The following is a 72,089-nucleotide window of genomic DNA, read 5'->3' as shown; positions in this document are numbered from 1 at the left end:
TCCACTCTGCTGAAAAAAAATCTTTTCCAACTGTATATTATACAAATATGGACTTTTTAGCTGTTGAATATGATGTGATATGTACTGGAAAAAAATGAATATTGACCGAGGTGATAGCCCGAGGTCAATATTAATTTTTCAGTACATATCACATTATATTCAACAGCTAAAAAGTCCATATCTGTTTTATTATATAATTTATGAATAGCTTTTATATGGCTTATCAAATCTGCCATTGTATACGGCGTAAATCTTTCTTTTTTTAGCTTGTCTACTTTTTCCATAATTTGGCCCTTTCTTTTAAATGAGTGCATTGGCATGCTAAATTTAAAGACGGTAACTAAAATAGTTTAATTTGACTCTTATTTACACATCACTCAGCGTTTTTTAGAATAATAAAAACAAACTTGGTGTGACGTTACGTCTTACGGGGATTTCCAGAAAATCTATTTTTAGAAGAAAAAACGGTGAATATACTTTGAAAATCTATTTTTAGGGAAAAAAATCAGTCAATATACTCTGATATTGACCTGTTATTTTTTTACAAAAAGTTGCTTGTTAGCCAATCAGGGAAAGGCATTTCAAAGCTATTTATAGATTATATAATAAACATTCATATAGCACAATTGCCGCAATTTGAGAAATAACTTGTTTAGAAATTGCCTCCGAATAAGATAATCATTGTCAGTTTCGAAGCTGAAATCGCCAAATCTTTTTCTTTTTAACTGTTATTTAAATGGTGAACGCCGAAAAACGTTGCTTCTTACAATACATTTACAGTCACAGTCATTGTCTGTTTCACAAAAAGGTACATTGTCCTGCGCTTTCAGGGATAAAATTCCTCTTTTCAAGGAGTAATTTATTGTTTTTTTTTAAATTTTACTTATCTAACCTATTAGAAAAATAAAAGTTTTAAAATATATATATAAACTCTATGGACCCTAATAGCTACAACAATAACTACTGGAAAAAAAACTGCCAACACGAGACTAGTCTTTTAAACGACTTCAATTGCTACTTTCCATGTTGTTTTCAGAAATTTTGATTGGTGGAAAGCTCTGCATGGTTTAATAAATTGTATACTTGTAAATACAAGGAATTCTGCTTTACAGTTATGTTTTTCTCATTGGTGCTGAATTTATTGTTACATTTAAGATCTTTTGTGATAGACTTGGTCTTTGATTTAATTTGTATGCTATTTCAGAGCAATTATATATCACTGTTGCTATATGCTTATGATATCTATGATTTTTGTTGCAACGTCAACTAGTTTAGAAAAAAACGTTTAGATGTGTTACATGTATTTGATAATTGTATGAAGTAGAAACTAACAGTAAATGATGAAAAAAAAAAAAGAAAAAACAACTTAGGTAATGGTTTTAAAGAAAGGTTGTAAAAACTGAAGAATAATGAATTTTACATATATATTGCAGACATTGTTAAAAAGTTTTGGCATTTAAGTATTACATCTTCCTCCGGTAGTTCTTTTAGCTCAACGCATGAGGCATTGGCGGGTCAGACGTTGGAAGCAATATATTGGCTCAAGTCTGATTTTGTTAAATATTGATGTTAAGCATTCATTACAACTTTTTCAATAAGTTAGTTGTTCTTATGTTAAACTATCAATGTGAAATATAGCGATTCAAAAAAACAAATGTTTTAGAAATAATACATTTAAAATATTATAAACAGCTTTTAGGAGAGCGTACCAAACCCAGAATAATTTTGTCCATGGAGAAATAGGTCGTACAAATTTACTTATAAATAGGCTAATATGTGTAGTAAAATATGGTTTAAAATATTAGAACGCGAATGCACAAAATATAAAAGACTTGTATACAATATGATGTTAAGAGACTTAGAAATGTATCTTTTGTGGCCATTAGGTTTTAATCATGTTTGGCTATTTCAAAACATGCTTTCAACTTTGAAAGGCTCAATTTGAAAACTCGACAAGAGCCAGGACATATAGACTATTTCCATGTTTTAGATAGTCATTGTTAAAATAACGAAATTTTGAAAGGCATTGACTATACACATTATATAAAAGTAGAACCAGACAGATGGCATAAGCCATATAATATATTATTTGACCAAAGAAAATGTAGACTATGTAACAACATGGAAGGTGAATTCCATTTCTTATTCGAATGTCTCCTGTACCATTTGTATATGAAAAATATCTTTGAATGAGACCAAATGTACTCAAACGTAGATGCATCATATTCTGAGAATGGTTCTGATATGTTTTTACTAATCTTTGATGATTTTTTGAAATTGTCGACTGAAATATTATTATTTGCTGATATTGTGCGAGGTGCTTCGCTCTGGACAGTAAATCATATAGAAATTAAAAAAAAAAGGTTTTAACTTGAATAAAGCATCCATTTTTGAGTAACGCGTCAAGTATACTTATACTTACTGTAAATAATAACTTCAAATTACTTAATTCGGATTAACATAGTAAAATTAGAAATTATCTGGTTCAGATTATTTTATATTGAAAATAATAATTAGGGGATGAGAAAAAATTATTCCTGAATTGTATTAGACGTCCGACTTATAAATTTATGAATTTAAATATATATTGTGCTCATCATTTAATCATCATTGAGTAAAATATTTTAATATATTGAAATCTATAAAGTTCTTACTGAATATGTCTTATTTGAAGAAAAGAATGAATAAACATATCTAGTTTGTATGAAGCCAAAACATGTTTATATGTATTTCATATTTACAAGGAGACTGTAAAAATTTTATCAATATTTTCTAATATGTATTTGAGCAATGTATATCTTTAAATTGATATAGCTTATACTTTATTTTGGCTGTACCATTCTGGGACCTTATGTAGCATTTCTTATACATGTTCTTGTGATTTTTTTTTAAAACTTTGATATTTGTAAAAAGAAAAGAAAGAAAGAAATAATACACTGATTGCTCTATACCAACTAAACACTCAAATAGAGTCTCAAGGTTTTTTTCAGTTTAAATTTAATCTGCTTGTTATATCAGACTTCATTAATATATTTAAGAATGTTCTTGATATAATATTACTCGTCGTTGTTGTTTTGTCTTTTTGTACTTTTATAATGTTTTTGACTTTTTTATATTTGAATATAAATCAATTAAAAATATTTCACAATAATTCAAGTATGAGGTTATTTTAGGAGTTGAAATTTTATCCAATTACATTATACCCACTTTAAAGGCTCCAGCTATTTTTTCAAAAGTAAATCGGTTAATGGGTGACATGAAACAATAAACACGATTTCTTTAATCATCGAATAGAAGGACGTATGTATATATATGTTTATATATTTTCTCATGGTCATTAAAACATAACTCGTGTCATGATCAAACATTTGGTTATAACGCAAAGTTATTTTAAAAAGAAAAGAAAATTGTAATGTCGCCAAACATATTTTTGAGATTCATTTGTTATATCAAAAATACATTTTTTTTTATCTTTCTTTAGAGGCTTTGATCTCATGTGTTACATTTATTTACTGTTATTACATTAATCTAAAGTCATTTTTTAAATATTTATTAAATACAATGTATATATAAACATACTTTTTTTTAGCGAAGATTTCAAGGAATGTTTTGTTGTTGTATGACATCTGAGATTATTTAAACATTTATATTGAAGACACATTTTTATGCTTTTATTTCAATGTTACGATTAATTTACATCTGTGGTGAACATTGACAAACATTGAATAAAGGAAATAATACCAAGATATGATTCGTGAACTGTTTTTCATGAACATATAAATGAAAATACATGCTTGTTTTAAGAAATTCTACAAAAACATTGCTGTTGATGGAATGATATTGAATAAAATTTGATATTGTCTTTAGTTTTTGTGATGTTGTAAACACAACTTTTTTTCAGTGATTATTTGTAAATATAGAAATGTTAAAAGAGTATAACTTTACAATTGTATATTTTCCAGACCGAAGTGAGGTAACTAGGAATTTTGTGGAAAAAGACTGGTGGCACAGATGATTGGATAACAGGTCGAACTAGTAATCAAAGGATTGCTGGTCGCGTGGATTCAAATCCCGTCAGGGGGAAGTTGTTGTTTCCATGAGCAAGAAACTTTACACTCATTACTTTCCTTTACACTGGTTGGTTCCAGGAACGGATTCGAGAGTGTTTCAGTTAGTGTATAGCTTCTAAAGACAATTAACTAAAATAAATTACTATAAACTAATCTAATGTATTATGTCTATTGAAACGTTCTGGTGGTAATCTAATCCCAAGATCTGTGCACTAAATACTTATATTATACTGTACAAGATGTCATAATGTACAGTAAAAAGATGACAGTTAGATCATCATGTAATTAATTAAAATATTTGTGTGTATAGTACGGATATTTTGTAATTTCGTGTATTTTTTTAAACAGATGCCTAGAGAATACCTTTGATCTTGTCATATAAATAAATGAATAAATAAATGAATGAATGAATGAATGAATGAATGAATGAATGAATGAATGAATGAATGAATGAATGAATGAATAAATAAATAAATAAATAAATAAATAAATAAATAAATAATAAATAAATTTATACTTGTTATAGGGTTTGTAAGCGAACAGCATGGATCCTGATCAGACTGCGCGGATGCGCAGGCTGGTCTAGATCCATGCTGGTCGCAAACCCATTATGTTGGTTTTGCCATTGCGCGGCTCATATATGTATGAACATTGTCTCTCTCTAATTAATATACAAGACATATACACTTATGAGTTTAGTTATCCGATTTAGTTCATAAAAAGGACAAAATTAGAACCATAATTGTTGGTACAGTATCAATATTGTATCAATGCATATATTTCGAAAGGAGGAGATTAGTTTTAAGTTATTTAATTTATTTTATATATGATTGTGCAGTATTTATAAATAATGGATAATGAGTGTATTCCAAATGTACTTAAAAGGCATATGTAAGTTCAGTCTTTCGGTCATACAGTTCTTTCGTTTATCATCATTTCATATGAATAACTTATTTCAGCGAGTTGGTGTAGAATGGCAGAACATTTAGTAACAATAGGTAATTTGAAATTATTAAGCAAATCATACCTGAGATATTTTAAATGTACTAGTTATGAAAAGAATTGTACTTGAATGGGGTGGCACCTAATATGGGTTCAGATTTCGTATAGCTGTGGCGTATGTAGCCATGGGATAATCTTTCTGATGTAATGTTATAAATGAATACATATATGAAGACTTGTTTACTACAAAGTTGGGATTTCTTCATCTTACGTGATTCAAATATCACCCACAAAAATATCACAATGACATTATGGTAAAATTACTTGTATCAAATGTACTATGTGGTAAAAAGGGACTCTTTAAATTTGATTTTTTCCCCTCTCATTACATGCTTTTGTTGTAAAGAAGTTTACGATACTGAGGAAACAGTAGTATCAAAATAACGGGAAGGAAGAATGGGGAATTTTCATTGACTTCAGTTGCTAATTTGCACTTGCGTTTACGACAAAATCAGGGTTTTCTTTCCGAATTTAAACCCCCAGTGCAGGGTCTTTCAAGACCCTGCCCAGTGTAACAATGCTGAAGGAGAAGTTTGTTACAGTTTTTTTAGATCGTCTTCAACAATTATGATCCACCACATCATCTAAAACCAAAAGGGAATTTAATGAGATAAATTATGTGAGTTAAAAATGAAAAACGATTCGGTAAACATTGGAATAATTTTTAGATAGGCGGGCAATATAAATAAGGCTATAACTAAGCATTTCTGTAATATTGAATGGAATACACATGACATCATTTTTGGTTTATTCTCATGCTGTTAATTCCAGAAAAAAGTTTAAGGAGTAGCATTTTTGGTTGATATCAATCGTATATACCTTTATTTGATTGATCAGTAGTATGAACGATATTACATGGGAGATTACTAGTATAATATTGAATACGGAGTAATGTAGTAGTTATATGATATCACCAGCATAAATACTGTTAAAGTTACATTTAATAAATTTCATATAAAACTAAATAGCGACATTTCATTAATAAATTGGGTTTTATATCGACTCCAGGTCTTATTTTTGTGTCCAGACAACCAAAATGAATTTTATTAGCATACAAATGAGTAACCTCATTGTGGCGAAATGGGAAGTACAATTTCTGTTTGCATGAGAAACTCCGCCTTCGGATCATCCGTACATCAATATTAAATCAACAAACATGACTCATATAAGTGGCAGTCCTAATTTAACGGTATATTTCAACATTGTAACGGATGTTTTCATACAAATTTAATCTTTTTACTAGATGATTACTTTTACTGAACCCCAGGTTTAGTGCACCGTGAAGCTTATACGGTTAAAGTGTGTTTGCACAAGGAAATATCACATTTGCTGTGTTCCAGTTAGCAACTATAAAACTGTAACATAGCGCATACACGAGCTCATTACAGTCTTCATTTGCATGTTAAAATTCGTATACGAACTTTAGTGTTACCGTGGGGTTTCCCGTTTAAAATCCTAATTTATGAACAATATTTGATGAGATTTACAACAATACTGTTAAACAGGTTAATGAATCTGTAGAATGTTTGATTTTTAGGCCGACGGCAAAATATTTTTACATATTTGTTTAATGTAACTTTAAACTATTAATATTAATGCACAACAATGGTTGTACTTGTCTCACTAGGTGACAATATACAGTTCAATCGCTAAAGATTGAACTCTTTATTCCATCCAAAAACGGACTTTAGTACGGTTGTATCGATTGGTTAAAATTTATGAGTTATTTTTGGCTCCCCTATATAAGTAGCCGAACAACGTGGTATCTGCCTCTTTCTCGGATAGCAACGTCGAAGAAGGTAGCACGTCAATTTCGATTATTTCAATTTATACCACACCCTCCCTCCCAGAACTATGTGCTGTCATATGCTGCCGAAAGTTTTATTTCTGTTTCAGATTAAGACGTTCTGGGAGTTTTTCGTCATGGCTGGCATCACGTGAATGATGCTCATGTTGTTTGGAAGACGTTTAGAACTTCACAATACGCACAGTATGCTTACAAAAGACATAGACACTGTCAGCTTCCGTTGACGGTGCTGACGTTAAATTTACACGTTTGTGAAATTCGAGTGATCATTGTTTGAACATTAATGAACACGTGATTTATTTCTTTTAAAATAAAAGGTATTTTATAATAATAGGTTTAATGCATACGAGTATTCTATCATAACAGTATGTGGCCGATGTCGGGGCATACTTGAAACATTTACTTTAAATTCCTACCGATATTTCGAAGTCATACTTTTCCTCACCAGCCATTTGACAAAATTTTGTCAAACCTTAAATAAAATATCAAATCTTATTTGTCGTCTTGTTTTTGTGTTGGAATAATGTGTTTTACATTGCTAGGTTTTGTCTTTTACAATTTGTTTCACATGCATCAATTTGGATGATGTTGAGTCAAATTGTGCTTTATGCTGTTGATATTTTCTGTATACAGGCCAGAAACCTGGGTACACCACGTAAGCTGAGATGATCGACATTTTTAAAAACAGGTTCAAATTTTCAAGAATGATGGATTACATTGGTATTCATCAACTATTGTGGAAAGAGCTCTTTTTTAAAAGAGGTAGAAATACCTGAAGAGATAAAATACCCGTAGCTGGTGCTACCCTAATAATTCTTAAGTGAGTGAATGGGGCTCAGACATAGAGAATCATCTATCTCTAGTGAAGCTAGTGTTGTTTTGACGGAACACTCTTTTATGATTTGCGTCCGTGGCCGAGGTGGTGGTGGTTGTGGTGTGTGTGTGTGTGTGTGGTGCAATAACGTTGACAACAAACCACTCGCTTCTTGCAGTGGGTTGGAATCCCAATAAGGACTTTCAAGTTCTTTCATGTAAATTAGCTTTTCAGCTAGGTAACGCAACGTCAGTAGTTTGAAATAATGAACAGAGGGTCGCTAGAGATTTTCATCCTCAAGTACAATATATATGCATGTATATTTTAATTCTGTAGTTGAAAATTTTATATAGCATATATACTCAACAAAAATAGAAACCTTTGAAATATATTCTAATTTGTGATTTAAATCAAAACATGTGTACTGTAGTGAGTATTCATGTACTATAGATACACTATACATGTTTTTTTGTTTTGACCGCGTATTGTCAGTAGAATGCAGCTAAGCGTAAAATTTTAGTTTTTGCACGTGAACCCCGTACATGCTGAACGATGAAAGATAGACAGTGATGTAAGGCAATATAGATGTGTTCAGTGACAATTTAGTGTGATTCATACCTAAAGTTGATAGCTTTCACAATGCCACGTTTATCAGAAGCAGAGAGAAATCAAGCAATAGGAATGTTGCTGGGTGGGGCATCTGTTGTTGGCGTGAGTAGAACGTATAACTTCAGTCGCAACACAGTTCATGAACTTGTAAGACGCTATAGACTTACAGGTGATGTGCACGATCGTCCAAGGCCAGGTAGACCAAGGGCAACTACCCAAAGGGACGACCGTGCAATTGTTTTAACTTACTTACGTGACAGGTTCAGACCGGCGACCTTGACCGCGCCCGCGTTTAACGTAACTGGACAAACCATTCGCAATCGGTTGCGCGCACAACAACGCCTGATTAGAGCACGACGCCCATATACAGGCGGTATTCTCAATTTACGCCATCGTCAGGCCCGTATTAGGTGGGCACGTGCGCACCGTCACTGGCGGCGACGTGACTGGAATACTGTCCTGTTTTCAGACGAGTATCGTTACAAGCTCAGTGATGCCGACGGCCGTGTAAGAATTTACCGTCGAAAGGGCGAAAGGTTTGCACCTGTCTGTGTTACACAACATAATCGTTTCGGTGGCGGAAGCGTCTTGGTATGGGGCGGGATAATGGGTGGGCAAAAGACCCGGCTTATTGTTATATACGACAACTTAAACGCCCAGAGATACATCAACGAAGTCTCGAATGTCGAGGCTATTCCGTTTATGCAAAGAAACGGTCCCGTTGTGTTTAAACAAGATAACGCCCGTCCTCACACGGCGAGGATAACTCGCGCTCGCTTAGCTGCAACCAACGTCAATACCATGCAATGGCCAGCAATGTCTCCAGATATGAATCCGATAGAGCATATCTGGGATGTGCTTGGCAGAAATGTCCGACGACATCACGCCCCACAGAATATCCTCAAACTTGACAAATGCATTGAAAGCGGAATGGAACTATCTTCCAAATAACCTTATTCAACGTTTCGTCAATTCTATGCATCGACGCGTTGACGCACTGCTTAGAGCCAGAGGTGGCCACAACCGATATTGAAATAAATGAAAAATCCGCATGCATTTTAAAACTGTTAATGAAATTATTAAAACCTATCTGCACGTAGTCAAAACGTTATATCCACAAAATTGATAAATTGAATTTAACCCTTTCCTTAGAACTAGCGTAATTTAACAAATTTAAACATAATTAATAAACTACAAAATGCATATCAATGTTGTGCATGCATCTCTTATTCATTTTTACACTTCCGTCATCGATTTCCTGAATATATTTATAAAATATACACTGTCAGTTTTCTATTTTTGCTGAGTGTAAATGATGCAACTTTTCGATAAGACTTGTTTCCTGTTTGTGTAAGAGGTCATAGTATGATTTCTGTGTTATAAAAATCTATAAAATATTTTAGAATTCAGATCTTGTAGATTATCGTATATTTATTAATTAAATGTCTCAACACAAAACGATATGATTCTGTGATATATTTTTGACAGTATAACTGCATGACCAAATTTCCTTCTTCTGAGGGAATGAAAAGTATCACGAAAAGTTATGAATTATTTTATCACTAGAAAAGGGTATGTGCACATGGTGAGTATTGTTTTGGTTGAATTGTTTCTGGCTTCAAAATTTTGTGAAGGTTATTTATACATGTGTGGAATGATATACAGTTGGATGAAGAAAATTCACATGTAATTTGGTGATAATGTCTGAAAAGCAACTTTACCTACGAGACATTTTAATTTATTGTTTCATGAATTCAAGATTGCAAAATACAGGATTCACGAATTCATGAATTCAATATTTCAACTTCATGAATTCACGATTTTAACTTAACGAATTCGTGAAGTTGAAATTGTGAATACACGAAGCTGAAACAGTGAAGTTCAAAACATGAATTCTTTTTTGATATCCCACATGTACATCTAAATTACAAAAAAATTAATTTACACACACGGCTGCTAAGACATTTTATTCTAACTGCATTTTAAATATCTCCATATTGAAGTAAGATTTTGTTTTTAAAAATTTTTAAATTCTTTTTTTTTCTTTTTTTTCCCTACCTGCTCTACCATTAGCTGGTGATATAAAACTTTATTTGAAGAAAAAGCAGTTTGTTAATTCAAAAGATTTCAACATTTCTAATGTCAGTTTTCTGCCCGTGATGCGAAAAATGTTTTCAGTTAAACTCATGTAATATTTAACCCATTACCCCATGAGCATTTTGTGAAAAATGGCTGTTTTCATTAAAAAGTCTCCCGTTACAAGTTCAAGTTGCTATAAAACTATAAAAACTGCTTCAATACTAATCAAACTTGGCACAAATGTTGACCATTGCCTTTGTAACAACATGCTCAGTCTTAAATTTCCTGTTACCATGGCAACTAGGGGACATCTCAAAATTGCCAAAAATCACTATTTTGCGTTGATTTTTTCCATCAAAATTGATTTCAAAGTGCTGCCACTTCTCAATGGATTGAGATTGAGTCAAAGGCTTTTCAGCATTGGTTACACGTTACCTTATGATCGACCTGGGGTCATTTTTAGCCTCTCACAAGTCCAAAATTTTCTTGGCGATGAGGGGGACTCCGCCCCCTTCAAACCCCCCAAACAGAAAGGGGCACATCCCCCTTCTGGCAACCCCTGATGTATCTTTTGTATGGGGGATGGCGCCGAAAAAGTGGTCATTTTTTTAAACAACATTTCACAAACAAAAACAAGTGTTTGGGGGCCTAAATAAGGCATTTTTTTTACCATTTGAGAAAGCAAAAAGGGGGGGGGGGGGCGTAGAAAGGCGTATATATCTGGTAATGGGTTAACAGAAAATGATGAAAATACCTGAAATTACCCAAAATCGCGTTTTTCCATGTAAGAACATATAATTTGGAGGAAAAAATGTTGTTTTGTAGATTTTTTTTTTCATTAAGAGGAGTTTTTCTCTATATTATTTGTTTATTTGCTATTTTATATGTCCACGAACAATTTGGAAATAAAATGTCAATTAAACTTACAGTTTGAATAGTTTATTGAAAATGCTGGGCCTCTTAGAGGCATCAGTCACATATACAATAATATACATATAATATGAAATATCATAATGAGAGTTCCACGAAATATACTAATGAACTACGTGGCAAATATCAATCAAAGTGTTACATTATGAAAATAAGCTTAGCTATGGTTACTTAAATGTTGACATAATTTTTTTTACAGAATACTGCAAGTTTTAACAATATAATCCTATCTGTGATATTCATTAAGATAGAAAATTTGATTGAATTAACATTAGTACTTTACTCCCTAGTAATATATTCACATTTTTCACACAAAAACCGGAAAATTGGGAGTTGGGGGTCGGTCTAATTACCACAATACACCCAAAGACTGTCTTAGCCTTCACCAACACTACCCGAAGACATCGTTTAATTATTTATCATAGATGATGATTAAAGTATCATGTTAAGTGGTAAAAAGAAGTAATTAAAAGATGTAAGTCTTGATTGAGAAGTTTTCTATATTTTCTGTCGAGTGATAATCTAAGGGGAGTAACTACGCACTACCTTTGGCATTAGTGAATTTGAGTTATCTCCCTGAGGTGAAGAGTTTTTTGTCCAAGTGTATAATTCTTCAATAATATGTAATAATATCCATGAAAATATATTGTCATTGTCATTATTTATGTGTCATCTCTATACACACATAGCATATACAAACAATGTATAAGAATTATACGAGACAGGTAATTTCAAAAATATATTCCTATGTTTTAGCTGCCATATATAGTATGAAATGATATGGAAATAAATCAGTTTACACTGACAAAGATTACAAAACTCATCTTTTGTAATAACATGTGGCTAATTTACAACATACATGTACGCATATACAAGAAATTACTTTTCTTTCGAGAAGGGTGCACTGTTATAATAGAACAATCGCAGTTACTTACCGTAGGTAAGACTATCAAAGAAAGTAAACAATACAGAATGTCATGGGGTTGTCTTTGTGTCTTTGGAGTAATAAAACCGTCTGGAAAATGGGAACATATTTTGCCTAAACTTTTTTTTTCAGACAATAAATCAAGAAGAGGGTGTGGACTTTGTTATTGTACTCGTAAGATTTGATTCTTATTGCTTGGATACTGTGTTTGTTACAATGTGTACATGCATATTGGATGACTCAGAAGTTTTAGAACAAGTATCCGGTAAAAAAAAGCCGAAATAATGTCAGCGACAAGAACAATAAAAAAAATTGCCATACCCAGACCAAAATAAACATAGTGATGTAAGGTAAAAAAACTGAGTCAGACCCCCACATTTATGTTGTTCCCGCCTACACATAGCGTACGTCTTCCCGACATAACTCTTACCGAACGACTGTCATCCCTTGTTATTTTTATTATACCGCCAGATTTGGCCAATTTTACAGATCGCGTTAAATTGATAATATATTCTTTATGGCCATATACTCGAATACTACGAAAAGATATTTAGATGTAGCAGAAATATTTTTAAAAAACGTTACATGGTCGGAATTATGTGCCCCAATCTGCGATCCCGTTCTCGTATTAGGACATGACTGGATTACATGTCCAGGGCGAAAGCTTATTTTGCGCGTTAACGGGTTGATGGTCTCTCATTTAAATATAGATTAAAATGCTTCATTGTATTGATAAATATCGACGAAAGACACTAGTTGTCTTCCATATGGTAGCCAGGGTGACATTCTCACGAAAGAGCTTAAAAAAGAAGTATAAATTACTAATTATTATGTCTTAGTGGTGAGTTTTTACTCAGGATCACGGCAGCAAGCCACATTGAATTTACAAGAGCACAGTTCAGACACCGCATCGTTCAAGGACAGACTGTCAAACAGTTAACCAGTACTAGTTGCCTTTACTTTCGTAAGGCACTGATAACAACTGTACATGCCGGAGCAGAGGAACAGTGCGAATGACCGTAGAACGGGTTTCATTGTTAGTCACAACGAATGTGACCTGCACCGTTTGTGAATCGAACCCGTATCGCCCGATTCACAGTCCAACGCTCTGTCAATTGAGCTAACCGGACGGTGCTCTTTTTAATAATTATGCCTTACCCGCCGGAGGAATTATTTATATTTCTTTTAGTTTGATTTCCTAAAAAGATATATTAATTTATATTAGTCCGTTTGCTTACTGTACTGCTCATTTCTGTCACATATTGCCTAGACTAGGCCTTACTATTGCACATTTCTTGTGGTTTTTTTTCACAAACCTGCCTTTCGGATTTACACAGTGACTTATATAAAATACAAATATAGATAATTAACTGCAGTAAAAAAACCGCAATATTTATACAAAATTAAATAGGTGTATTTTAATAAATTATTAGAGGGCTCCAAATCATTGAACGCAAGTGCAAATTTTGTTGTGTTTGTGGTTATTGATAATTTGTAAAGTCTAGTGACTGTTTGTTTTGTTAACCAGTGTGATAAAACATTTCAATTAACATATCCTTGGCGATTTCTAATATTTACTCTACAATAGCTAAATATAGGTCAATATTGTAATACCGAAATAGAAAATGTTATTGAGCCGCGTCATGACAAAACCAACATAATGGGTTTGCGACCAGCATGGATCCAGACCAGCCTGCGTATCCGCGCAGACTGATCAGGATCCATGCTGTTCGCTTATAAACCCTATAACAAGTAGGGAAACTGATAGCGAACAGCATGGATCCTGATCAGACTGCGGGTCTGGACCCTGCTGGTCGCAAACCCATTATGTTGGTTTTGTCGTGACGCGGCTCAAATGTTATTGTATGCATATGGACATTTCGATATAAGAAAATCTTGTAATAAAAGAAATTAAATTAACTTTCTGCTAGATATTTAAAACGCCTCTCTTGTACAGAGAGGAATATTTTAACTTTTCTGTTATATTTTTCACCCAAAACTGGGTATTAAAAACCAGGTAGGCCATATTTATTTAGAAAAGGGGTTTAATTTAATTTTCTCAATGGCTTGTAACATATAATACGGCGAATTATGTTAACTCATCGCTGGGATATCAAAGAGATCAAACTCGTCTAAAAAAATAATTATCTTGAATATTTCGTATTTTACACAGTTTATACAATATCCAGTCCAAATAAAATAGCCATTATGTTTAAAAGCTTAAGTTTTCGTAAATTTCAAATATAAAGCATTGTACTTAATCTAAAAGACTATACAATAAAAGTATGAAATCAGTGGCACGTGGCGTCCAATACGTGAATTGCATAAGAAACAAGCATATGCATTTCTAAAATTGCCCGAAATCGCCGCGCAGCCGGGCATTCGAGAAATATCTATTTCCGTGATCTTTTAAAATATCGTGGCGCGTGACATCACGTGACATAGACTCTTTCCTGAACAATAGAGCTTATGTTTCCCCATTTCAGAGAAAAAAATCCGTATACCGATTACTTTGCAGGAGCATAGACACTGGTTTCGAGCTTCGCACATATTCAAGTAGTAATGTTTAATTCTCTATGTACACCCGATAAAAAATGGCGGACGCATGCCGTTTTCTAGGCGCCCCTTTTTGAGGTTTTTTGTCGTCCATTTTGTTATCATAATCATGTTGTGTTAAATTATCCATGCTGATTGGCTTTGGGTATGCGATGAACGGGAAGAAATTGATAAAAGATTTCTTGGACGGCGACAATAAATTCTTCACTATATTGAACTGAAATGCCCTTACTATAAATAAATTTTAAAAGAGACTTGAATCTTGAAACTAAAATCTACGCCATCAGTCTCTCGAATGTGTAGGTCGGAATCGCAAAAAATACAATAGTTTTTTTCATAGTAACGAGGGCTGCTCTGACATTTTTAAAAAGTTTTATAAGAAAAGAGAAATCAAACATTAGGAATGGAAACATTAGTAAAAAGGTAAAAACTGCAGACTCGGTTCGACTATTTTCTGGTTAGACAGTTTAAAATTGCCTGGTTGAGGGCAGATTCGTCCTAACGTCAACACTCGACTTTATTAAACTCATCAACTTTATAAATGGACAATGGACCTCAGGGATGCTTTTCGAGGCAGATTCGGATTTCTCACATCCGGCTTGGGCCAATGGGAAGGTACGGGGTGAGGGAGCCAATTTTTTTAGTTTGAGCTGTCACAAGACTGCGTTGCCACTACGATGGTTATGCTTTGGCTAATCTGATCTTTACTTTTAATGAACAGTACAAAATGTATTGGAGTTAAGATAATGCAACTTACACACTTGACACTCATGTCAAATTATGTAAAATAACAGTTAAAAAAATGTTGTTGAATAATTGTAATAAAGCATAATAAATCATAACACATAATAAATTGACCATTTTTTTATTTCTAAATTTTCTATATACATTTTAACAAATGGTAAAATTTGAATAAAGTTAATTAAATAATAACATTTTCATATGAAACAGATAATACTTTACAAAGTAAATTGGTTTACATTCTATACATGTATTTTTTTTATTCAACATGAGCTATGTATAGGTTGAACACTGCTAAATATTTCCCTTTTGCATGACCGAAACTGCATGGAAATTTGTCCTGTACACAGCAGTCAATTTTAGTATTCAAATCCATAAAAGAAAAGACTGTGCTACAGTTTTACATTGATCATATTGGACAAGCGTTATTTAGACCAATCAGTCTGGCAATGAAAAATACAGATGTATCTCTTTCACCGTTGTTAAAATAAGTTAAAAAAGAGGAATGCCACTTTGATATATGGAAATATCACACCGCGTTAATTGTGTAATTTTGTAGATTGTAAAAGAGGCGTTTCCAAAATCGAACAGCACAAATATTATCGGTGTATACTTTATACACAGAGAAATAATGAGGAAAAACCTTTAGTACAAATACAAATAGTTGAAAGCCTTTGCATAAAATAAATAAATAAATCATTGTACAAAATCCTACTTGAAAAACTATTATGCGTTATTGATTAGACATTTCAAGCTTTTAAACGTGTTATTCACACAAGTTTTTTACCCTGTCTATAAGAAAGAGAGGAAAAAAAACCCCTAGAGTAAAGTTAAATGCACATTTAACTTCAGAAATAAATACTACCTTTATTCTTAAGAAAAGTCACCGCTATATTTTAGAACGTGTTAGATCATGGTAATCGCGTGAAAGAAAATAGCCTTGACCGTGAAACAATTTGTGAAAAAATATAACTTTCTATAATGTCTTCCATAGAAAATCACTGTTACTTTACTAATAGCTAAGATAAAAAAAAGTAAAAAAAGAAAAGCTAAAGATGGTTCAGTGATAGGACTGAATAAACCTTGAGGAAAGGCTCCTACCAAACATTTTTCACTTGGCAGAAATATCTTATCTTTACTTTTAAGAAACCAAGAGTGCTTTAATTCGAGATATACAGAATGTGCATATACGACTGTGCATTATATACAGTGCAACTCCCGCAGAGCGACCCCTCTGTAGAGCAATTACCTCTTTACAACAACCGTTTCAATTCTTTCTAAAAATATATAGTAAAATATAAGCAGTCAACTGCAAATTCTATAATTCCCTTTAATATATATTCGTTCTAAAGTCAGACTTTGCAACGAAGTTTCAAAGTTTTACATCTATAGTTACACCCCTCAACAACGGCCAAAATCTTTGTCTCTCAAAGGGTGTTGCTTTTCAGAGGTTGTACTGTATTTTTTTGTGAGAAATGTATGGTGGATGTTGAATACCACCATGAACAGTGAGCACGAGTATATGGCGTGATTAACAGATACACGTCAAAATGTGATTTTTTGGTCCGCACGTCAAACGGGGTAGCTATACATAGTATAAGATATCCACTATAAAAACGTAAGGCATGTTAGAAGGTGTGTTAGATATATACACGAACAATGAAATTGTTACACATACAAATTACAGATTATCACACTTATCTGACATTTACCTGTTATCATTACACTCGGGTTGATTAAAAAGTGTTTTATACATGTATATATACATGTACATTGTATATTCAATTAAGAAATACTGTCACTCGAAGCTAGATTTGTAAAGTAGTTTACCATAAAATTAGTAAATAGCGCCTAAAAAATTGCACACTTTTAAAAACTGTATGTCACATGTGTAAAATGTTTTAACTAACAAAACATAAATACTACACTGTACGTAATATCACAGAAATGCTGTTTAAAAGACTAGCTGAATTCTATTGAAAATGTAAAAAATGTTTTAAAACATAATGGAAACTGAAAACGTTCCTAATGTGTTTGATACAAAACTAAACAAGTTCGTTCCATAAACATTTGAAATATGAAAAATAACACCCCAGTAGCCAATGTTCTCTTCGTATTCCATTTCTTTTAAATGTATAATTGCGTAATTTTGCTTTTATTTTACAAAATTGTGACGTACGTCTCGGTAAGTTAACAACTACTGTTTGAATAAAGATCCAAATCCGGAATCATTTGTTGTATTTAGTAAGCCATTCCGAGCATTTATCAATAGCCCGTTGTCGTATATCCGGGGGTGGGGTCTCAGATTCTCGCTCCTCGACCACTTGCATATCATTGTATCTGCTATCAAAACCCGGAGGTGTAATTTCAAATATAGGGTCTTCCTGTGTAATATCATATTTTCCAATACCCGGAAGTCGATATGACGAACTTCTTGTATTGTTTCTGTCGCGTGCACTTCCTGACTGAATATCCGGAAGTCGGGAATTCGATTTCTGCGAGCCCTCCGGAAGTGTTCCCCCAGACGAACGACAAGAGTCGTTTTCGTCTGCTGAATTGCGTTCATTTAGATTAGCTCCATCGCTATGTAAGTCAGCCAAACACTGTGACGCACTTTCAAGTACTTTTCTCCCATCAGATGCACTCTTCATTTTCTTTGGAACAGCCCATGTTTTAACACATTTCCGCCCACGGCTGGGTATAAAGTTAACGCCAGACCTTTCCGTTCTGCCCGGTGCAGAGTAGTTCATTTCGTGAATAGTTTCGGTAATTGCGTGTTTTGCTTCCTCGGACATTGGAGTGAACATTTTTGCATTCCTGTTAGCACTTTTACTCCTAGATAACAATAAACGTTTTTGTCCTGTTCTCTCTAATGATTTAGATTGAATTTTAGCAGGACATGATTTTGAAGTCACTTTACTGGTCCTGCTAAGAGATGTCTTTAAATTTCTCCTGCAATGTTTACTTGTATCTAATTTATCAATGTCACTTGTACACCCTGCTTTAACTTTATCAGAACTACTGATAACATTTGTGCCAAACTCTCCTGCTGTTAGTTTGTCTATTTCCTTGTTAAATCTATTTTTAGCTCCGCGTGCACTGTCTTCATCTGAATCCGAGTCTAAAGACGCATTGTCTATCCATAAGTCCTCCTTGTCAGAAGAACTTCCACAGTTTTGACGTAGTTTCGGTGACGACGACCTATATTTTTCGTTTTCTTCACAGTTATTTGCAGTTTCATTGACACTGTTTATAGCTACCGTATTCTTCAAATATTGATTTTGTTCAAATTCTGAAGGTATGTTACCGGTTTCATTATTGTTATTTGTATCACTTATTTTGCAAGTTGATTTTGATTTTAAATTATGTCTTTGTATAGCCGAGTCTTTATAACGTAACAATGCCTGCGATAAACGGGCATCGTACACCGTTCGTCCGACACATGAATTAAATCGTCCGTAACCAATATTTGAGGTGTTCTCTGTGATCTTTTTGTGTAGTTTTTGATACTTTTCTTCCAATGTTCTCATCCATTGTGGACATGCTCCCCCACCTCCCATTTTCTTATTTTGGTTGACTTGACTCATTCTGACGATGCTAACCGTTGTGTGGGAGGCACGTGTCATTCTTATTCTTCCGGTTCTTGTCCCGCCCTTCTTCTTCCGGTGTGTCTGCAGCGTTCCTCAGTTCTTAAAAAGAAAACAGTTTACCACTTTAAATTGAAGTACAGCATTTTATGTACCAATGGCAATTTAGAAAATATATGTAAAACTTTGAAATATTCATATTTCCAATTTTACAGAGAATGAGGTACACTTAGCGATGTAATTCAATCCTAACAAAATTTCAATATTGCCTTTTTAACCGTTCGGTCGTAGTTATTGAAATTACATGTATAACACAGTTCGTTCCTACTTAATGCAGGTATAAATTGATTACGGTGTTTATATACGGATTATAGACCGTGCATTTCACCTTTACGACCCTAAATTGTCTCAAAGAACGGTGTCTTAATCAAATATAAATAGCATGGCTTTTGTGAAGTGCCAGTGAATGTTATTGTGTTGTTTTAAATTTATCAAACACTGTTATATTGATAATTCCGCTAAATTACGTCAGTTAAGACAATATTTTAAAGGCAGTACCTCTATATATATACCAACTTTAAGACATATCCGTCACCGTTCAAACAACCTTTATTTACTTTTGGCTACCGGGATATTCGTCCAAAGTTTTAGGCAGCTTATTATAGGCATTAAATACTATCAATATTTGTATTCGTGTTGAAGATAAGTTTTTGACTAAATAGCTCCTGTTGCCTTTCATATTATATCAGGTTAACAATATTTGAGCCGTGTCATGACAAAACTAACGTAATGCGTTTGCGACCAGCATGGATCCAGACCAGCCTGCGCATCCGCGCAGTCTGATCAGGATCCATGCTGTTCGCTATCAGTTTCTTTACTTGTTATAGGGTCTGTAAGCGAACAGCATGGATCCTGATCAGACTTCGCGGATGCGCAGGCTGGTCTGGATCCATGCTGGTCGCAAACCCATTATGTTGGTTTTGTCATGACACGGCTCATATCAGGTTAACAAGATTTGGATTTAACCTCACGATTAATTTTCCCATGCAAAATGTCAAAGCTGGACAGAGCAGGACTAATAACATGTGAAAATATAAGTTATATATTAAGATATGATTCATTTATGCAATTAATGATATGAAATTACATAGTTTATAATATCTATAATTTATTGATCCGTAAGAAACAAAAATTCATTTTAGTTTTCTTAAAACGATGTTATGACATTGACTTAATTTAAACAAAGAATGATATTAGTATTACTTGGAGGCAAAAATGTATTGTTAAACATTATAAAAGATATATGAGCTCGTCATGACAAAACCAACATAGTGGGTTTGCGACCAGCATGGATCCAGACCAGCCTGCGCATCCGCACAGTCTGATCAGGATCCATGCTGTTCGCTGTCAGTTTCTCCACTTGTAATGGAGTTGTTAAGCGAACAGCATGGATCCTGATCAGACTGCGCGGATCCATGCTGGTCGCAAACCCACTATGTTGGTTTTGTCGTGACGCGGCTCATATTTAAGTTTGTATACTAAATGCTTAGTCACTTTGATTGAAGAGGTTTCTTTTTTTTTTTTTTTTGGTAAAAATGACAACACATTTTAGATCCAGGTGAAAAGCAATAATTGTCTGTTATCAAATACACTTTGTTAGATTTAGCACGGCTTTAATTGCAATATAGAAAGAAACGTAATTATCTCTGGTTTTTCATTACTGTACATAAAGTCGTAAAATATGCAATTGTTAAAGTATTTAAAGAAAATGTTATTTCTGGAATTCCATTATGCCCAAGAACTTTAGATAACATGAATTAAACAAAGCAATGTAGACGCTTTATAAAATAAATGATAATAAATAATAAAAATACGTTAAAATGTTAAGCTGTATCTACAAACAATAAAGAATAAAGAAATACATGTATATATTTTCTTAATATTTAAGTTTCTAAGTATACAACAACTTTTTATTTTTACTTTTACTAAAATTGCGCTTGACAAAACAAACACAATTTTAAATCATTTAAATAAAAGTTTTTACCTTTATGTACTTTTATAGAAATGAAAAAGAGCATTAAGAAGCACAGAAAAAGATATATACAGTATATATAATTTACATTTGTTTTTACGGAAGAATATCGCACATTTAATAAAAACCGTTATAAACCACAATTGAATTAATTTTTTACCTTAATATCATAACGATTTTATCCAATAAGTTTTTATGTGGACGTTAGTTCTTAGAAACACAGTTCCAATATAAAATATAAAATATAAGATATGGTTTTATCATTTAAATACTTTTTTAATTAAAATATCTAACCTTACAAGAAGGCGCATGCCACACTATTGATAGAATAACAGTTTTTCGAAGATCAATTTGAATGTTTTCGTGACATAATCAAACTTTAATATAGCTACATCTCTATGTTTGCGTGATAAACAAAATTCATTAAAATCTACACAAGGTAATTAACGCAGACGAAAACTTGAACCGACAGTTTCTAACTGAGCCCCGGCATGTATTTGTTTTCTATATGCTGTTACATTTTACTCCCTTGTTTGAGAGGGCTTCATATTAAAATGCGTATGTGCTGTTCCAAGTATTAAGGAAACGATTTATTATAGCAGCACAGTACGAATGTTGACATAGTTTTTTCGTGAAAGTATTGAGCTAGTGTATACATTGTTGTGTATGTTGCATTTACATGAAAACATTTTTGTGACCAAGAGGTGCGTAATTAGTAATTTCCGATAAACCTTAAATTTTGTTTGTCTTTAAATTTGGATTGCGGTGAACAAATGGAACCCGATTAAAAACGTCATTTAAAGGGATTCCACCGAGTTTTTTTACATGACTGGACTAGAAATAACTTTTCAAGATGATTGTTCCATTTGATAATAAATTGTGTACAAAATGTCAGATTATTCCCTCAATGCGTTTTTTTGTTTGTTTTAGAATAATTATTTTAAACAAAATTGAAAAGTTTTGCAGCGCTTTTCACTCAAATAATATAGAATATAGCACACAAATTTGATTTTCAGCTTAATTTTGAATACATTTCTTAAATTATCCTTTGCATACCTTATTGTAAGTGCCCTTGCTGATCTACATGTATGCAAGAAATTCAAATTTAATGTTTTTTAGGCTGTGGAGATCCTTTATATTTAAAAACGTATGCCATCTGATAGCCTTGACAAAAATCAAATTTAAATGGAAATTTTTACGGTATTCATTTTAAATGTTCTTTTCGTACGATTTTTTCCCGATGGTTTTTATATGCCATTTATCGTTTCTTTGACCCAATGTCACCTTACTTTTCACTTATTGTACACTATACAGTCAGAATAGAGGAAAATAATAATTATAGTCGATTTTTTTTTGTGAAAAAGAGAAGACATTAGGTAATTGATACAGCACTCCAGGAGTACCTTCATTCAATTTAAACATTTGAAGGAATTCAATATACCGAAAAAGATATTTTTATGTGGATTCATAATTAATTTTCCTCCTGTGTTTTCTTTGACATAATAAATAAGGTCACGGCATGTCAGGTGATTAAATCGCACATATCGTTATTCAGTAGGGATTTGAAGATTATGAATTAATAATAAGTTTATATGGATTATCTGTCAGGATATCTAGATCAGGCCCTCTAATTCTTTAATGCTAACTACCAAGTGGCGTGTTATTTGCGCTATTTTGTTTTAAGCTCGACATATTTACACGCGGGTCAATGAATTATTACATAATAGATTAAATGATTAGGCTATTTTTCTTGTCTTTAGACAAATTATTTGTAAAGAAGACATGCACGTGTAATGAGGTGTATTGTTGATGTATATCCTTTGATGTAAGTCAACTAAGATATATCGGGATATCATATGCTGATATGTCGTGTTCTCGGGAAATTCTTCACATTCATTCCTGGTTAGTTATGCAAGGCTGTCAAATAAGATGGTAATGAGGAGTGTCTATTAACTCTATAAGTTAAACATACCTTATACATAATACATAAATAAACGGTTTCGTACAATAATCTCAATGGTCACGCCGGCGTTTGAATTATTATGTCTTAAATCACGTCCACTGTGTAGAAAAACATCTACTGGAATCAAGTTGAATTGTGCCAGCTTGCAATAAATGATACATTGATTGGTAGCAAAGGTGATTGGTATTGCAGTAACTCATGGACATTGCATCTGATAGACCTGCAGTAAAACTATATAATGATTTCGGCCATATATCCTGTCAAGAATCTTTATAACGAATTAATAATGCATCAAACTTCCTTTTTTCAGAGAAAAAGAGAGAAAAAAATGCGATTTCTTTAAAAATTGACAGTAGCCATGTATATAATCGTGCCGTTTGTATTATAAAGTATTAAGATTTTTGACAGATTATATGGCCCTATATAAACGGTTGTTTGTTAATATAAACCGAGCCCCAAGGCGAGGATAATATTGCGAACAACCGTTTATATACGGCCATACAACCTGTCAGAAATATTTACAACGAATTAAAGCGCGGTCTCTTCGTAAATCGCCAGCAGCCGTGTATATGAGCTAAACATCACGATTATCCAATGAAAAGCGACGTTACAAACGTGCAGTATTAAAAAGTTTTATATACACGGCTGCTGTCGATTTATGAAGAAACCTTACTTTTTTCTCTAAAAATGATGCTTGCTGCATTATATATTCGTTATAAATATTTCTGACAGGTTATATAGCCGTATATAAACGGTTGTTTGCAATATAACCCGAGCCGCTTTTATTTCTCTAAAAATGATGCTTGCTGTATTATAAATTCGTTATAAATAATATAAACGTCACGATTATCCAATGAAAAGCGACGTTACAAACGCGCAGTGACGTTTATACATTATTTGTAATGCTAGGGATTCAGGCTATATTTTCAAACAACCGTTTATATAGGGCCATATAACCTGTCAAAAATCTTAATAAATGATAATACTAACGTCACGATTATCTAATGAAAAGCGACGTTACAAAGGTGCAGTATTATGATAACTCATCTGCACAATAAACAGTGCACTTGTACTGTTATAATGCACGAAAGATTAATATATATTTCCATTCTAAAATGGTAATAGAAATGAAATCAATGGAGATTTGTTAAACTACGTTCAATTGAAAATTAATTAAACAGGTGTCGTTTAGTTTATTGACGTCATCTAATATGTGGATAAGGAAATATTAACAGAATAAATTTATATATTACTTAATTAATGAGGTAACTTCAGCTCACCATATTTAAAATTTAAATATAGGAGCCGCGCCATGACATATCCAACATAATGCGTTTGCGACCAGCATGGATCCAGACCAGCCTGCTCATCCGCGCAGTCTGATCAGGATCCATGCTGTTCGCTTACAAACCCTATAACAAGTAGAAAACTGATAGCGAACAGCATGGATCCTGATCAGACTGTGCGGATGCGCAGGCCGGTCTGGATTCATGCTTGTCGCAAACCCATTATGTTGGTTTTGTCGTGACGCAGCTCATATATAAATATCATAGCACAAGTTATGTATCTTTTGATGAAGTCAAAAAGTATAAATATATACTCTAAAAGGCACAGTTTGCCTCAGAAATGACTAAAATTCTCATGCTTTAGAAAGGGTAATAATAGATTTCGTAACAGTAAAATACATTAAAATGGTTTAAAAGCATGTTAGATGCTTTTTGACTGGAAAGAAAGAATTGCTAAATGTGGAATTATTTGTCAAAAACTTAGCAAAATGTAAACAAAGTAGTATTTTGACTTCCATACAAAATTATAAATTACTTTAATTGTACTAAATGCAATCGAAGCAAAAATGACTTAGGGAACTGGCCAGTGAATATCTTTTTAGAAACTATTATGGTGTACAAGGAATGAAAAGTTTGTGAGAATTAAAGATAAAACCACTGAGGGGCATAATGGGCCTTTAAGCAAAGTGTTTTGAAAGGAGTATACTAGAGTTTTTGGTCTAGTTTTGAACAATAATTTTATGTTATAATTATGACTGACAATACATACAACAGCATTCATTCGCTAGACTATTAATAAAAACCTTTTATAGTATTTAATAAAATAGAATTAAATTTCTTTCCTACATATTGTAATTCGCCCCCAACTATTAAACACTTTGCTTTTAACTGGTATCGGAATTTATGAATTATGAATGCTTATTATTTATCAATTATTATAATATGCCATGTCATTATATAAACGTCAATTGACAGTTTCTTGTAGAACATATAATTATATTCCCTTCAATTTTGTAGTTTTTTTTTACTTCAATATTGAAATTCATTTTGTCACTGACAAAAATTATAAACTTATTATATCAATTTTGATTAATAAAGATTTAAAACGAAATATTTTTTCATAAAACTCATAAATTTCTTAATGTTAAAATCATGTTGTTTGCATATCCTTAAGAAAAATCCTCGAACATTGGTAACATAGAATGTCTCTTCTAATGAACACAAATGAACAATATGTCTGTAAACATACGAAAATGTCCAGGTGCTGCTACTTTATAAAGGGTTTTACCTGTAAAGCTATGATTTTTGTTAGTGCTATTTGCTCAAAAGGAAATATACCAACATATTTCTTTCATACAAATATTTTTGAAGTTGTTCTTTTTCAAAGTTCAAACAAAATCTTAGGAAGCAAAAATAATTATATCTTTATACACTTTAACGTTTTCCTATGATACTTGTATCAATTGTGAGGCTTTTAGTTATTTCCTATGATATTTGTATCAATTGTGAGGCTTTTAGTTATTTCCTATGATACTTGTATCAATTGTGAGGCTTTTAGTTATTTCCTATGATACTTGTATCAATTGTTAGGCTTTTAGTTATTTCCTATGATATTTGTATCAATTGTGTGGCTTTTAGTTATTTCCTATGATATTTGTATCAATTGTGAGGCTTTTAGTTATTTCCTATGATACTTGTATCAATTGTGAGGTTTTAGTTATTTCCTATGATACTTGTATCAATTGTGAGGCTTTTAGTTATTTCCTATGATATTTGTATCAATTGTGAGGCTTTTAGTTATTTCCTATGATACTTGTATCAATTGTGAGGCTTTTAGTTATTTCCTATGATATTTGTATCAATTGTGAGGTTTTAGTTATTTCCTATGACACTTGTATCAATTGTGAGGCTTTTAGTTATTTCCTATGATATTTGTATCAATTGTGAGGCTTTTAGTTATTTCCTATGATACTTGTATCAATTGTGAGGCTTTTAGTTATTTCCTATGATATTTGTATCAATTGTGAGGTTTTAGTTATTTCCTATGACACTTGTATCAATTGTGAGGCTTTTAGTTATTTCCTATGATATTTGTATCAATTGTGAGGCTTTTTTTGCGATTTAAAGTCACCTACTTGGGAATCTTTGCATTTAATTTCATTTTGCGAAAGCAAATTAGGAAAGTTTGAACAAGCGCAGAGAATTTTCTTTAACTTTACATGATTAAAAAGAACCATGTTTGAGCGATTTTATCTGATTGGGGATAAGTGACCCCATTGCATTATGTTGTAGTCACTGGTAACCAGCTTGAACAACTATTTACGAAATATCGGTGGACAATGCTAACAGTAATTGATAGTGCGACTAAAATACAAAGTTTTTCCGGAAGTAGCAAATGGTTCAAAACTATCGTTCTTAAAGTCTCATCCATGTGAATGTTAGTAATTTTAGTTAAAGTAACGGGGAATCGAGCTCGCAATTTTCGGATCGTGATCCAGCCATTGTTACCACTGGAACATAAGCCAGACATTGTTACCACTGGACGACTGCGCCCGTCATTTAATATCGGGACATTTGGAAAAACAAAGTCACAGTGCAGGTGTGACTAAAAAACAAATTAGAAAAAAATCAACAACAACTACGACAAAACATCGCCTTTAATCCCGCTTTAACGCAGCCTAATATGTTTTGTCAAACAAAAGTTTAACGCCCCTAATTGATATATATTTATAATACCTGTTTATTCTTGTTTATTTATAGATTGTTTTCTTTTCATACTAAAAATGTGCAACCTTGTATTTTTAGTATTGATCCTCATTAAGTCCTTATTAAAATACATTTTTTTCACGTATACTATAATAAAGACTTTTAGGTACGGGCTTATCGCGCAAAAATGTCCTCATTTTAAACTTTATAATCTCCGTAGGTAGATTTACTATTTTATCCTTTAAAACGAATTTAATGACCATATAAATATAAACTAGCATAAATATGTTTGTTTTGAAATTTACACCCCCCCCCCCCTTACAAGGGAGTAAAGTGGTAACAGCAAATTAACCGAATAATAACTGTTGTTCTCTTCTGTCAAGCTGTTGAGGCATGGTGAAATTTTTCAATAAATCATTTTTTTCTTCCATAGCCTTGTCTAATTAATGTATTAGTGTAACACAAATAGCGGGGAGACGCTCATTAGGGAAACATAATAGCTTACCAGGTCGTTGAATTTACGATTTCTGGCAAACGACAGTTTCGTGGGGGTTGGAAGGAAAGGACACTAGTATAAGAAACTGAAATTTTTCTCAACATTCGGAACACTTCTAGTTCACTTACATACGGACCAGCGAAATTCATCGTTTTTGTTCCCATATAAATAAAACAGAAATATAAAAGTATCCTTAGATAAAAAGAAAACGTATTGAAGTTTATGACGTTTTATGGCTGATTTCCTGACTGTTTTTTATTACATATACTTACTTAAAAAATCTGCTAAAACTCACTCAATATCAGCTGAAGTAATGCACGGTCACGAAAAAGCCTTTATTCAGCTATTTTAATGGACGAAACGAAAGCGTTAACGGTTTGTTTATAGTTAAAAGATTGTGACCATAAAATTAATATTTCATATATTTGATAAACTCTCAGTAAAGATAGTTATCAAACCAATGCTGAAGTATGTAAAGTTTCGAAGCTTCGAATGTATAAAGTTATGTACATGTGTGAATTTCGGGTGAAAAATACAGACGTTAAGCATTAATTGCTTTAAAAGTTGTAGATAGGGAAATATAATAATGATCTATGAAAACCTAAAAAAGAAAGAAAGAAAGAAAGAAAGAAAGAAGAAAGAAAGAAAGAAAGAAAGACAGAAAGAAAGAAAGAAAACAAGAAAGAAAGACATAAGAAAGAAATATTGTTTATAAAGATAGAGAAAGGAAGAAATAATCAAAGAAAGGAAAAATATAGAAAGAAAGAAAGAAAAGAATAAAGAAAGAAAGAAAGAAAGAAAGAAACAGTTCCTGTCCTAAAACCGCCAAAAACTTAACCTATAATTTGCACAATTTTTGATTCAATATTGTGTGGATCTAGCTTTTTGAGTTGTAGATAGGGAAATATTATTTTGATCTATGAAAACCTAAAAAAAGGAAAGAAAGAGAGAAAGAAAGAAAGAAAAAAAAAGAAGAAAAAAAGAAAGAAAAAAAAGAAAGAAAGACAGACAGAGGAAAGAAAGATCATTCATAAAGATAGAGAAAGAAAGAAATAAACAAAGGAAGAAAAATTTTAGAAAGAAAGAAAGGAATAAAGAAAGAAAGAAATAAAGAAAGAAAGAAAGAAAGAAAGAAAGAAAGAAAGAAAGAAACAGTTCCTGTCCTAAAACCCCCAAAAACTTAACCGATAATTTGCACAATTTTTGATTCAATATTGTGTGGATCTAGCTTTTTGAGTTGTAGATAGGGAAATATTATTTTGATCTATGAAAACCTAAAAAAAGGAAAGAAAGAGAGAAAGAAAGAAAGAAAGAAAAAAAAAAAGAAAAAAAGAAAGAAAAAAAAGAAAGAAAGACAGACAGAGGAAAGAAAGATCATTCATAAAGAAAATAGAGAAAGAAAGAAATAAACAAAGGAAGAAAATTTTTAGAAAGAAAGAAAGGAATGAAGAAAGAAAGAAAGAAAGAAATAAATAAATAAAGAAAGAAAGAAAGAAAGAAAGAAAGAAAGAAAGAAAGAAAGAAAGAAAGAAAGAAAGAAAGAAAGAAAAGAAAGAAACAGTTCCTGTCCTAAAACCCACCAAAACTTAACCGATAATTTGCACAATTTTTGATTCAATATTGTGTGGATCCAGCTTTTTGAGTTGTAGATAGGGAAATATAATAATGATCTATGAAAACCTAAAAAAAGGAAAGAAAGAAAGAAAGAAAGAAGGAAAGAAAGAAAGAAAAATGAAAAAAAGAAAGATAGAAGAAAGAAAGATTGTTAATAAAGATAGAGAAAGGAAGAAATAAACAAAGGAAGAAAACTTTTAGAAAGAAAGAAAGAAAGAAAGAAAGAAGAAAGAAAGAAAGAAAGAAAAAAAAGAAAGAAAGAAAATTTGGAAAGATAGACATAAAGAAAAAAAAATAAAAGAAGAAAGAAAAAAACAGAAAGAGAAAGAAAAAGTTCCTGTCCTAAAACCCCAGAAACTTTAACCGATAATTTGCACAATTTGTGATTCAATATTGTGGACCCAGTCAATATATTTCTCCCGGAATTTGTTTAACACAATAAATGAACGAATGCATAAAATACCAGTCTTACCTAAACTCCGTACATTCCACGGTCGTGCAGATAACTGGGTACAATTAAATCCCGTATTCAACTTTTATCAAACAAATAATGATTATGAAGTTCGCAGTTTATACACTCTCCAATTTATATCTGTTTATTTATAAAACTCAACGGTTATTGAACATGTCCCTATGTTTCTGACTCATTGTTTATACATAGCTTCTTTTCATATAAAAAAAACCCACCACCGTTCAGTTCTTTGTAAATGCAGACTCTTAGATTCTATAAACATAAAACTTTAATATTTATTCATCAAGCACATATGCCCGATACGTTTGCACGTTTTGAACCCCGCTGCACGTTTTTCACTTTTTCACTGCAAGAAAGAAATTTTGAACTCGCTATATATCACTGTAATCACCTTAACTAATTCAATGATTTAGTTTTTTTCTGTCACTTTTTCTCCGCGACTATTAAGTACAGCATGCGAGTTTAGTTGTACAAGTGTATTTGTTTCAATTATACGTTCCTAGGTATAAAGTTGAACATGTTTCACAAGTAATACAAATGTTTAATAAAATTTTAATCATTCTACCACCATGGTTCATATCACTCGTATTCATTAAATTTGTATCGCTATTCAATAGTTACTACCAATCATACGTGGAACACCGCTTCAACTTTCTGTCAAACTTTAAAGTCCGTATTCATTCCATTCATCTATATGTATTTTACGCTTTGTGGCAAAAATCGTCGTCTATTGAAGTTGTTGAATTCCCTCCAACAAATTTTGTCATTTTTTTCAGTTCGTTTATTACTTATAAAAAGATAGGACAATGCTATCAAATCGATTGAATCGCGGTTTATTCCCTTTTGATAAGAGCAAGTAGACTATGCACTGATCTATTGCAGATTGCTATGATTTACATAGTATACAAATATCCGAAGAAAGTGTTAACTTTAGCAAAGATTAATACGATAATTCGTCAGCACGGTTTGGTTTGGTAATCCATTTAAACGCCTAGTTTCACTAAAAAAAACCTTTGTTTTTTTCAACACGTATAATTAAAGCCAGTGTCCAAATAATTATATCTACAGTATACATTGTTTACTTGCTTAAGAAGGTAACGATCTTACGTCAGATCTCTTTTTCCTTCTTACAAAATAATGTCCGCCTTTCAAATGATTGTTTTGCCGGCTCGCCACGGCGAGCCGGTATTACGGTAGGATTTTACTGAGAAACAACCTAAAACTCCGAAGCTATCCAAAAATTTAATCGAAGCTTGGCTTCCAGCTTTCTACAAAATTTATCTATCAGGGCTAGGATCCAAAATTATTTAGCCAATCAAATTTAATCTTACATAGCGTCAAAAAACATTCAATTTTCACGCCATTTTTAAAAATCAGCAAGTATTGTTTTGAGCGCAAAGATATAATGATGATTAAAATCTTTGTCTTTATGAATTCTTTTCAATAAATCATATTTACACTGACTTCTGATTTAGCGATTTCACCTGTTTTCTCTGTAGTAAGATTTCGTTTGGTTAATTAACATAAGTGTACATCTGGTTCTGTGCTTTTTTTATTTTTCCTTTTTTCCGGTCATTTTATCCTTTCCGGTATTTAGTGTATGTATTTACTGGCCGGGATCCGGGACGCCCGGGATCCGGGATCGTATAAGATATGGAGGAAAAACTTAATGAACTATATTTGTGTTGATTGTTGTCGTAATGGAAGGCCATTAAACGTTAATTTTTTTATTGTATATAATGAACGTTAAATTAATTTAACTTAGAATATAGATATATTTAGAGCTATTTATTAACAAACTTAAAATGCGGAAATCACAATACTTATAATTATATGCCTAATCAATTGGAAAAATCAAAGACTATTTTCTTGAATTGGTCAAATCCCGGGATCCCTGTATGTTTTAAAACGATCCCAGCTTTTCTGAAAACTTTACACTTGAACTGGTCAATCCGTGAGATCTATTTACATTTTAATACGATCCCGGCTTTTCTGAAAACTATATTCTTGAACTGGTCAATTCCCGGGATCCCTATATGTTTTAATAGGATCCCGGCTTATCTGAAAAACATCTTCTTAGACTGGTCAATTTCCGGGATCCCTATATTTTTTAATAGGATCCCGGCTTTTCTGGCTGAATTGATTGACAACTTGTGTTTACTTTAGGACTTGTGCCTCTCATTCCAATACTAAATAACATACATGTATTACAACTTAATTTTGTATAAAGAGACATCTCTATGAAATCTACCTATCTAACATTTTGTGGTCAAGGTCAACAGGCCATATAGTAAATGTGCATAGACATAGGTTCTTCATTCAATCCGTTTACATGCACCTTCATATATACTCATACTCATCTTGGTTAAACTGAGAGAACTTTATATGTCACTTTCAGTCAATGAGTTTAAGATTTTGAATTTACTGGCCCGAATTCCAGTTTTGAATTTATTCTACTAAATAATTAACAAAATTTTCTTAAATTTACACTGGCCTGAACTTATATACACTGGCCATCGGGCACCGGGCCAGTGTTGACTTCACTTTTATTTTGATGTTCGCTGAAGTCTCTTCAGCTAACTGAACTGTCATTTTTACATTTAAACACATCCCTTGAAAAAAATTACGAAGCGAGTCGCTACTAGCTTTTTTAAAAGCTAACCTTGTGTATGAATTTAAATAGAATTCAATACGTATACAATCGTAAAAACACCTGTTAAGTTTAACATTTTCACCCGTAATCTTCTGTAAAGTGCACATTTAAAGTTACAAACTTTATGACTATAAGAACCAGATCTTTTTTGGCAAAGTATCCAACATTGAATTCAATACCAAATAAAATATCTCTTATATAATACTAAAATATTTAAACAGCTATTTCTTTAATCGTCCATATAACAAATTTAAAACCGCGCTCGCGTTTATTATAATGCTTTGCTATAAATCAAAGCGCTCGAACATTTAGCGATTTTGATGTTTAAAACTAGGATTTTTATAGCTTTAAACTTCTTCGTGCCCCTCGATCTGTCACTTTGATGTAAAATAATATAAAATAACGTCGGGTTTTTCCTCTTCAGATATCGAAAACCTGTTCAATGTCTCCATACATTCAACCGGTAGGCGAGCACGGTGTTGAACAAGTAAATATAGCTAAAGTAAATACCACTATAAATATTTGCTCTCATAATGTCAATACAAGAGCAACAATACCGTGTAGTGACCCGAGGAGAAAGGACTAGTGTAGGATGATCGAACATAATCAATCCCGCCCCGGGTGTGATATCATTATTGTTTTAGAAAATAATTAGTTACAATGTTTCAAATTTATAATGGCTTTTATAGTAAAACGCACAATAAAATCAGTGGGCATGAAATATGCATTCACAGTATATTTATGAATGTCGTTTAGCCATAAAACATACATCATAGAGATCATTCTGGTGACAGAAAACATAAATTCCTTCTCTAATAATTTCATGATTCATTTCTATTTGATTCTATTCAGATTCTAATAGAACGACCATGCCTTGTATAACGCAACAATGAAACGCTGATTTTACAGTGATGAGAAATATACCTACAGAGATATAAATCGCAGTTCGCATACAATACAATACAATACAATACAATACAATACAATACAATACAATTTTACTTAATTATTCAAAATTTATTCATAATTCATTGCATTCGGATCACCCTGCCCCCAATTATTCAAAATCGCCCTTATCCGAAATTTTACGGAATTGACCGAGAAGTTACTATTCGTAAAGGGATTTTAGTCAGTTAGGGAACTTAACGATTGTATTGGGGTGATTGTATGTGTGCCTTATCATTTTGATTTTAAAATAAATAATTTTTATTTATTTTTTATTAATTTTCTTTTGTGCGGTATGTAGAGGAACGATCAATCGCGATTTTTTTTCTATCAAAAAATCTTTCAAAAGGAATAAAATTATTACCTTAAAATTTCATAACTATCTTCATGATACTTTGTCATTGAAAATGCTAATAATTGTTGGTATTGTAAAATTAAATGTGGTGCGTTATTTTAAATATGAAGATTATACCTCTGTATGTATTTTATTAAATCATCGTCATACTATTCACATTTTTATCATTTGATCGTTAACCTGTTAACAAGTTAATCACTATTTCGTAATTGTATTTAATGAACCAATATTCGTACGTTCGTGTTCGTAAAGTTTAAAATGTCGTTTTGCAATATATATATAGTTTTAAATCTTCATGCTCCTCTATTGTTGTATTAGCCTGTTATTTTTGTGCTGGTTTTTATTAACAACATTTTGCTATATTTACAGATAAGTATGCAATCGATATAATTATCAAATTATTATCGCGATTATTACTAATACACACGAGATATTATCCGGTAAATATCGACTGTCAGCCGCATTTGACCACGTATTAAATCTAATTTTACGAAAATCAATGCAACTTATACGTTTACATTGTTTCCAAATATCAAAAAAAGAACATTAATACCTTATAGCGACGTTGTGAAATCCACTGACGAAGTTGTCTCCCTTGAGGTGACTTATTATCTACATATGACGAAGTTTTCTCCGAATTTGTCTCCCTTGAAAGTAAAATGTGTATCACCCCTTGCCATGATATCCTCTGCCATGTTTCATTAATGTCTGTGTGAAATATTCTTCTGAATTAATTAAATATTCAACAAATACGACTTTACGAGCGTAGAATTCACGTGTATAAAAATCGGCATATGATACACAATGAATTAAAAATTACAGCGTTAAACAGAAAAGGCAATAAGCCATGGGCTTTGAGTATTGCTGAATAACCCTTTCTCTCTGGCGCTTGAAGCTTTTAGTACTATAACTCGATATCTTACAATTGTTTCACAGGGGTTGGGTTTGGCAACATTCGCTGCCGCGGCAGCGAGTATTTTGTGGGTGTGACTAATCAGTGATGTTAAACTGTCTGTTATAAACCCTGAACTATAAATAGCATGCAGTGTTAACCTGCAGAGAGAAAGTAAACAAAAACGGCTGATTTTACATAGGAGAGGTTTAATGAATGTTTTATATAACTCACAGATTAATTAAAGACATTATTATTTTTGAAGTCAGTTGTTTTTCCTTTTTTTACTGGAATGCTGTATGTGTCCTTCATCAAGTCAGACAATTATATTCAAATCCAAAAGATGTGACTTACATAGGAACAACCTGCTAAAAATGTTCTTGACAGGATTTTAAAATATTTTTAAGCTGTTAATGTATAAAATTTTCATGCATATGCAACATTTAGTTTCATTAACATTTTTGACTACAAGATATTTACAACAAAATAAAGTGTAAATAAAATATACCTGGAAGTTACTTTTACTGTTTTCATGAAGGTTAAACCATTCAAATTACAAGTTAAATCAGTATTTTGAAATTTAAAAAAAAAATCATATATTAATAGATTATTGTAAATTTGTTGGATTTGATAAAACATGTCAGTAAAAGTTATTGTTTTTTTCTTATCATGTATTCAGCATTCCAATGCGTCGTCTGCTGAAAATGTCCCTCCCTGAAATATACATCGTCTGCTACAAATCTCTCTCCCTGAAATAAACACTGCCACGTGCTTCTGTTTACTACTGAAGGTTTATGACCTGTAATGATCACATGGCTCCTCCCAGGGAAATTCAAATTTCAAATTTGACAGCCAGTATTTTTTTCCAGAAATACACTTTACAAAGTTATATTTTGAATAATTTTGGTCAATCTTTGTCAAAAATATCTATGCCTACAAACATGCCAAGTGTTGTTTTAATGCATTTGGTAATTAATCTTAAATCTTTGAAAAAGGGTCCCTGAAGTGAAGCATGCATAAAATTAATAAGAAACCTGCCCTAGCGCCATCTGCTGGCTTTTATAGTCCAGTTGGGCCTTTATACAATGTTTAATGGATTATTTGTGTCGGTGGTTATCTGTATAAATATTAACATTGTTTCAGGATTTCGCGATACCATTTTGTCTATTGTCCACTTTAACAATGGGATGGCACGTGTAATCTATATATCCCATTAGTTGATTCATTACTTCTACAAATATTTGCACAGTGTGTGCCACTTCTGATATTAATTGTTTTCATGTAATCAATATAGAAATAAATGTAACAGTAACATGAGCTACAAAGCGTATTTCATCCTAAAATGAACATACTTTAAAAAAAATAGGGCTTTTAGAAATAAGGAAAGACATCCGAGAATCCATTTTGAAATGTTCAGTCGAGCAGAACTTCATTGGATGTTACAGAGTATTGGACACGGAAATTAAAATGTGTTCAGTTTTTGTGAAGAACCTAAAATTGTGAACAAAGTAGGGCGTGCTAGATGGCAGCCATCACTCAATAATAAGCTGCACAAGTTCTTGTGCGAAATATCTGCACCTCCTTTCCAATATAAAAATAAAACAGAAAAGAAAAGAAAAATAATTAATTTGAAGCCAAACGTAAACGTGAGACCAGAACTTATTATTAACAACATTGTACATGTACATGTCTTCCCATTCCAAGTTATCCCTTAAAATCATTTTCTTTTAGCTAGTTACTGTCATTTATGTTATTTAGATGGCAACATTATACCTACCTGTAGATAGAAGAGTATAAAAAGTCACCGATATTTATCCTCGAAATATTGAAACTAAAACGTTTAATGTCGACATGGATAAAATGTTACTTTTTCTCATATAGGAATAGTAAACAACGCTTGAATCACTTCCAGTTTAGTTTATACGTTTTTCACCCGCTTCCCCTCCCCATCCCTATAACCACACACGAATGGAGTTACCAAGCTTTGAATATGGAACAGTTCATTTGAAGTTTAGGGATTTCAATATCAAAATGCAGAAATTGAGCTTCCGGCTTTGGAGCCTTGTAACACCGCACTTTGGGGTCAAACGCACTTTGGGGTTCGACCCCAAAGTGCGTTAAACTTCGCACCGCACTTTGGGGTCCAACGCACTTTGGGTCAAAATCGAGAACTTGACACCAAAGTGCGTTAATATGCTACATATCACCGAGTACCGAGTACCGAGTACTGACTTATTTTCTATCTGCGACATTGGAATATTTGAGGTGGTGTTCAAGATGGCGGTCAATACTTTATGATGCTTAAGTGATAAAAGTTTTATAAATTTTACCACTTAAAATATCTAAATTGTGTTCATATAACAAAATTACGGTGGCATAAAAATGACATTTGCATTTATTTTTAGTTTGTATACATATTTTATTTTAGTTTTGCATGCATATTTTTTGAGTTTTTGCATACATATTTTTTAAGTTTTGTATTCATACTTTATTTTTGTTTTTCGTACATATTTTATTTTTGTTTTTCAAACATATTTTAGCCAATCAAAATAGTCTTCAAATCTCATAACAGCCCATAGTTGAGTATAAAACTAGCACAGTGGTTTGGTCACATTTCGGCCCATTTTTGGAATCGGCCCAGTCGCCGACCATTTTCGGCCCATTTTTTTATATTATATGTATTTTATATTATTATTGTTTTTTTATTATTATATACTACTATACTAGTGTTTATTTGGAAAGTGCTGTTGATTGGTGATAAGTTATTATTCCATGAATATGCACCACTCAACCCCACCCCCTGAGAATTATGAAACTTAGGTCAATTCTTTAGCATATCCAGTTAATGTGCAGAACTTATATGCCAGGTGTGTCGGCTCAAGGTCGAGATCACACCTACAGGTCAAAGAATAAAGACTTGGGTTTCATGTCCGCTCCTTATCTCCGAAACCCCATGAAGGATTTTAAGGCACCTTGTGTCAAATGTAAACCACATCGAGACCATATGTAGAACCTTTCTTTGGCTTACCGCGGACTATATATTTATATATATACTAAAAAGTGTTGTTATTTTTTTGATACCTCCAAAAATGAAAATGTTGGTATTTGCAAATGGCATTTGCAAATGGGGTACTGTAATTTACAGATGGTGAAGTGTTTGAAAATGGTGTTTTACAAATGGTGTAATTATCCAAACCTCTACTTGCAATTGGCGTCATGTAAAAATATGTACGAAAAAACAAAAATAAAATATGTATGCAAACTAAAAAAGAATATGAATGCAAAACTAAAATAAAATATGTATGTAAACTAAAAAAAGAATATGTATGCAAAACTAAAAAAAAAATATGTATTCAAAACTAAAAAAATATGTACGACAAACAAACAAAAAATATGTACGAAAAAAAAAAAAAAAAAAAAAAGTATCAAAAAAAAAAAAATACAGATGTCACTTTTATGCCACCGTTCAAAATACTCTAGTACTCTGTATTCCTAGAATTAAAAGATGCTGCGAACAATATCCCGTTCTCTCAGTCATTAACTTGATAACTTTTTGTGCCATATTGAGCCCCATTTTAAATATGTTGGGAATGAAATAAAATGCAGTTAATATTTTTTTCCAAAGAACTATAAATATACTCTATTGCAATGTTCTGGTGAAACATCAAGTTTTTCGATCGGACTATAAATAGTGATTTTTACAAATACATTATTAAGCTTATCAACAAACTTAAGGGTTTTTGTAAGTTCCGTAACAATCGTTCGCCAGAGGCTTTTTTTAAAGGGAAATCTTACATACTTCTTTAGAAAGAGCAAACATGAATTTTTATAATGTTAAAATAATGGTATCTGAGAAATGTAAGATGCTTGTTACCTGAATAAAGTAGCGATAAATGTGAAATTATTTGTCAAAAAAGAAGTCAAAACACTTTGACTTCCATATAAAATTCACTATAACTGTACTCATCATTGCAAAAAAGCAACAGATGAAAAAGATGGTTCAGCTAATTGGCCAATGAGTATATTTTCTGGATAATATAGAAGAACATCAAAAAAGCCTTAAAAAAACAACAACAAATAAAAGCATAATGGGCCTTTAAAACGTTATTTTTAACCCTCGGGGGGGGGGGATCGATATCTCACAATCCCCTCTATACCCCCAGTGAGAATTTTACATTATTCTGAACCTCGGCTCTTAAAGTGCGACTACTTAAATAGTTGATATTATTAGTACTGCCTGTACGGACTACTACTTCTACACCTAGTCAAGTTTCTTATATGTCACATTTAGCTAAATAAATGGCTCTTTCAACATATTATCAGGCACATTTTTTACTGAAATGTCTTACTAAGATTTCCCAGAATTTATACCTTTGTCTATGCTAAGACTTAGTATCATATTTCTATAAAATGTGTAAATAAAAAACGGGAAGATAATGCATTTAGCTAAAAACAATGGAGTTAATGAAAGATGTACATTCTTTTAAAATAAATGGAAAATTTGAGAAAAAATATTTTAAGCTTAATAATTGATACAAATTCTTTATTTGGTGATTTATTTGGTGAAAGTTCTTCACTTACTTATCAAGACCAATTAAATACTATAATTCAGGGCACATGTTTGTGTCTATTTAATACCTTGGTTTTTTGTTTACCATTGGCTTTGATTACAATATATTATTTAAAACATAATGAACATTAAATTTCTATGACCCCAAAGTGCGGTCGTTTGCCTGATGTTAAAAATGCATATGTACCTGTTTAACGCACTTTGGGGTCGAAATTGGACCCCAAAGTGCGTAACGCACTCTGGGGTCGGACCCCAAAGTGCGTTTGACCCCAAAGTGCGGTGTTACAGAGCCTGACTAGACTACTCGGAAGACCAGGCCGGTTTATTTACAGCTCACAGCTGTCTTATACTGGCGTTAAATGCAAGTTACTTTTGGTTCAATAAGTAAGTTCATGCTGTTAAAAAGTGCAGATAATTACCATTTTACTCCCCTCTTTCCTTAATAAAACATTTTATATAGCGGAAATTAACGAAATTACTGAATCTTGAACTTTACTTTCACGTACACTTCAAATCATTCAAACGAACTGTATGAACCGGATGATGTTGGTCTGATATAAGCGCATTACTGTACTATATGAACTAGTTACCGTAATCTTTCATGTAAGGGAGCTGTCTGTCTAGCTAGCTTTCAGAAGGCTTGTGGTTCAGGTGCATGCACGTGCCTGAAGTATTAGAGAAATGCATGGTGAGGAACCTGGGGCCCTCCTTCACCATTAATTTTTCCATAAAATCTCTATATTTCATCATCAAAAAGAATACAAGGAAAGTAAGCAGACTCTAAACTAATAAAGACATTTCCCGGAAAACAATCCTGGCAATTACCAGAAGTTGGGTAGTTTTTGTTTCAATTACGTTTCCTCATTTTGCAGAGAGAGCTAATTGATTGATTGACAATTATGTGATAAGGAGAGGAAAAGAAAATAACAAGGCACATGTTTATCCGCAGGCCATCTTGTATGTATATATATATAAACAACGCACGTGAATGATATAGATGGAATTTGAAGGTACGGTAACCGGAAATGTAACTCATGCTACGTTAGTGCAAATATTCAAAAGTACATATGATATGGAGCCAGAGATGATCATAAGATATATAAAGAAAAGAAGAATATCTTATATTTAAAACTGTGCTTAAAATTTGACGGCGTCACGAGCGTCTACCAATTGAACTTGTAAATAGTGGAACATTTTTATAGTGTTTTGGATAAACTTTTCATTTGGAGAAAAGACAAACGGGGATTGTTTTATAAATACAAAGGCAAAGAGGATCTTTATTGCTGTAAACTTATTGTAACAGTGTAAAGTTGGAGATTATCCATTATTTTATAATTATCTTGATTTGAAAATATGCATACGGACTTCAGAAGGTAAATTTTCAAACAAATAGAGGGAAACCTATTTACTTGTACCAGGCATGGAAAGCCTCTGGGTATTTTTCATCTTGTTTCTGGCACTTCAGGAAGGAAGTTCTCGCTGTACTAAGCACAAGGACTGTCACACGTGTATAAATCATAAAACATGGAGTAATAGCCGGTGTCGTTGGTGCCCTTTAGACCAGTCCTGTCATGCTAAATGGTCTCTTAGGAATCACTGTAACAGAATGACTTTCGACAGCGGATATCAGTGTAGGACTGTTGATAACTCGAAAGATAATTTGTCTTACAACGTAGATGAAGCTTACAAGCTCGCGTTGTTTTCTGCGATCGCTTATTCGGACGAGCCTGCTAAATGTCTGACAGAACTTTTTCCCGGGAGCGACTATAGTCTCGTCTCCGTCTTTGTCAAGAAATGTGATGATTTTTATTTTGATTACGAGAAACAGTGCCAAGCTTTAGTGGCTTATTCGACAAGAAACAAAGAGATCATAGTGTCATATCGTGGAACTAGGGAAGTGAAACAGATTGTTGATCAAGTGCTCGCAGTAATCGGAATACCTTCAGTGTCGTCTGCTGTGGGAGGTAAAGTGCAGAAATACTTCAATAATGTCCATAGTAAGTTTTACCGTAATATCAAGTATCTTGTTCAAGATTTGATACAATGGTTCCCGGGATATAAAGTAAAGTTTACAGGACATTCACTAGGGGGCACTGCTGCGTCCATAGCAAGCGCCATGCTTGTTAAAGATAACGTTTTAAAATCAGATCAAATTCTCCTGTACACATTCGGTATGCCAAGAGTCGGGAACAAAAGATATGCCCTTGCCCATGACAGACTGGTTCCCTACAGTTGGAGAGTTGTTAGGAGTGGTGATGTTGTTGCTAGGTTTCCGATTTGCAGGCTTGGAACCTGTACATTATTTAATGGGCCCTATCATCATGGGAAAAAGGTTCTGTATACAGATTCAGAAATGGACAAAGACTCGAATTATATCGTCTGCAACGGAAATGAAGATTCCAAATCAAAGTGCGAGAACAATAGCAGACGAAAAAGACGTTTTGTCGACACTTTGATAAATAAACACAAACTATACTTTAATATCCCGATTGGCACTTATTGTCGTGATCATATTCTGAAAAAATCGTAAAATTGTTATTTGTTTTCAGAGATGTTATACATCTCCGAGCTGTTATAGATTCAAACAATGTACAAAGCGTTTCAAATAGAACAGTGCTAGAGCATTCTGAACAACTACATTCATACAAATACAAAACAGAATATATATAGTGAAAAAGAACGGGGATTAAATGTTATTTCGACAAATCGAGAATATCGACTTATCAAAGTGCGACACAAAGAAATGCTAACTAGGAAAATATCACTTAGGATTGCTCTGTACTGGAAATATGATTATGTGCATGTATTTCAACCTACTGTGATCTCTCATTTACAGTTTGCATGGTATTTTATGGGCTTTATATTGTAAATCAGTTTCAAAGTTGTACCTTTATCAAATTTCTATTACAATTATAACAAGAAACTGTTATTATTGGTTAGAATTAAAAATGGTTTGAATTAAAAATGTCCTCGACCCCTTTTTCTTGCAAAATAATTTTAAACTTGGAATAACGGCCTATTACTATCAATACGTCAGAATAAAGAAATGAAAGATTAATTGTATTATAGTTGTTCGATATTTATCAATCTGATATATCTATTTATTCAATTGTGTTCAATCTAAGCCTTAGCATGCTGAATTTATGCTGAATTTCTTAAAATCCATCATTCCCTAGAAATGTTTTAAATTTTATTTCACAAAAGTTTTCTATTTTTGGTGTCCTATAATTGTTTCAAAAGATATTCATTGGTCATTTATCTGAAGTATCTTTTGCCTCTTTTGCTGACAGTTACAGTGATTAAGTACTTTGTATGGAAGTCAAAATACTACTTTGCTTACATTTTACTAACTTTAAGACATATAACTGCACATTTAGCGTTACATTCATTTGTTAATAAGCATCTTACATGCTCTAAAATCGTTATTTAAACGTTATAATACTCATATTTGTCCTTTCTTATGTTAGTAAAATTATTTCATTTCTGACGCATAATGTGCCTTTAAATAATAATGCCCGGCTTAGAATTTGGAACAGTCTATGCAATGTTCAATGGCATTTTTTTTTCAAGGACTTTGGGAACATGACATATACCAATGGAATTGGTAATTTTAGCAATGTTTTGTTAAAAATTGGGTAAAAATGCATGTCTGAAATTTTGCAGTGATTAAATGAATGCAAACAATCACTGTCTGTCATGGCATCTTTACACATTTTTAAACACTTTTATAGTGAAGAAGCCCTTCTTTTCAATGAATTTATAATTCTTTATTCAATATTTTTATTTTGTAGCTTTCAATGGGGAATATTTTCCTGTGGATTGGGAAAAGAATATACTATTTTCAATTGGGAATATGACCTAATAACGGCTACAAAATAAGACAAATAAATCCTTGAAGGGTTTTCAAGATCAAAATACTTCCGCAAATTATTAACGGTATAGTGCCTGAACAGAACGGATGTGTGTATACTGGTGGCAAAGGCTAATCAGTTTAGCTTGCAGCAAGTTATGGGTTAAGACGACCATCTTGGGGTATCTCTAATTCTACTACTGTGGTGCCAAGAATGGTGAGAATTCTATCAAGCTCGTATATATTAGGTTATTGCCATAGCTCCTGATACATTTTTGTAGAAGCGTTTTAGATTCCTTTTTTTGAACCACTAATTTTAAAGTTGTTATGAACGAATAAAGATTTCAGTTCTGGAAGAAAATGACATACGTATTTAAATGCTAATGTAAAAATGATAAACAAGAAAAATAAATACATTAACATCGTGTTAAATGACATTTATGTGAAAAAACCTCACGGTGTATGAATTTATTTGAATAACATGATGTGGTTATACAGAAATAAAGTCATTCGACTATAGATTTCCGTTTTTCTTTCCTAGCAGCTATTTTAGCATCGTATTTTTGCTTTTGACGCTCCAGTTTGGCCAAATATGCTGTAACACCCCGCGACACTTGTTCAGATTCGCGCAAGAGTGCTGCCTCGCTTCTGCGCATGCGCTCTTTCTCTTTTTTGATCGAAGCTTTCTCCAGCATGCTCTGTTTCCGGTATCTGAAGAGATTCAGGTTTTTAATATACAGTCAAATACAACAAAATTGGCAATGCTTTTTTGATGTAATCCTCACAAGAAAGGTTCCTTAAAAATGATTATCTTAGAACATTTTCCTTAAATTTACGATGGTTTAAGATGACAGCGACAGTGTACTAAGTTGATCTTGCTCTTTTTTATGGTATGTTTTAGTTGAAACAAGCCGCAAGATTATAATCTTCTTCCTATTACCAATGCACGGTCAAAACGAAATATCGACATTGATTTGAAACTCTTTTTTTGTATTCTTGTAAAAAAAAACCCTTCACAAACCTTGCATCTTGTATTTTTTGAAGAACGTGACGTGCTGTGTCGCGTGACACTTGCTTTGGTTCCCATAACGGTTTCACGCGTTCTATCGGTGTGTCGAACCTGAACTCTTGTGGCGTTTGTTTCCTCCCATAGCACACGTCATTGAAATATGACGGCGTCAGTTTTCCTGTGAATATCTTCCTCACTGAAATAGTGTTATGTGAACAATTTGAGCCGCGCCATGACAAAACCAACATAGTGCGTTTGCGACCAGCATGGATCCAGACCAGCCTGCGCATCCGCGCAGTCTGATCAGGATCCATGCTGTTCGCTTACAAGCCCTATTGCAAGTAGAGAAACTGATAGCGAACAGCGTGGATCCTGATCAGACTGCGCGGATGCGCAGGCTGGTCTGGATTCATGCTGGTCGCAAACGCACTATGTTGGTTTTGCCGTGACGCGACTCATTTGTTTATGATATTCAGGAAAAACTTGTGACCTTTTCTTAAAGATCATGTATGTTGTAATTAAGGTTGAAATCACACTTAAGTGAAATTTTATATATGCACATAATTGTTCTCCTTAAACAATTTTCAAACATCGAAGACTATGTGAAATATATACTGCAAATATTTGTCCACATTATATGTAATATTTAAAATATATGCATTAAATTCTTATTGAAAAATTTTACTTTAATAAATTTCTAATTATCCCACCCCCTTTATTAATGTGAAATGTAAATTCGGTAATATCTTTACAAATAATGCTTTTTTACAATATATATTCATCTTCATTTGAGCATTATATTTATGATACAAAACCATAAAAAATTGTGTTACATGATCCTTAAAAAATAATACACTGTACCTATAAATTATTGTTGAGTAAATTGTAAAGAAGAGAACATATAAAATCGTTGTATTAAGTCATTACATCAAAACATAAAACATCTGGGATAATTTAATAGAAAACATGTAACGCTAAATCGTATTTTATTTTTAATTTTATTTTTAACAAAGCATTCAAAAAAGTGCACAAAAAGTTACAGCAGTTTACTGACATGCAGTATATCTTATTCACTACTGCAGAAAGACTTAATTAATATTATATTATTTAAATCAAAAGTTGTCATTTTATCGCATAAAATATACGTCATCAGTTCGTCTTTCCGACAAATGGTCGGAATTTCAAATAGTCGTTTTAAACTCATATAATTATTTACAGTTAAAAAGCGACCGTTAATTCAAATGATACGTTTATTCAATCTCCTACGCAGTGATCTCCCCTGATTAGTACAGCGATTTCAATCTACTAAGGGAGGTTATCACTGCGATGACAATATAGGTATGTCAATGAAATCAAAGTACTGAAAGTGCAGATAGACTGACTAGCTAGCTATATGTACCGTTAACTTGTCTAAAATAAAACTCACAGCAAAACTAATGTTAAATAGTTAATACAGTCTGTTATTCCACATAGAAACTAAAGAGGATTATCAAGGGGAGTTGGCATGAGTATGGTCGCTTAAATGTGTAAGTTATATTATCTTGAAATTTGCCAATGTAGACTGTCTTAACATCATTTTTAAAAACAATTTCTTAAAGCATAAATTTATCAAAACAAGTTTTCTATGATAACTGACGGAAAATGGATGCATACACTTCGATAAATAATAAAGCAGGCTCTATATGACAGTATTAAAAACTCCATCAAGTTTACATGGTTTAATTGTTATGTACTCCTCCCATCACTTTTGGGGGAAGCGGCATATATAAAGATGTACCCTTGTAAATCCGCCAGGCCCGCTTTGTATCGTATACAAAATGCAAATGTATCTACTAGAGTACTTAGGTCACAATACTTTCTAAAATACCCTTTTCAGCATTAGTCCAAGAAATCCGTGCATAAAATAGGGTGAATTGTGCGTCTATTGTGAAAAGTATGAAACTTGGCACAGTTGTTGGTTAATACAATCCTTTTCATTTCAGCCTGGGATCCGGATTGTGCGAATCCAATATGGCCGCCAAAATCCAAGATGGCCGCCATATATAAAAAATTTCAGAAAATTTTAGTATTTCAGCCGTAGTCATAACTAGAACAGTATGAAATAGCACCAATTCATTATATTTCACATTAAATAATATTCAAGCCTCGGATCAAGGTAGTGTAAATCTAAGATGGCCGCCAAAAATCCAAGATGGCCGCCATATATTGATTTTTTTGGAATATTAAAGTTTTTTAGCTGTAGTCATTACAGATCAGTATGAAATAACACCACTTTATTATATTACACATTTATTTGTATTCAGGCCTGTGATCTAGGTTGAACAAATCCAAGATGGCTGACAAATCCAAGATGGCCACCATATTAAAACTGTTAGAATGTTATAGTTTTTCAGCTGTTGTCGTCATTACTCAACAGTATGAAAAAAAAAAAACGATTTATAATTATTGCATCAAACATTTATTTGAATTCAAGCTGCTGATCTAAGTTTTTACAAATCCAACATGGCCGCCAAAATCCAACATGACCGCTATATTAAAATTTTCAGATTATTTCAGTTTTTCAGCTGTAATCATTTTCATTAGTATAAGATCACATAAAATACATTATATCACATGCCTGTTGAATATATCAGCACAAGGATAATCTATCAAAAATATCAACATGGCTGCCAAAGTTTAATATGGTCACAAAACCTTATCGTATGATTATGCAACTACTGAAAAAAACATCGGTTTCATTTATCATATTGAAGATCCTCATACTTAAATTGTCTCAGGTTTATTTTTTACTTGGTATAAGAACACAATAAAAGAAACAAAAGAACACTTAAAACAAAATATGGGGGTAAAACCATCTCATAATTGTATTACCTGCCCTTGAACAATAGCAAGTAACTTGCAATCAAACTAAGCAGTGCCTTATTCCAATGATTTAACAGATAGCTTTTTCAATAGATTAATATGTAGCAGACCTCCTATTGGGTCATTCTGCAAAATTTAAAGGAATGGTATAGGACCTTTTGTAAATTCTTACCAACAGATGAGCAATTTTCCCTAAAAAGAAAACACTTCATAATAATTTCAGAGATTCAAGGCTATGAATTTGTATTTTGATTAGAATGAAAAGAATAACGTTACCCAAAATTACGTCAACTAGTTCATGTTCTGAGTCAATAGTGGCCAGTTCTTAGAATAGTTCTGGATACTAAGCGAGTAGCTGTTGTACATATAACAAAGAAGGTAGCAGGGACACACACATATAATATGGAATTCGTCTTCAATGTCTCTAGATTGACATATATTGCATGTGTTTTCAACTCTATTCTGATCATATCCGATAATCGTCCGGTTTCAATCATAAGGCAATGTGTGGATATCCTTAACTTCGTAAGAACAGATCTATATTTTATTCTACATAAAGTACTCCCAATATTCAAATTGGTCCTTTAAATGTTTATATACATGTAATACTTGATTACATCAGGTTGTTTTCATACTAAATCAAGCAAAGTACTGATTTTAAGTATTATCAACTGAAACTGATCAGTATCAGTAAAAGCAAGTAAAACTATGACATCATCCATAATTAACACCTATTGATCCAATACTGAATGATGGTCCAGTTAAGGTCAATTAAGTTTTATTATCATAATGGTTCTAGAAACTATGAAAATGAAAATAAAAAAGCTACATTGATTTTCAATAAACAATAAAATCTCATAAAATAAGCGTAGGCATTATTTCACTAGTTCTTGTGTACTGTACTTTTATGACAGTTATGGAAAGAAGTAAACAAACAAAAATCATTTAATCTAAGTTAACAGCAACAGTTTTAGGATTTATAATTTGCTAAAGTTTTTTTATATGTTTTTGAAATCCAAAAAACTGAGATTAAAAAGCAACCATTTGTAATATCAGGAGAAACATATTCTTTTGAAAGGCTTTATCGTGCATTTCAACTACAATAAAATATAAAAAGAAGAAATTTACAAGAAATATAAGAGCGTTGCCCCTTGAAATATGCATTCACAGTATATAAATGAATGTCCCTAAGCCATAAAACATTCATCATATAGATCATTCTGGTGACAGAAAACATAAATTCCTTCTCTAATTATTCCATGATTCATTTTATTTGATTTTATTCAAGTTCTGATAGAACGACCATGCCTTGTATAACGCAACAATGAAACGCTGATTTTACAGTGATGAGGAATATACCTACAGAGATATATATCGCAGTTCGCATACAATACAATACAATTTTTCCTTAATATTCAAACTTTATTCATAATTCATTGCATTCCGATCACCCTGCCCCCAATTATTCAAAATCGCCCTTATCCATCCGAAATTTTACGGAATTGGCCGAGAAGTTACTATTCGTAAAGGGATTTTAGTCAGTTAAGAAACCATACGATAGTAATTTTATATGTGCATTTTCATTTTGTTTTGAAATAAATCATACTTATTTATATTTATTAATTTTCTTTTGTGCGGTATGTAGAGGAACGATCAATCGCGATTTTTTTTCTATCAAAAAATCTTTCAAAAGACTATCTTCATTCATAACTATTCACATTTTTAATGATTTATCATTTGACCTTTGTTAATCACTATTTCGTAATTGTAAAATGAACCAATATTCGTACGTTCGAGTTCGTGAAAAGTTTACAATACATACAGTTTTAAATCTTCATGCTCTTCTCTTGTTGTATGAGCTTGTTACTTTCGTGCTGATTTTTGGTAAACAACATTTTGCTATATTTACAGATAAGTGTACAATCGATATAATTTTCAAATTATTATCGCGATTATTACTAATACACACGAGATATTATCTGGTAACAATCGACTGTCAGCTGCATTTGACCACGCATTATATATAATTTACGAAAATCAATGCAATTTATACGTCTGGATTGTTTGCAAACAACAAAAATAGAACAATAATACCTTATATTGACGTTGTGAAATCCACTGACGAAGTTGTCTCCCTTGACGAAACTATATATATATATATATATATATACATATATATACATATATATATATATATATATATATATATATATATATATATATATATATATATATATATATATATATATATATATATATACATATCTACATATGACGATGTTTTCTCAGAATTTGTCTCCCTTGAAGGTAAACATGTGTATCATCCCCTTGCAATGATATCATCTGCCATTTTTATAGTAAAAAATAATCTCTTTGTAAAACATTCTTCTGAATTAATTAAATATTAAACAAATACGACGTCATGAGTGTAGAATCCACGTGTATTAAAATTTGGCATAATTATGATACATAATGAATTAATGATTACAGCGTTAAACATAATTATAAGGCAATAAGCCATGGGCTGTAAGTATGACTGAATAACCCTTTCTCTCTGGCACTTGAAGCTTTTACTATTATAACTCGATATTTTACAATTGTTTCACAGGGGTTGGGTTTGTGTCCTTATACAATGTTTAATGGATTATTTGCGTCGGTGGTGATTTGTATAAATATTAGCATTGTTTCAGGATTTCGCGATACCATTTTGTCTATTGTCCACTATAACAATTGGATGTCACGTATAATCTATATATCCCATTAGTTGATTCATTACTACCACAAATATTTGCACGGTGTGTGTCACTTTTGATATTAATTGTTTTCATGTAATCAATATTGAAATAAAGTAACAGTAACATGAGCTACAAAGCGTATTTCATCCTATTATGAGCATAATTTTTTGTATCTATTTTAAATTTAGCGTTATAGAAATAAGAAAAGAAATATGAGAATCCATTTTGAAATGTGCAGCGAGGCAGACGTTCATCGCATGTTACAGAGTAATGGACTCGGGAATGTGTTTAGTTCAATTTTAAGTTTTTGTGAAGAGCCTCAAATTGCAAACAATTAAAGAGGTCAACCTGCTACATGGCCGCCATCAATTAATAAAAAGCCGCATAAGTTCTTGTTCGAAATATCTGCACCCAATTTCAAATATAGAATAAAACAGAAAAGAAAAGTAAAATAAGTAATTTGAAGCCAAACGTAAACGTGAGACCAGGACTTATTATTAACAACATAATTGTACATGTCTTTCAATTTCATGTTATCCGTTAAGCACGTATGATAGTTAGATGGCAACATTATACCTACCTGTAGATAGAAGAGTAAAGGCACCGATTTTTATCGTCGAAATATTGAAACTAAAACGTTTAATGTCGACATGGATAAAATGTTACTTTTTTCCATTGATATTATATGAAAAGTTAACAACGCTTGCATCACCAGTTTAGTTTTAAATAGTATGGTTATACGTTTTTCGTGGTAAGAATTTTAACCCGCTTCACCTTCCCATCCATATTACCACACACGCGCTAAATTTACCAAGCTCTGAATATTGAACAGTTCATTTGAAGTTAAGAAATTTCATTATCAAAATGCAGAAATTGAGCTACCAGCTATAGAACCTGACTAGACTTCAAGGAAGACCAGTCTGGTCTATTAACTGTTAACAGATGTCTCATACTGGCGTTATATGCTAGTTACTTTTGGTTCAATAAGTACATGTAAGTTCATGCTGTTTAAAAAGTGCAGATAATAACCATTTTACTTCCCTCTTTCCTAAACAAAACATTTAACATAATGAAAATTAATTCCGGTTAAACGAAATTTAAGTTTTTAAATTACTAAATCTTGAACTTTACTTTCACGTACACTTCATTTACCATTGTATGAATCATTCAAACGAACTGTATGAACTGGATGATGTTGGAAACAGTTTAGTTCCTCTAATATAAGACATTACCGCGTTATATGAAGTATATAGTTACCGTAATCTTTAATATAAGGGAGCTGTCTGTCCAACTAGCTCACAGAAGGTTTGTCGTTCAGATGCTTGTTCGTGCAAGGCATGGAATGGAACCTGTGATCTTCCTTCACTATTAAGCTCTGACACCAGATTGATTTTCCCATAGACTTACATTATAAGAAATAGTCCCTAATCCTACCTTACAATTGAATTTTCATGCTACAGAGCTGGTTTTTCTAGCAGAATGAAATTTAAATATCCAATTCACAAATTATCATAGAGACTTATGAAATATTTCATTTTCTTCCGAAAACAATATAGTGTTTTTTTTCAAAATTAGTTATGATACTTTAAAAGACCCCATTTTCATCCAACCACCTCAAGTCCAATTGAATCTGACGGTTTTTCCTGCACCTTTTTAGCCAATCACCGGCCATGTTACAATACTAGAGCCTGACCGTAATGATGGAAAGTCGCCTTGCCATGTTTTAGATGTTGGTTACACGGTTTCCATTAAGTTCCAAAATTTGGAAGTCAGAAAAACATTATACAAGGAAAGAAGCAAAAGCATTATTTTTTGTTTGGAAGTCATAGCCAAAATCATGGAGTTATTGACTCCTAATCTTCAACTAATGGAAGCCCTGTCAATGGTTGATATATTATATATAACAGGACATGTCTAGGACCGGTAAATTGTTTTTCTTATCCAGCCTTAATTATCGTCACAAGTATAACGATTCCTGTCAAATTATATTCTTTTATTGCATCGTCAGGTTTTGATAAATCTTCAATTTCATCATGAAAAAGAATACAAAGAAAGTAAGCAGACGCTAAACTAATGAATACATTTCCCGGAAAACAATCCTGGCAATTACCAGAAGTTTGGTAGTTTTTGTTTCAATTACGTTTCCGTATTTTGCACAGAGAGAGCTAATTGATTGATTGACAATTATGTGGTTAGGAGAGGAAAAGAAAATAACAAGGCATATGTTTATCCACAGGCCATCTTGTATATATATAAACAACGCACGTGCATGATATAGATGGAATTTGAAGGTACGGTAACCGGAAATGTAAATCGTGCAGATAATGCTACGTTAGTGCAAATATCCAAAGGTACACCTCAATCTGCTTTCAAATTTTAAGAAAATATGGAGCCAGAGATGATCATAAGATATATAAAGAAAAGAGGAATATCTTATACATGTACTTAAAACCGTGCTTAAAATTTGACAGCGTCAAGAGCGAAGCTGATTCTAAACTAGCAATTGAACTTGTAAATAGGTGAACATGTTAACATAGTGTTCTGGATAAACGTTTCATATGAGGGAGTTGTTTGGAGAAAAGACAAACGTGGATTGTTTTATAAATACAAATTCAAAGAGGAACTTTATTGCTGTAAACTTATTGTAACAGTGTAAAGTTGGAGATTATCAATTATTTCACAATTATCTTGATTTGAAAATATCCATTCGGACTTGATATAGTAAATTTTCAAACAAATAGAGGGAAAAACTATTTACTTGTACCAGACATGGAAAGCCTCTGGGTAATTTTTATCTTGTTGCTGGCACTTCAGGAAGGAAGTTCTCGCTGTAATAAGCACAAGGACTGTTACACGTGTATAAATCATAAAACATGGAGTAATGGCCGGTGTCGTTGGTGCCCTTTAGACCAGTCCTGCCATGCTAAATGGTCTCTTAGGAATCACTGTATCAGACTGTCTTTCGATAGCGGATATCAGTGTAGGACTGTTGATAATTCGAACGATAAATTGTCTTACAACGCAGACGAAGCTTACAAGCTCGCATTGTTTTCTGCGATCGCTTATTCGGACGTGCCTGCTAAATGTCTGACGGAACTTTTCCCCAGGAGCGACTATAGTCTCGTCTCCGTCCTTGTCAAGAAATGTGATGATTTTTATTTTGATTACGAGAAACAGTGCCAAGCTTTAGTGGCTTATTCGACAAGAAACAAAGAGATCATAGTGTCATACCGTGGAACTAGGGGAGAGAAACAGGTGGTTGATCAAGTGCTCGCAGTAATCGGAATACCTTCAGTGTCGTCTGGTGTGGGTGGTAAAGTGCAGAAATACTTCAATAATGTCCATAGTAAATTTTACCGTGATATCAAGTATCTTCTTCAAGATTTGATACAATGGTTCCCCGGATATAAAGTAAAGTTGACAGGACATTCACTAGGAGGCGCTGCAGCGTCCATAGCAAGCGCCATGCTTGTTAAAAATAACGTTTTGAAATCAGATCAAATTCTCCTGTACACATTCGGTATGCCAAGAGTCGGGAACAAAAGATATGCCCTTGCCCATGACAGACTGGTTCCCTACAGTTGGAGAGTTGTTAGGAGTGGTGATGCTGTTGCTAGGCTTCCGATTTGCAGGCTGGGAACCTGTACATTATTTAATGGGCCCTATCATCATGGGAAAAAGGTTCTGTATACAGATTCAGAAATGGACAAAGACTCGAATTATATCGTCTGCAACGGAAATGAAGATTCCAAATCAAAGTGCGAGAACAATAGCAGAAGAAAAAGACGTTTTGTCGACACTTTGATAAATAAACACAAACTATACTTTAATATCCCGATTGGCACCTATTGTCGCGATCATATTCTGAAAAAATCGTAAAATTGTTATTTGCTTTCACAGATGTTATACATGTTATCTCTGAGCTGATATATTTTCAAACAATGTACAAAGCGTTTCAAATAGAACAGTGCTAGAGCATTCTGAACAACTACATTCATACAAATACAAAACAGAATATATATATATAGAAAAAGAACGGGGATTAAATGTTATTTCGACCATTCGAGAATATCGACTTATCAAAGTTCGACACAAAGAAATGCTACAATATACCAGTAACTAGAGAAAAATAACATAGGTTTGCTCTGTACTGGAAATATGACTGTGTACATGTATTTAAACTTACTGTGATCTCATTAACATTTTGCATGGGAGTTTAAGCAACATTTTCCCATGGGTTTCATATTGTAAATCAGTTTCAAAGTTGTACCTTTATCAAATTTCTATTACAATTATAACTAAAAATAGTTATTGTTGGTAAGAATTCAAAATAGTTTGAATTAATAATGTCATTGACCCCTTCTTCTTGCAAAATAATTTTAAACTTGGAATAACGGCCTATTACTATCAATACGTCAGAACAAAGAAATATAAGATTAATTGTATTATAGTGCTTCGATATTTATCAATATATATAAACATTTAAACATTTTAAAGCACTATTATAGTGAAGAAGTCCTTCTTTTCAATGAATTTAGAATTCTTTATTAAATATTTTTTGTAGCTTTCAATGGGGAATATTTTCCTGTGGATTGGGAAAAATATACACTATTTTCAGTTGGGAATATGACCTAATAACGGCTACAAAATAAGCCAAATAAATCCCTGAAGGGATTTCATGATCAAAATACTTCCGCCACTTATTAATGGTAGAGTGCCTGAACTGAACGGATATGTGTATACTGGTGGCAAAGGCTTATCAGTTTAGCTTGCAGCAAGTTACGGGTTAAGACGACCACCTTGGGGTATCTCTAATTCTATTATTGTGATGCCAAGAATGGTGAGAATTCTATCAAACTCGTATATATTAGGTTATAGGCATAGCTCCTGTTACATTTTTGTAGAAGCGTTTTAGATTCTTTTTTTGCACCACTAAATTTAAAGTTGTTATGAACGAATAAAGATTTCAGTTCTGGAAGAAAATGACGCACGTATATTAATGCTAATGTAAAAATGATAAACAAGAAAAATAAATACATTAACATCGTGTTAAATGAAATTCATGTTTGAAACTTCACAGTGTATGATCCATGTATTTGAATAACATGATGTGGTTATACAGAAATAAAGTCATTCGACTATAGATTTCCGTTTTTCTTTCCTAGCAGCTATTTTAGCATCGTATTTTTGCTTTTGACGCTCCAGTTTGACCAAATATGCTGTAACACCCCGCGACACTTGTTCAGATTCGCGCAAGAGTGCTGCCTCGCTTCTGCGCATGCGCTCTTTCTCTTTCTTGATTGAAGCTTTCTCCAGCATGCTCTGTTTCCGGTATCTGAAGAGATTCAGGTTTTTTAATATACAGTCAAATACAACAAAATTGGCAATGCTTTTTTGATGTAATCCTCACAAGAATAAGAAAGGTTCCTTAAAAATGATTATCTTAGAACATTTTCCTAAAATGTATGATGGTTTAAGATGACAGCGACAGTGTACTAAGTTGATCTTGCTCTTATTTATGGTATGTTTTAGTTGAAACAAGCCGCAAGATTATAATTTTCTTCCTATTACCAATTCACGGTCAAAAGGAAATATCGACATTGATTTGAATTTTTTTTGTCTTCTTGTAAAAAACCTTCACAAACCTTGCATCTTGTATTTTTTGAAGAACGTGACGTGCTGTGTCACGTGACACTTGCTTTGGTTCCCACAACGGTTTCACGCGTTCTATCGGTGTGTCGAACCTGAACTCTTGTGGCGTTTGTTTCCTTCCATAGCAGACGTCATTGAAATATGACGGCGTCAGTTTTCCTGTGAATATCTTCCTCACTGAAATAATGTTATGTGAACATTTTGAGCTGCGCCATGACAAAACCAACATAGTGCGTTTGCGACCAGCATGGATCCAGACCAGCCTGCGCATCCGCGCAGTCTGATCAGGATCCATGCTGTTCGCTTACAAACCCTATATAACAAGTAGAGAAACTATGCTGGTTTTGTCGTGACACGGCTCATTTGTTTATGATATTCAGGAAAAACTTGTGACCTTTTCTTAAAGATCATGTATGTTGTAATTAAGGTTGAAATCACACTAAAGTGAAATTTATATATGCATATAATTGTTCTCCTTAAACAATTTTCAAACATCGAAGAATATGTAAAATATATACTGCAAATATTTTTCCACATTATATGTAATATTTAAAATATATGCATTCAATTCTTATTGAAAAATTTTACTTTAATAAATTTCTAATTACCCCATACCCCTTTATTAACGTGAAATGTAAATTCGTTAATATCTTTACAAATAATGCTTTTTTACAATATTGATTCATCTTCATTTGAGCATTATATTTATGATATTAAACCATAAAAAATTGTGTTACATGATCTTTAGAAAATATTATTACCTATAAATTATTGTTGAGTAAATTGTAAATAAGAGAACATAATCGTATAAAATCGTTGTATTATGTCATTACATCAAAACATAAAACATCTGGGATAATTTAATAGAAAAACATGTAACGCTAAATCGTATTTTATTTTTAACAAAGCATTCAGAAAAGTGCACAAAAAGTTACAGCAGAGTTTACTGACATGCAGTTTATCTTATTCACTACTGCAGAAAGACTTAATTAATATTATATTATTTTAATCAAAAGTTGTCATTTTATCGCATAAAATAGACGTCATCAGTTCGTCTTTCCGACAAATGGTCGGAACTTCAAATAGTCGTTTTTAACTCATATAATTATTTACAGCTATAAAAGCGACCGTTAATTCAAATGATACGTTTATTCAATCTCCTACGCAGTGATCTCCCCTGATTAGTACAGTGATTTCAATCTACTAAGGGAGGTTATCACTGCGATGACAATATAGGTATGTCAATGAAATCAAAGTACTGAAAGTGCAGATAGACTGACTAGCTAGCTATATGTACCGTTAACTTGTTTAAAATAAAACTCACAGCAAAACTAAAGTTAAATAGTTAATACAGTCTGTACTTCCACATAGAAACTGAAGAGGATTATCAAGAGGAGTTGGCATGAGTGTGGTCGCTTAAATGTGTAAGTCATATTATCTTGAAATTTGCCAATGTAGACTGTCTTAACATCATTTTATTTTTAAAAACAATTTCTTAAAGCACAAATTTATCAAAACAAGTTTTCTATGATAACTGACGGAAAATGGATGCATACACTTCGATAAATAATAAAGCAGGCTCTATATGACAGTCTTAAAAACTCCATCAGGTTTACATGGTTTAATTGTTATGTACTCCTCCCATCACTTTTGGGGGAAGCGGCATATATAAAGATGTACCCTTGTAAATCCGCCAGGCCCGCTTTGTATCGTATATAAATGCAAATGTATCTACTAGAGTACTTAGGTCACAATACTTTCTAAAATACCCTTTTCAGCATGTCAACTTAACGTATCTATATATTTTGATGCAAATTTGCTGAAGACCAGATGAGTTATGCCCCTTCGTAAAATAGCATATTTTAGGCTAAGGCAGCGTGTAACTCCAAAATTATAACTGCTCCAGCAATGAAACTGTAGACAAAAAGTTGCTAGTATATGAACATACGCATCTTAGTATTTGACGCAAATTTCTCAGAGATGAGCAGAGAAGTGTAAAAGATCAACCGTTAGAGCCATGAAACATTCTAAGAATATTTTGTCATCATGGAAATTTATATATCTTAGTAATTTCTCGCAAATGCACCCATTATAACACTCCAAAAGTAAAACTGCTATGTCAGTAATTTCACAGGATTTTTGCGACAAAACAGCAGGATATGAAAGGGGCATTCGGTCCAAATTAAGGTATGTCCGTAAGTTGTTGAATACTTTTTAATGCTTTTTGCCCTATGCTGCATGTTCATGCGCGAAATGCCACTTCCGTTTCTAGGAAATATCGTATTGTAAAACGGTCAAAAAGTCGGTATTGTATCAAAGTCGGTTGCATATTCATACGTAGCGATTTGAAAAAGTATTGGGGAGTGTTGGAGGGGAGGTTAATTAAATTCATAATCATTAGAGATAATATATCTATTACACAACATAACCTTTTAAAAGAAAATAAATATGAATGAGAAGTGATATTTTCCTTTTAGGACCCAAATAAGGAAAGAAAAATTGAAAACAAATTTAATTTAAGAATAACTTATATCCCTGTGTAAACTATACATCATGTAACAGAATAAATGGGTCATAATGCTCTTACCAATTTCTGGTGATCCATAGGCATATGTTTTATGAACATAGCCATTTATACGTTTAATACATCGAGGGTATCTGGAAACTTGTGGTAAGATGCTGAAATAAATAATATAACTGTTGAAAATATATCTGAAGATCATACGATTTCTTGATTGAATAAACATATTGTAGACACGATAAAAAAGACTCCATTCCAAATAGCCTAAACACAAAAAATTTGAATTTCTTAAATTGATAGTCTCAGGCACTTAAAACGGAGTGAAAAAATGCAAACATGTCATTAGTTCATACCTACATCAAATGGTATATACTAGTAATTCTCAAAATTATTTTCAGTTCCGTCATGACAAAAATCCACAGTTGAGTCTCTTTTAAACTTACTCTGTCAGGGACATGTTTATTTGGTACCATTACACTTTTGTCTTTATACTAACAACAGCAACAGAAACAATAATAATAACAACTAAACGAAGCTTTTTATTTATTGAATGCAACTATAAAATTTCCGATAGATGTCTTAACTTTATTCAGCTTTTATATAATTACATTTTAAATGTAAACTACTATGAAGATAGAATTCAATAAAAATCTTCTATTAACGAACAATAATTACTGTTATAACAAAAGCGTTATGTACGTAAAATTATTTGCATGCTGTTAAAAAAATAAAGTCTTATTAAAAGCAATCTACTCATCTATTCGAATAACGAGCACAGTATCAATTATGACAATCAAAATGAAATACCTTCCCAACCTACCCCTACCTACTGACCCCACCCCTGTCTCCCCTCATGCCATTCCCTAAACAGGGGGAAAATAATGTGACGTCACCATTGACAGTTGTAGTACACGTGCATCATCCAGTCAGGATCTGTACCCATAATTCTCAGATTTTAAGCAGACGACATTTGCTATAAAGTTTCCAAAAATAGTTCTGCTTGAAGAAACTCTCTTAAGTACCGGTGCATACGTATTCCAATATATTTTCAATATTAATCCATTTGGTAAATTTTCACTTTAACTAGATCTGTATACGAAATCAAAGTTTTTCATTTATTAAACAACTGAATCCTTTTTTATAGAAACATGACCGCTATTCATATATCTAATTGTTTTAGATAAATACAAGTGGTCTACATTTAACAAAATTTGTACAGTTGCCATTTTGCGCATTTGAAGTATTTGTTTTCCTACACTTAAAGAGTGATTTATTCACTGCATGTAAGAACACTAACTGTAAATTATCTCATTTTTGACTTCAAACTGGCAAGATTGTTGATAATATATCAGAATAGGTCTTAAAAAGTCCTCAAAAAACCTCCGTGTAGAGTGTTTGTGTGTTTGGCGTTATCTGTGATGATTATAATTTTAAATGTTTTGTTTAATTTTGACATAATCTTCGTTAATCTCAGATAAGAAAGATATATCAGCCAATTCTTTTTGATAAAGTAACTAAATTGTTAGTTATTTTAAACAGTTGTCATCAATTATTGTTTAAACATCCGCAGTTGTTCAATCATATAAATGAGGTTAACTCAGTGAAAAATATGAACGCATTGTTCGATACCCGTCTTCCCAACTGACAATCGCCTTCCGAATGAAACCTGTCCCATGTATCGACGTGTAAACTAACCAGTAGGGTCACTTCGGACCAGGACAAATCTCGGCAAGCCTCGATACCGCCCAATGGGCGGGGTCCCCTCGGGACGGATATTCTGGTCCGAACAGCAACATATGACAGATATTATTAATCTCCCCCCCCCCGAAAATAACAACTAACTCAGATCATGATCACATGTCCTTTTTACATAGTTTTCTGAAACTCGAATAAATTATTTTCGAAAATAGCCAGTACTGTTGTCATGTGCGCGAAACCACGGCCCTTGGGTAGAGGGGTATACATGTTAGCCACTATACCAACGAGCGTTTCACTTTTTTTAATCATAGTAAAAAATATAAAGAAAAACTAATTTAAGATATGTAAACGTTTTATGTAAACGTTTTTATAACAATCGGAATTGGAAAGAAATTAGTAAAATCAAACTGGAATACTGCTATCAAATTGCTGGCACTTCTATTGAAGACTTTGATTCAAAACAGGCAGTTTTTGGATTTTCTTTCCGTGAGAATTAATGGTGTCATGTTAAATTCAACATCATAATTGAGCCGTGTCATGACAAAACCAACATAATGGGTTTGCGAGCAGCATGGATCCAGACCAGCCTGCGCATCCGCGCAATCTGATCAGGATCCATGCTGTTCGCTATCAGTTTCTCTACTTGTTATACGGTTCGTAATCGAACAACATGGATCCTGATCAGACTGCGCGGAGGCGCAGGCTGGTCTGGATCCATGCTGGTCGCAAACCCATTATGTTGGTTTTTTCATGACGCGGCTCAATTATATTGTACAATGAATGTAAGTGTTAAAATTATATAAACCAGAGACCAGTACTCGTATACAGACCTCACCAGACATTGGCTGGGCTTGAAAGAAATTATCAAACAAAACATTCTTATTATTGTTATTATTATCATTTCACTTAAAAGTGTTGTTTTTGTCTCTAGAAGTATATAAAAATAAGTGACCCTCTGGGCGGAGACAATTGACCATATGGGTATGTTTTATGTTAATGAAGGGCCACAAGATGATGATACATGCGAAATATCTAAAATCTTGGCGAGAAGATTTCATTTTAGTCCTTTTAAGATACTATGATGTAATGTGACCCACCGACTGGACATCAATTACATGTGTATATAACCTTCATAGAGGGTCTTCCAATAATCATTACGTTTAAATTTGGCCAAAATCCAATTAAAAGACATTGGGATTCGATCTGACGAACAGTGAATGTCGCATTCATATTCAGACTAAATTATAGGAAAATTTAGAAAACTCAAATAAGGTACTTTAGTTTGTATTTCTTAAATCCCTCTTACATTTTTGATGTTTCAAAATACAGTTTGTTTATCAGGAGCCGTAATGCCTAAAGTAGGCCTACCAGTCTTAATTTAGGGGTGGTCATAAGAATAGGATTGTCCATATAAATTTATTATTTATACGCAGATCTAGTAACAGAGTAAAAACTTATGTGTCAGCTAATTTTAACATTTAATTATAACCAACATTTAATTATAACCATCTCCGAAATTATACGAATTGATATAATGGTATTTTCCGGTAAAAAAGAAATATTAAATTCTGTTATCATTTTGAAAGTTGCGTAACTTGATTTGTATGTTTATTTAACACATATTCCAGTTTACTAAAATAACTTACTACGGAGTTTCTGGCGTTGATGCCAGAGACAGAGAGCCACTATATAGAGATGGATCGTTCCGGGACGTGGCTCTTTGCGCTACCAAATTATTTGTAATCTTTAGCGATGGTAACGTCTCCACACACGCTCTTTGCATGGCGGATATATAGATAAAATCCTAGTATGTCTCAATAAATAGATGTTTAGAGATATATGTTACTCTACGCTATCCACTGACTTGATTCCACAACTAAACGCTGTTACTTAGGCGATGACGCGTATAAGGAACATTCAGTGACGTCACAGGCAATGACGTCATGACGACGTTTTAATTTGACAAAACCTCCATGGACACACAAAAAGCTGAATCTAACGTAGAGTTTGGTGTAACGTTTTTAGTGAATCTTGTTTTTTTCAGTTAGGTGTAAACCCTAGGATCCAGGATTTTATATAGGCAATATCTCGCCCGTGGAGGTGTGTGTGTGTGTGTGTGTGGGGGGGGGGGGGGGTTGGAAAACATTAACTTAACTACCAAATCTTTGTAAATAAAACGCTTGAGTGCATTGCGCACGCCAAAAATTAATTATGCAAGACATGCGCATTAAATCAATTCTATAGGTGCACATGGCCCGTATTTTTATATGTTTTATGTATTTCCGTATTTTATTCTATGATATATTACAATAAAGTGTACATAAACGGATTGAAGTATAAAAGTAAAAACTTGTGTGTCAGGTTATATTAACATTAAATTATAACCATCTCCGAATTTCTACGAATAAATAAATGGTATTTTAAAAAGGAATATATTTTGTAAAAATATTTGTATGTGAAAATCGAATAAATGATATTTAATATCTAAAAGGAGCGTTTGTTAAAAAAAGTTATATATTGTTTAGAAAACTATATTTAAAATTATGATATGTTATTTGTTTTCTACGATGGTATATCTTCATGTGTTACCTTCTTAAAATAAAGATATTATGATGATCATCATCATCATTATTATTATTATTATTATTATTATTATTATTATTATTATTATTATCATTATTATTATCATTATTATTATTATTATTATTACTATTATTATTATTATTATTACTACAACTTTTACTATCATTATTATCATTATTATCATTATTATTATTATTGTTATTATTATTATCATTATTATTATTATTATTATTATTATTATTATTATTAAGTGAAAAAATAAAATTAACATGTAACAAATTACTTTTTATGATTTTCCGATTTCCGGTAGTTTTTCACCATGATGGATCAGCAATTTGTCCCTTCTGTATAATTTATTCTTTCTTTATATAAAGTGTGTAAGTTTAAGAAACCTATAAAACAACAACATTTTATGCCACAAACCGTTATTTCGTTGCGTTGCGGGTTAGACATTGCATTTGGCTAGATGTTCTTCTTTACAGCAACATAAAGCAAACGAAATGACATCGAGGGTCCACGCAGGATGGTCTTTTTTGATCGGCGATTTATTTTTCTGCTTCTAAAATGTATAAATTTTCGTAACAAAAACACCATTTTCCAAGACAAGGCAATTTGTTACTTTTGTATATAAAGTGTATGAAATTTCGAAACCAATACCATTTTCGGGAGCCATTAGAAAACTATTTGTGTGATTCCGTTGCGGATAAGCCATTAAATTAATTTGAAGTTACATCTTTACGGCGGTATAGAGCACAATTCTCAAACGCTTTCTGTATATACAGTGAAAGAAAACATTATTTTCTATTCTCAACAGTAAAAATCACTAATGACTGATACCGTTGACTAATTTGGAGGTTATTCTTTACAGCTAATTAGGAAATGACCTTGAGAGCCCTGCATGTCATGGTTGTTCTTTTTTTTGATTTGCGATTGTTTTTGTATTTTCTGATCGCAGATCAGATAATACATAGCTAACATTCACGGTCTAACACAATATTTCCTAACAGTCCTAACAACGCAAATTAGTTCTCACTCAAAACTGCTTAAAAACCAGCAATTTAAAAGAAAGAACAATTTTTTGTTACAAGTGTCCAACAAACTACTACACCTTCAAACTTTTAAAGTAGCGTTGTCTTATAGAGTTGTCAATAAACGCACACTCACAAATTACGCGGATGAATATGATTTTAATCAACGAAAATGCTATTTTTAGCGATTTCGATTACCGAATACTACACAAATAAATCTGACTGCCGAGTAGTTGAATATATAGTTTCTACATGTTGGACTGTTTGGGCGAGAAGATTTTTGCTAAATTATTTACTTCAATTCTAAACAACAGGTTTACCCTGAACAAAATACCTCGAAATTACCCTAACCCGAAATTCAATGGAAATTCTAAATTTAGAATCACTTGATTTTATTCAGCTATAGATTTTACAACTTCTCCGTGGTGCAGGGGTAACGCGCTCGTTTGGTGTGTGAGAGGTCTGGAGTTCAAATCCCAGTCGTGTCAACATTTTTTTAATTCTTTTTTTTTTTTAGTGTCTTTGTTAAGGAAATAGCCACGATATGCAAGGATAAAGTGTGGCTATCATAAAAAATTAACATATTTTTTTTTTTGATGCAAAATTCCGTATGTATCAAACTCTGGTGCCCTGCAAGATGACTTATAGTACATAAAAATAAACTTATACAGGAAATCACATACAGATATACAGTACGATTTAGATTGCAGGGATCAGAAAATACCACTGAGCTTGCAGCCCTTTGATTGTATATTAAGTCAATAACATCCTTTTCTATAGCCAACAGCAAAACATCGTGTTGCAGATTAGCCATAGTGTTAATTTGGAGGTATAAGAAGTAAAGAAAATGGCCGCGAGAGGCCCGCTTGACATTGTCGTTTTTTTTCGCCAATTTTTCTTTTCTGTATTATATCCTTAAATCGACTGAATATTCTATTTTCATAGAGACCAAACCCTTCTGAAAGTGTATGTTTTATACATGTAGTCGTATAAATCGACATGTACCAGTTAATCTTATTTGATACATTGATATATCTTCCTCGTTTAACACTCTGACCGCATTTTAAAGGCGGTAGTTTTTCACGGCCGGAATAATGACCTAGGTATTCTTTAGGCAATATAAGTTGTGTGTTTTAAATTTATGAGTTGTTTATGTACTTATAAAGGGAAGTAACCGCTGCGAGGAGTTTGTCAAACCCCTTGCGGCGGTTACTTCCCTTGACCAGTTCAGGTTGAAATATAGCACAACTGTAGTATCAGGCGTTCTCTGACAGCAGGAAAAACATAATCATGTATTATTTTGCATGCAATGTTATGTGATAATTCACTGCATAAGTAGCATATAGCAGTCCATTTACGAAGTTATTAAAAGTGTTATTAGTTGTGGTGCACTTGATTTTATAAAATTGCGCATCGAATTACCCCCTTGTACGTTGTGTGATATGTAAACAATTATGGAATTGTTAAAATGATTTAAATATATCTAATATGGACTATATTACCAGCGTTAGTTTGTCGGTGTAATAAACTATTTCCGGATAATTTATATGTGATAGGCTGTCATAGAAAAGTAATGGAAATTTAAGAACGATTTTGCTATTAATTTGAATTCCATCTTATATCAAATAAGAAATCACAACAAAAGCAGAAGGAAAATAGTCTGGTCATAAATGATTGAGGATGTAACGGTTTTTGAGACTTTCGAGAAATGACCACAGTTTCAGATTTTGATGGATTAAAGGTTACTAGCCAACGAGAAGCCCAAACTGAAATTTTATCAATATCTGATAAAGGGATATACTATGCTGTCCTGAACAGGTTTTTGAACGTGTTGTATTTAAACATTTATGGATAACAATTTTCTTCCCACTTTACAGTCCGGTTTCACACTAGGCGACTCATCTGTCAATAAGCTTATTGACAGATGAGTCGCCTAGTGTGAAACCGGACTGTAAAGTGGGAAGAAAATTGTTATCCATAAATGTTTAAATACAACACGTTCAAAAACCTGTTCAGGACAGCATAGTAGAGATATTGGACGGTAGTTATTTGGCATAGAAGAAGCCAGAGCAACATAAATAAATTAGGGTAGATGTGATATATAGGCGCTGTATTTTGAACAATCTTATGAATATTTTTTATTTTCTACTTTTGCAATCTGTTTTTTTTTTGTTTTTTTTTTCAATTTTGTTATTTTAGTCTGATGCTGATTTTTTAAAAAAATAAGTCAGTGTTCATGTAATTTACTTTTTTTGTTCACATTTGTTACAATGTCACGAATGTGTTTCCTATTCTAATTAAAATCTGGGACCAAAAATATATTATTGTTCCAGTTAAAATATACAAACCAGGGTATGAATTTTTTAAAACTAACGCAGAGATATAGATAAATATACATCTCTGATAAACGTTATTGCTATGACGAAACTGGTAATATCTTTTTCGAGATTTATATACTATTTGATGTACGTCTGAACCATAGGCCTAACTTGTGATTATTCGATCACTCCATTTTTCCAGTATAAGTGCAAAATGACCCAAAATGAAAAGTGGTTGATATACGCTTTTAACCAAAATCGGACAAGAATTACACAAAATCGCGGATTTATATATTAAATTGTAATTAAGATCCGAGACAAAATAGAATTTATATCTAAATCAAATCAGAGTATATATATATTAATTGTATACCTATAAATGAAATATTGAGAAATATTGATGAAATAAAATGCTCATTTTCATTTTCGTATATTCACTGTAAAAAAGTATTTTAGTGAAACATATTTTCCGTGTTTTCACTGGTGCCGGACTACTTTCTTTTAAATTATGCCAGTACACAAATTTTATGGAATAGTCTCCCAAATTGTAATTTAAAAATAGAGACAAATGTATATAATAAACAGAAAATTCAATCTTGAATAATATCTTCTATATATCTTTAACATCTTTTGCATATTTGTCCGTTTTAAATGTCCATGCAGTTTATCTATGTAAGAATGTATTTTTTATGTGTTTAGGTTTTAGGACCTCAGTGGAGCTCCTTTAATTAAATACCTTAACAAACTTATATATTATAAACCGTTTTTAACTTTTAGGTTCCAGCTTTTTTCAATACCACTTCCAACTGTTCTTGCGTCTTAATGCTCGAATGACGAATAAAAACTGTTTCACACATGCCACGTGACGGTGTGCAAACCACGTTAACTTTTTGTCCTTCCGAATAATCCAGGCGGGGAACAATACTTTCATATAAATACATGGCAAATTAAATCGTGTGACTGAAAAGAGATCGGAAAATGTTTTGCTGGCGTCTTTAACGGATTTGTGTTTTTTTGGTGAGAATCAATCAGTAGTTAAACATACAAGATTGCCCCCGAGCGCTCAAGATTCATTGTCGAGTGATTTTCAATGTACTTTACTGTTAGCTACATTTGCGTGAAGTTTGTGAGAAGGACGTGACGGAAACGAAAGCATGGGAGGTTTGGAATTGTTTCTTTTATTTTAATCACAAAATGTAAGCTATAATATTTTATCAAATTAAACTATATAGCCGAAACGTAATATAATTACACATGAAAATCAGGAAAGCATTACTGTTTTTTTTTTAGGAAAAAATGTAAACATTTCACAGAAAATCCGGGAAATGTTATTTATCACATAAAACTTGTTAATTATCAAATATTTTTCGTAGGTACAATTTGTTTGACACAAAGTTAAATTTTCCATGAATTACTGTAAATAATTAGTACATGTACATGTGATGATTCACTTATTGTAGGCCTACAATTCCTGATTGTTTTCTGTTTTAAACAGTTAAAGGATGGCAATAATTTTTTTTATTACCTTCTATACTCAAAAGTCACATGTTGAAAAACCAGATAATAATATAGCTAATATATGATTTTTTAACAAAACATTTTCATAGGTAATTGCTTATGATATAAAACAAAATACAGATATGAATAATTGATAGTCTAACAAAGTATTGACACGGATGATTGACTTGTGATATGTAAAAATGATGGCCATGTTGATGACAATGTTGTTGTTTATGGTAATGTTGATGAGGACGTCCATGGGTGTAACAATGATGATGAAATGACGTTGTTCAAGATAGTCAGCAATCATCAGGTAAATATAGTTATTTATAGAAACTATCCTTTTAGCTCGACTATACGAAGTATATGGAGAGCTGTCCTACTCGCTCCGGCGTCGGCGTCCGCGTCCACGTTCAGATTTCAGATTAAAGTTTTGGTGCAGTAAAATATGTTTCACTATAACTTGGTCATTTCTTAAGGTATCAGCTTCAAACTTAAAATATATGTTCTTTATCATCAACCACATGTTATGTGACAAGGTTCATAACTCTAGCACCAATATTTTCAGATTTATCTCCCCTTGAACTTACAATTTTCCTTAAAAAATATTATTTTTTACTGTTACTTATTTATTTCTTAAGGGATCAACTTCATACTTCAAATATATGTTTCTTATCATCAGCCACATCTTAGGTGACAAGGTTCATAACTCTAGCACCAATATTTTCAGATTTATCTCCCCTTGAACTTACAATTTTCCTTAAAAAATATTATTTTTTACTGTTACTTATTTATTTCTTAAGGGATCAACTTCATACTTCAAATATATGTTTCTTATCATCAGCCACATCTAAGGTGACAAGGTTCATAACTCTAGCACCAATATTTTCAGATTTATCTCCCCTTGAACTTACAATTTTCCTTAAAAAATATTATTTTTTACTGTTACTTATTTATTTCTTAAGGGATCAACAGAACAGAACAGAACAGAACAGAACAGAAACTTTATTTTCAGACTTGTACAAAATACATCGTCTACACAATACAAACAATTAAATATATTTAAGTATAAGTCACATTACATAATAATATCATAGTCAAATGTTAGCAAAGCATATGTTTTTATTGCTTAATTTATAATTCCGTTAATACAAAACATTATCAAAGCAAAATGTAATCTATATTTAAAGTTAGACATTATGCAATCAATACTTATTTATCTACGCTATGTTACACAGAGGATTAACCGTGAATTCAACGATGTGTAACTGATATTCTCATAGCCAATGCTTCTCGTATATAACAAGCAAGGTTACGTAAAATAATCTTATTATCACTATTTAATAATTCTAAAAATTTATACATACTAGGTCTAACGTAGTAAAATTTCTTAATATATTTCTTTCTAAGGTCATTGTAACAAGTGCAAACCAAAACAAAGTGGTACTCATCTTCAATATCATGTAAGCTACAGTATATACAAAAACGTTCATTTCTTGGTATCCTATTTGAACCATAACGACCAGACTGTATAAGTAACGGATGTGCTGATAATCTTATTCTACTAATATAATGCCTAAGGCTACTAGGTAATAAATCCAGATATTTTTCATACTGGAACACATTTTTTATCTCCTTGTATAACAATAAAACAGGACTATTTACAATATCAGCATGCCAGCTTTGTACAAAGGAATCAATTAAACGCTGCTTGAATTCTAGTAAAAACAATTTACTACATAAAACCTCTTGATTATGCCATACATACATAAAACCATACGACGATAATAAATCTTTAACACTTGAAAGCCAATTTTTCTTACCATTTATACAGTCTTCATAAGATAAATTATAAATTTCTTTAAGAATGATATTGTCTGTTTGTAATAATTTAAGCCAAAACTTTACTATCCGTAAATATCTTGTAATGTATAAAGGATAACGAGCCAGTTCACCATAAACTGCTGCATTACATGTATTCATTTTAACATTAAGTATTCTTTTACAAAACTTAAGATGAATTCTTTCAATTTCTTTTGACTTACTATTTCCCCAAATTTCCGAGGCATAACAAAGAATGGATCCGACAAACGCATCAAATAACTGACATAATATTTTGGGATTAAGTTTATGCTTTTTACAATTTATAAGTAGAACATTTAATGCTTTTAAGGCTTTTCCTATTATCTGTTCCTGATTTAAAACAAACGTACCCGTGTAATTAAAAACAACTCCAAGGTAATTAAAATTACTAACAATTTCGAGTTTTTCACCATTATACAAAAATTCCTCATTAGATAACAACCCACCACGTTTTCTAAAAACCATTGCTTTAGTTTTATCAATATTAACATTCAGACTCCATTTTTCACAATATGAATAGAGAAGATTTAAACTTTTGTTAATCTGTTCTGGTGAATCACCCAAAATTACCATGTCATCAGCAAAAAGTAGAAGCATAAGTATAATATCATTTAATTGAAGTCCACTGTTTATATCCTGCTCTAAGAATAACTCGACGTCATCAATAAACAGAGAAAACATTATCGGTGAAATTACCTCCCCTTGACGGAGACCTACAGCATATTCAAAAAAATCAGAATAACAATTACAATGTTTTATACAAGATTTAACCTTATCGTACATATCTCTAACAATACGTAGCAATTTACCTCTAATACCAATATTATATAACTTGAGCCATAGGGCATTTCTGTAAATACTATCAAAGGCCTTTTTGAAATCCACAAATACACAGTATAGACGTTTTTTCTCATTTAGGTATTTTTGAATAACAGACAATAAAATATACAGGGCATCTACAGTTGAATTCCCTTTCCGAAAACCAAACTGTGCATCAGACAACAAGTTATTTTGTTCACAATAATCCATAATCCTTTTATTTAAAATCGTTGTAAATAATTTAGACAAGCAACTAACTAGTGTAATACCTCTATAGTTATTAACATTATTTACGTCTCCCTTTTTATGCAGTGGGATAATAACACCCTCAGTCCAGGATTCGGGGAAAAAAACACTATCTAATATACAATTAAAAATATCGCAAATATGACACCCTAATATATCAATAGATTCAATGAAGTATTCATTTAAAAGAAAATCATTCCCAGGAGATTTATTCCTTTTCAATGTTTTAACAGCTGCTGTAATTTCTTCAATAGTAAAATTCCTATCTAAAATTTCATCACCATTGTCAGTATTATTAAAATCATACATTGTTTCAAAATTTTCAGATTCATCATTTTTTGACTGAAAAATGTCGTTTCCAATAGACGAAAAGTATTCAAAAAATTCATCCACTGAAATATTATTCTTCGAACTAGTGTTATGTTTAAAATATTTCCAAAATTCTCTAGGATTGGAAAAACGTAACTTTTCGATTTCACGCTCCTTTAAAGCAATATGACGTCGACGCTTTAATCTAACAGTATGTTTATAATTGCTTTTTAAAAGACAAAGCTCATCCCTATTTTCATAACTTTTTACTCTGTTAAAGTTACGTAAAGCATTTAAATATGCATGTTTTGCCTGCACACATTCTTGGTCAAACCAAACCTTATTTTTATCATTAAATGTATTACAAAAATCAACACTATTATTTACACAATAAGATTTACAAAACAAAGGGCTAGCTACATCTTGTATCAGACAGGTAAAATCAGAAACTAGCGCATTAATAGATAATTTACTACAAATATCTACATTATTTAACAACGTATTAAAAACCGGCAGTTTAGTTATTAACTTTGCTCTGAATTCCTCCCTTAGGTTATTTGACCAAACATATTTGCAAAAATTTTCCTTGCATTGGTTTTTTTCAATATTTTGTGATTTATTACAAAATAAATTAAAAGAAATAGGGCAGTGGTCACTCCATACCGTATAATCATGAACTGTAAAATTACTAATTCTGGAAAAATTACAATTCAAAGTGAGTAAGTAGTCAATAACAGACGCCCCCTGTCTCGAAATAAACGTAAAATTACCGTTACGATCGTGATCTATTCGACCGTTAATAATACGTAAACCTGTACTTTTACAAAATTCAATTAAACGATGACCAAAAGTGTTACACGTATTGTCAAGTGAGGCCCGAAACAGGGGTACATCTGGGTCATACATATCATAATCAATATCAATATTTAATGCATCACAAACAATGTAATCTTTTTTCGTACCAACTCTACTATTCCAGTCTCCAATTAAATACAGTTCTCCTTCCGTTTCAAATTCATACACATCGTTTTGAATGACGTTAAACAAATCGACATCACATACATTGTACGCTGGTGAATCTTCACACCATAAATAAATTCCACATATGTATATATCTCTTTCTAAAGTAAAAAAATGTTTATCAAGTTTAATCCATAAGATTGTATCAAAATGGTTACGCACTATTTCTATGCCACTTTTTAACGATTCTCTATACAGTAAAGCGATCCCACCACTACACCTTCTAGAGTTCCGGTGTTGAAATTTTCTAAAATAATTATATGATACATAACCACTTAGATTAATATTTGAATTCACATTTGCCCAGGTTTCATATAAAAAATAATACCAAATTGTTTTAAGATGTTAATAAAGTCATCGTCTTCTATTTTCTCAGCAGTCAGACCATTAACATTCCAGGAGAGAATTCCAAGGTTATCCTCATCGAATCCCTATCTTCGGTCGTCTCGCTGTGCTTTACCATCAATATACAATGTATCGTAGGATAACCAAGCCCGTTGCCCTTTGTCCTAGCCTCCTTCATTTTCGGGATTAACGCTCTTCTCTTATCAATCACCTCCTTTGGGAACTGCTCGTGAACAAAATGCTTGGAATTGTCTAATGATTTCCAACTTTTACGAACCAGTTCTCTCTCTTTAAACAAATTGAATTTTGCCACTATTTTTCTGTCCCTTCCTCTTTGCCTTTCGCCCATCCTATGCACTCTTTCAAATTTCAATTGAGCTACTAAATCACTAGCAATTTTCATCTTTTCCACAAGAAATCCCCGCAATACTAACTCTGTATCTTCACTTTCCCCTTGGCGCGCCTCCTCAATATTTCCAAACACCAAGTTATTTCTCATTGATTGAGATTGCACATAGGTTAAATCATCAGCCAACTGTTTACTTCTTGATTCTAATTGTTCTACTTTTGATGAAAATAACCCTAAGTTGTAGTCAGTGCTTTCCGCCCGCTCTTCAATTTCATGTA

General features: G+C 32.4%; 4 protein-coding genes and 1 long non-coding RNA gene across 7 annotated transcripts in view; 3 read left to right on the top strand and 2 right to left on the bottom strand.

Moving 5' to 3' along the window:
* Positions 1-15,641: 15,641 nt before the first annotated feature.
* On the bottom strand, positions 15,642-30,812 carry LOC132727841 (uncharacterized). 2 transcript variants are annotated; one of them, XM_060713428.1, is made up of 2 exons: positions 29,690-30,812; positions 15,642-19,222 (listed from the first exon to the last, which is right to left on the bottom strand). In XM_060713428.1, the coding sequence occupies exon 2, from the start codon at positions 19,157-19,159 to the stop codon at positions 17,762-17,764; it is 1,398 nt and encodes a 465-aa protein (XP_060569411.1). In that variant the 5' UTR covers positions 19,160-19,222; positions 29,690-30,812; the 3' UTR covers positions 15,642-17,761. The 2 variants fall into 2 exon arrangements, with proteins under 2 accessions (XP_060569411.1, XP_060569412.1); XM_060713429.1 differs by lacking the exon at positions 29,690-30,812 and adding an exon at positions 21,447-21,580.
* A 9,898-nt stretch (positions 30,813-40,710) lies between these two features.
* Positions 40,711-41,634, top strand: LOC132727851 (lipase ZK262.3-like). The gene has a single exon (XM_060713437.1). The coding sequence runs from the start codon at positions 40,711-40,713 to the stop codon at positions 41,632-41,634; it is 924 nt and encodes a 307-aa protein (XP_060569420.1).
* Positions 41,635-52,329: 10,695 nt separating this feature from the next.
* Positions 52,330-53,439, top strand: LOC132727850 (lipase ZK262.3-like). Its single transcript, XM_060713436.1, has one exon. The coding sequence runs from the start codon at positions 52,330-52,332 to the stop codon at positions 53,437-53,439; it is 1,110 nt and encodes a 369-aa protein (XP_060569419.1).
* Positions 53,440-54,604: 1,165 nt separating this feature from the next.
* Positions 54,605-61,326, bottom strand: LOC132727839 (uncharacterized). 2 transcript variants are annotated; one of them, XM_060713425.1, is made up of 4 exons: positions 61,078-61,326; positions 57,800-57,891; positions 55,206-55,389; positions 54,605-54,895 (listed from the first exon to the last, which is right to left on the bottom strand). In XM_060713425.1, the coding sequence occupies exons 1-4, from the start codon at positions 61,212-61,214 to the stop codon at positions 54,691-54,693; spliced, it is 618 nt and encodes a 205-aa protein (XP_060569408.1). In that variant the 5' UTR covers positions 61,215-61,326; the 3' UTR covers positions 54,605-54,690. The 2 variants fall into 2 exon arrangements, with proteins under 2 accessions (XP_060569408.1, XP_060569409.1); XM_060713426.1 differs by lacking the exon at positions 61,078-61,326 and adding an exon at positions 58,627-58,910.
* Positions 61,327-66,953: 5,627 nt separating this feature from the next.
* LOC132727837 (uncharacterized) overlaps positions 66,954-72,089 on the top strand; it is a 17,450-nt gene continuing 12,314 nt past the window's right edge. Inside the window, exon 1 of the long non-coding RNA XR_009625401.1 lies at positions 66,954-67,173. This is a non-coding gene — a long non-coding RNA (uncharacterized LOC132727837). The remainder of the gene's footprint in view (positions 67,174-72,089) is intronic.

This window comes from Ruditapes philippinarum, unplaced genomic scaffold (genome assembly GCF_026571515.1).
Source record: "Ruditapes philippinarum isolate M1 unplaced genomic scaffold, ASM2657151v2 ctg2766_1_1_1_1, whole genome shotgun sequence".
NCBI lineage: Eukaryota > Metazoa > Mollusca > Bivalvia > Venerida > Veneridae > Ruditapes > Ruditapes philippinarum.
The sequence above is the reverse complement of the archived record's forward strand: the minus strand, read 5'-3'. Positions and strand labels throughout refer to the sequence as shown.

Excerpts from the sequence above, each read along its gene's own strand:
- LOC132727841 (XM_060713428.1), bottom strand. The coding sequence starts at position 19,159 with ATGACACGTGCCTCCCACACAACGGTTAGCATCGTCAGAATGAGTCAA.
- LOC132727851 (XM_060713437.1), top strand. The coding sequence starts at position 40,711 with ATGACTTTCGACAGCGGATATCAGTGTAGGACTGTTGATAACTCGAAA.
- LOC132727850 (XM_060713436.1), top strand. The coding sequence starts at position 52,330 with ATGGAAAGCCTCTGGGTAATTTTTATCTTGTTGCTGGCACTTCAGGAA.
- LOC132727839 (XM_060713425.1), bottom strand. The coding sequence starts at position 61,214 with ATGCAAAGAGCGTGTGTGGAGACGTTACCATCGCTAAAGATTACAAAT. Across the intron at positions 57,892-61,077 it reads TCAACGCCAGAAACTCCGTA|CATCTTACCACAAGTTTCCA; the intron begins GTAAGTTATTTT and ends TATTTATTTCAG. Across the intron at positions 55,390-57,799 it reads CTATGGATCACCAGAAATTG|TGAGGAAGATATTCACAGGA; the intron begins GTAAGAGCATTA and ends ACATTATTTCAG.